Here is a 72,089-nt window from a genome sequence, read left to right as displayed (position 1 = left end):
TAAGCATGGGGATAGATGCTTATTAAAATTAGCTTATTTAGCTTAATAAGCTGGATTTTACCCAAACACTCAAATTAGCTTATTGTGAGAATAAGCAATAAGCACCTCTTTTTTTCCTATCCAAACACCCCCAAAGTCCAGTTCAGATTCCCTGAATCATCTTCCAAAACCGAAATCACCAGAGAAAGACATCGATGTGTACAGAGAAAGACATTTATATGTACTTGTAAAAGAAACCAGATCTAAATCTTTGTTTTTTATGAAGTTTTGAATAGTTAAACAAACTCTTTTCTTCTTCCTCAATTTTGCTAGATTGTAATCGGTCACCACTGGAAAGCTCTCAATTTGAGAAGTGCATTTGCAAACAGGAGGAGGTATGGTTGTGGTTTGGGTTTTTGATTTACAGTACTGAGTATTATTTACAATCACAAACCAGACTTTCGATTTTCAAAGAATGAGTAAAGAAAATGGATTTGCAGGTGGAGTTTCAATGTCGAGGATGTGTTTGTGGCTTTAGTGTGTTTTTCGTTTGCAGGTTATGGAGATGAATGAGAGAGATAGAGAGAGGGGGGAGGTGGGGGAGAGAGAGAGAGAGAGAGAGAGATATGAAGGCCCATATTAATTAATTATTTTTTCTTTTAAATTAAATAGAAAAAACATAAAAATATAGCTTTACAAGGAACAAAAACCACATGCAATCTAACTTAGACCATAAGGTACGGTCAATAATCGTCTTTCATTTTTTGAATGTTATGTGAGCTTTTTTCCCACTCTCATTTCATTCACCAAAATACATGAAATTATTACATTTCACTACCTTCAATTTCTTTTTAAAAAAAAATATATATTTTATACAAATATTATAGTCGTTTTATAAGGAATTAAAAATCGTGAATTTTAATATATTTCTTTATATATTTTTTTTTTTTTTGTGTGTGTATATATATATATATATATATATATATATATATATATATATATATATAGGGAAGGGTTATTTGGAAAACAAAAAAATCCTAAAATCATAAAAATGCATAAAAAAATACTTAGAGATTACAAACTTTTTTTTTAATTTTTTTATAAAAATATCGCAGGTTTTTTAATAAATTCGCTGAAAAAAAATCAATTTAAAAAAAATTCAAAAAAAAATCAGCGAATTGATTTAAAAACATACGATTTTTTCATAAAAAAATTCAAAATTTTTTTTGTGATCTCTATGTATTTTTTTTATGCATTTTTATGGTTTTTATGGTTTTTTGTTTTCCATAGAACCTAAACCTATATATATATATATATATATGTATATATATATATATATATATATATATATATATATATATATATATATAATTTAATAACTATTAAAAAAAACTAAAAAAAAAAAAAAAAAGCTGACCAATCATACGAGAAGAGAGAGTGAGGATAACCTCCCCTCACTCGGTTCCCACATCCTCGGTATGGTGTTATAAGGTGCGAGAACTCTTCTCGAGCACTTTTCCCGCTCCATACCCAATGGTCTTAAAAAGGACCACCAATCCAAAAAAGTCAGGGTTTCGACCAAACCCCAAAAAAAAAAATGCATACCACAGGAACTATTTTTGCAGTTTATTAAAAAAAATACAAAACTATAAAAATGGTCGATGTGGTACGTATTTTCCGAGTTTTGGTCCAAATCCTAGCTTTTTTGGATTGGTAATCATTTTGAGCTAGTTTCGTTGAGTATTTGGTCCCTCTGAAAATTAAAAAGACTAAAATGCCCTTTTATATTTATTTTTACAGTTTTATCAATTAAAAAGCAAGAGAGGGCCCACCCACCTCTCTCTCTCTCTCTCTCACACACACACACACCCAAAATCAAAATTACACCCACCTAGTTGGGTCTTCTATGTTAGCGATTGAGAAAGCAGAAAACGCACACATACACCTTGTGTCCGTGCGATAATAGGTATAGAAAGAGAGAGATAAGGGTTTGACGGAGGTGACCCAAAGGGTGGTGGTTCAAGGTGGCTTATGGAAAAGGTAATGGTGGTTGGAGATGAAAAAGCAGTGCTTTGAGTCGGCGAAGGCAATGGTGGGGGGAGGTGGCCTAACCGACGGCATAACTGATCCAAGGCCAGGAACCATCGCTAACTAAATAGCTTTGTTTCCCCACCTACCTTTTAGTCAAGAACGATCTCGAACACAACCATCAAATCTGATACAGTCTATTTCATACGCATCTCTTTGATGTTACCCCTCTTTCTATCGTCTCCTAGTTGTGGTGTTTCCCCTCTTTCTGTCATCTCCGACCAACAACAACCTTTCCTCCTCATATGATTCGTCTTCTCGGTGACCCATGAGAGAAATTTCAAACAAAAAAAACCCATATACAAAATCATTATTAGTGATTCAAACCCCAATAATAGCTAGAAATAAATATTCAGAAATGCGACTATGAAGTATAGATGAATTGTTATATATACTATAATTATCAAGATATTTTAAGCATGAAGATAAAATATTCAAGTGGTGTTATAACAATGAACAGAATACCTACAATTTCTGACAAAATTGTCCTAAAATTATACGACTGTGCATGAAGCATTTTGGGCAATACTGACCTTCTCATTCAAAGAATTACACTTGGAGTTGACAAAGGCATCGACATAGAATTTATTGAAATTGAAGATGTTAAGAATTTCCTCAAGCTTGGGGTCAGTTTCCTTGGAGTTGGCTTTGACAGAGGCGTCTCCTCTTGACTGAGACGACAACTTAGAAGACCTAGGGCTGGAATCAGATAAGTGTAAAGAAGACGATTATAAGAGACGGAAGTGGTTTGTTGAATGAATCAAAATCTCATATATGAATTTTTGATAATTGTAAGAGGGTAAAGAATTGGCATCGAAGAGACAATTATGGAATGATGATGGATCAAGGATCAAAGCGATAGTTGGCTACGTCGTATATCTACGATAGAGAGAGAAAGAGGGAGAGACAGAGAGAGAGGTTCCTCTTTTGCTTTTTAATTAATAAAATATAAAAATAAGTATTAAAAATGTAAAAATAAAAATAAAAGGGTATTTTAGTCTTTTCAGTTTTTGGAGGGAATGAATACACAACGAAACTAGTTCAAAAGGACCACTAATCCAAAAAAAAGATGAGGTTTTGACCAAAACCCAAAAAAAATGCACACCACACGGGGCTATTTTTGTAGTTTTATAAAAAAATAAAATATTCTCTTATCTTTTGTTCATTTATGCTACTTACTAGATTGAGGCATATGTCAAAAATCAATATAAATAGAAATATCAATAAGTACAAAGATATATAAAAATAAAGAAATCAAATATCCTCATATCTTTGTACTTTTTTTAGAAAAACATACCTTTTATTGTATGTTTTTGAAAGAAGTTAGTTAAATATATCATATGTCAAAAATAAATATAAATAAAAATATTAATAAGTGTTGTACCATCTACACAGATCACAAGTATTTGAGATATCTCAAGGAGCAGTCGAATCTGAATATGAGGCGACAAAGATGGCTTGACATAGTAAAGGATTACGACTACAAGATTTTGAATCACCCGGGAAAGGCCAATGTGGTGGTCGATGCTTTGAACTGTAGGACGGTTAGCACACCGATTCGAGGTTTATGCATTATGGTGACCGCTATGACTCTGATTTTGGAAATGATTAGGGATGCGCGGTATGAGGCCATTAAGAAAGAGAATTGGGAGAGTGAGAGGGTGGTTGGTCAGGCTTATGCGTTTGAAGTCGATATTAAAGGGTTACTGACCTTACATGATAGAATTTGGGTACCTTATTCAGATTGGGCTCGACAGAATTTGATGGAAGAGACACACAAGTCGAAGTTTTTAATTCATCCAAGCGCAACTAAGATGTATCGCGATCTGAGGCATAATTATTGGTGGCCATGCATGAAGATACATGTAACATAGTATGTGGAGCGGTGCTTGACATGTCGGAAGGTCAAGACAGAACACCAACACCCTTATGGAAAGTTGTAGCCCTGGAGGTTCCATTATGGAAATAGGAACATATTACCATGGATTTCATGACGAAGTTACCAATTATGACTAAGGGATTAGATGTTATTTGGGTTAGTGTGGACCGTTTGACCAAGAGTGCACATTTCCTTATGATTCAAGAGAGCTCTTCGGCCAATAAATTGGATGACATCTATGTTCGGGAGGTGGTTGCTCATCACGGTGTGCCTACTTCTATAGTTTCAGACATATATGTTCATTTTACTTCCAGGTTCTGGAAGAGGTTTCATGAGGAGTTGGCTATTCGACTACACTTCAACATGACATATCATCCACAAACAAGCGGGAAAAGTGAGCGAACTATTCAGACGCTTGAGGATATGTTGAGAGCTTGTATCTTCGACTTCAATGGGAGCAGGGATGTCCTACATTCCTTTGGTTGAGTTTTCATACAACAACAACCATCATGCCAGCATTTGAATGCCTCACTTCGAGCCACTCTACAGGAGGAAGTGTTTGTCACACCCCAAAACCGAGAACGGCAGAAACGTTCTGGGGCGGAGGACGTCATGTAAAGTATCATAACAATGCAAAGTAGTAAACAAGCAACAACATCATCCATTGCATTAATAGTATAATTTTAAATACATGTGTGTTCTTTCATAGTAATAATCAACGTAATGAATAATCAAAATAAAAGACGAGTCTTGATTGCTCCGTCTTCACAAAACCTGGTCGTCGTACCTGTCTATTTGTGACCTGAGAATACAAATTATTTTGAAAGCGAGTATCAAAAATAAAGCTGGTGAATTCATAAGTATTAATGTGTCTTTGATATGTAGAAACTGTAAAGAAAAGATTTGTAAATGTTTGAAGAAAAGTTTGTATAAGTATGAACGCCCTAGAAAATCTCATATTTCCTACTAGTATAAAAAGTAGTATTCTACCAAGACTCGACTGTTTTGAAAGTAGTCTTCTACCAAGACTCGGCTGTTTTGAAAGTAGTCTTCTACCATGACCCGACTGTTTTGTATACTTGTTTCTTGTAAAAACGTGTAATTTTCCAAGTGTAACTATCATTATCAAAATATAGTTTGTACATTAATGTTTAAGTGAAGCAATCACCAAATAAATGTAAAGGGTAAATTAATGTAGTACTATAGTATTGTATAAAGTGACTACTATTGTACCAATTGCCTTAATTGAGTATTAAGGTATAATGTGATGGTTAGATCCTATACTAAACGCTCCCCTGTCAAGAGATTCTGAGAACCAAACGCGACCCCTACAATGATTGCAAGTCGTGAACATCCACATTATTATGATCATGTATATCCAATATAACTATCACCTTTTGTTTAGAACAATGCGTTAGTGATTCATTGGTATAGTTAGATCTTGTAATTGTTCAATGCTATAGCACCTTGTCGTGTATTGTATCTTCCTCCCTGTTTCTCTTTATTTTGTGTTCTCTTATGTTATCGTGTATTGTATCTATGAAATAGCATCTATGTAATAGTATGTAATAGTATCTCTTCATATAGTATGTAATGTATTAGTATGTCTATAATTGTACTTTTGTAATTGTATCTCTTCATATAGTATGTATTGTATTAGTATAGACTCATGAATGAACAGACTCTTGTGTGATTCCTTGTACTTGGAATAGTAAGTAGTATCTCCTAACTATACCTATTATAGCTACTAGTAATGTACGTGTATAACCGAAGTATGCCTTTGCTACCCAAAGGTACTGAACTAACTGATGAAAATTTTATGTCTATGTATGTATACATGATATATAACTAATATTTATACGACATTCGGACGAATAACCGATGCCCTAAGGCCACATCCCAACGTGGAAAAGGAAATAAAGCGAGCTAGCCGTCCTAAGTCCTTTAAACATTTCTTATATAACTATACATATATAGGCATGCATTTAACGATATAAAAGTATAAAAGAAGTTTTGTAAAACCTTTGAAAAGTTTAATAACTAAGAAATGATGACTTGATGTCAGTTTGTAAAACGATTTGAAAGCAGTTTGTTTGATAAGAACAGTTTTAAGTATAAGGAAACCTTTATTTGAAACACGATTGTAATTAAGTTTGAAAGGAAATATACAGTATGTAAGACAGTTTGATACGGAGTTTTAAACATGTAAAAACATTTGAGAAAGCCATTTGAAGTAATCTGTTTGGTAAAACAACTAAAAGTGTAGTAAATCCATTTGTATGCTAGTTATTAATCACATGTGATTGGTGTACTAACTAGCATGATTCAACTTGTATCCCCCCCCCTAAAAGCATTTATAAACAATTAGAAACATTTAAAGGTTAATTAAGGGGTATGAACTCACCTGCAGTGAGTGGATCGTATGGAAGTGTCAGACGAGGTGCTAGGTGTCAAGTGAAGACTTGAACACACACGATGATCCTAATTAACATATAATAAACATATATGTATCTAATTAGACACTTAACAACTAATTAATCAAGTTAAGACACTGTAGTACATGGAAACACTTTGAATCAAGTGCTATAGGCACCAAAGGGTTGCATCTAAGGGTTGTATGGCATGACATTAGAGTTTATGGCCCAAGGACCACTCCTTATGGAGTTTACGGCCCATGACCATTTCCCCATGAGTTTATGGCCGTAAACTCATGGTACTAAGTGCCAAAATTGTGTTTTGAGGTCTTACAAGTCATGATTGCGCATCCGATGATCAAGTCCAAGCCTTAGGAAAGCATTAGGGGCACACTAACACTACCTTATAGAGTTCACGGCCTAAGGACCAGTTCCTTAGGTGTTCACAGGCGTAAAATCTTATGGGGACTTGTTTTGATTGTTGTTTAAGGTCTTGAACACATCTAGGAAGGATCATGGTTGGCATCCAAGGCTTAGGAAGGAATTAGGGTCCATTTAGGCACCTTAAGAGGGGTTTACAGCCCAAGAACATCATTGGCCATAAACTCCTTTGTTCTTATGATTCTTGATGATTTTCAAGTGCTATTAAGATCATACTAAGAACACAAGAAGCTAGGGCAAGTGTACTTACAAGATAAAAGCTCGATTGGGTGTTTAAGGTCCAAGAACACTAGTGTGTGTTCTTGGTGTTTTGAAGAACACTCGAAGATCTAGTTGAAAAGAAATAATGAATGGATGAAATGATGTATAAACACTAGGTGATAGGGTATAACAACAAATCAAGTCGAGAAACACTTACATTTTCGGAAGATCGGCGAAGAACGGGATGATAGTTGAGAAAGAACGGGGAGTAAACTTAAGGGTGGAAGTGAGAAATGAGGAGTTTGGGGAGTAAACTCATGCCTAAGACGTGAGTTTATGGCCACACAATAGTTTACAGCCCAAACTCTAAAAGTTTGGCCATGAACTCTTCATTAGGGTGCATTGGGTGGGTTTGCTACTTCAAGGCCCGAGACGGTACTTCCTTTCCTTCGTTCGTTTGAAGAATAAATAATTATAACACTTAAACGGACTTTTAAATTGGCTAACAATTATAAAAATGTAATTGACTTTTAATTGAAGTGATTGACTTTAGAGTTTGTGCGAATGAAAATTCCGGGTTGTCACAATGTCGAAACCCGATTTTATGGGGTGAGGTTGGACAACAGGTTATGGGGAGCACAAAAATAGTCCTCAGGACGACGAAGCTTATACAGTAGGTCAAACATAGGTTACAGACAACACATAGCTGCCAGAAGAGTTATGCAAACTGACATTGTTCGGAGATGGATTTCCATGTTGGCGACATGGTATTACTAAATGTATCACCCTAGAAGGGTGTTATACACTTCAGGAAGCGGGGCAACATGGGCCCCAGGTTTACCAGACCATTTCGAGTGGTGGCCAAGGTGGGCAAGGTGGCCTATCGGTTGGACTTACCTGAGGAGCTTAGTCAGATTCATAGCACTTTCCAAGTTTCTCAGCTCCATAAGGGCTTGGTGGATGATACTGTTGGGTTTTGGTCATAAGACATCCTATGTGCTCATACAAACCCTAATGCTTGGATCTAGGTTTCTCTATTGTACATGCAAGTTATCCAATACTATAAACCCTAATTCTAGCATACAAGTAATCATATTAACATAAGAATGGGTTTAAGATATTACCTTGATTGTTATGTAGCAATAACAATCCCAAATCCTTCTTCTATTGACTTTAGAAAGCTTAGAGTCACAAATGTCACTCCTCTAATGGTTCACAAACACCATAAGCAAGAGGATGAAGAGGAGAGAGGATGGAGGCTGCCCAAAAACGTGTGAAACCCTAGAATAAAGCTTAGCCACGTTTTTGGTCCTTAAGGGGTCTATATATAGTGAGGCTATTAGGGTTATCTAATAAGGAAACCCTAATTTGGATGCTTAAGCCCTAAGCAACCCATTGATCCCTTTCCTTAAGGCCTTGGACGATTTCTTATGGGCTTCCCCATAGAATTCGTCCACTCCTTATTATAAGGCAATCCATGGCCGAAATTGCAATTATCTTATAATTACAATTCCAGTCCCTTAAGTTTAATTAATCTCTTTTAGTCACAAAACTAATTACCAATTAATTATTGACTAATATTAATTAAACAATATGATTTCTCCTTTAATATATTATTCCCATAATATATTAATAAATCATATTTAATCCTTTCTCTCCATAATTCATCCTATCAAGTTGCTTTGGTGAAGGCAACCCAAAAGGACCATGCACCATCAGGTCAAGTACATACCAAAATAGTTATGGACTTAGACACTAATCCAACAGTCTCCCACTTGGATAAGTCTAATAACTATTATGCGTATGACTTCGGATCCTGATCTGCAATCGTAGCTTTCCAAAGCCGCTGTCAACTCTGATCCTATCAGATACGCGTGTCCTTAGATAAGGGATCATATATTCCTCCATTCTAGATATCATATGAGATATGATTTCAAATCATTCTCTTTGTACTATATCTCGATTCCCGATTTATGACGACTGACTAATTGAACAAATCAAATTAGCCCTAGCCCGGCCGAGCATTTACGTTTGTCATCACAAAAATCATCGAGGGGCCCAAAGATATCGCTTTTATCCTACTTTGGATAAAAGGAACGGATAAACTTTGATACAATGCTTGCTTGCACTCACTCACCGAATCACACACAACAATATATTTTATAACACCAAGTTACTAGTGCGTTTACATATTATCAGTGTGCAACCGATTCGAAAGATACAACTCACACATCTCGGTTTCAAGAATATAAGATGTTATCGTCTCACCAATCACTCGTGATACAATTTCATGGAGTGATCCAAGTGAGCGTGGGTTTAATCCAATGCTCAAATCATATTCATAAGCACTCATGTATGTTGCAGCAAACATTTGCTTATGTCTAATACACTTTAGACAATCCACACACCAATTCATGACAGTCTTCATTCATACCTACTTTCAACATATGAACGACTGTGGCCCGTTCGAATAATTTGATTGTTCTAAACCAATTAAATTATTCAGGAAGTCAAAACATGCAAAGTGAAACACAAGAATAATACTAATCCCATATGGCCTCAAACCTATGAGTATAAATAAAAACATCTTTTATTTATCACCATATCGATTACTCATTATTTGTTGTTTCGGGTAATCAACTTCTTACTTGAATTATTACACTTGTCCCATGCTCTTAGCATGCACACAATGTTTACCTATGGTTCTTACTTTGTGAAATAGACCAAATTGAGCACATTTCCAATCATTCTCATTTCACAACCCCAAATCCTTTTCCATAAGTAAAAGAATATCAAATTCTTTCCACTTATAGAATATATTAGATTTTAACATTTTATGCAATGATCCTTTCGTAATGTCACTGCACCAAAGTCACAAAGACTATTTCCAATGAAATTACAAAGTCCTTCTATCGGAAATTGTTACAATTCCTTAGATATGATGTCTCTCATTCAAATTACATTCCTTTGAACATCCTTTTGCATAAAAGTTTCTAATCTAGACATTGATTCTCAATATTCAATTCCCAATATGGACACATTTCCATATTTCCCATATGACAACTCATTCTTAATAGAATCTTATCTATTCATAATAATGTCGATATGATCCATCCAATATGGAAACTGATGGGTTTTAGCCATAAGAGCTTTCCTATGTGCGCATGCAAAACCCTAATGCTTGGATCTAGGCTTTCTAATTAAACATGCTTTGAATCCAAGACTTCTAATGACTAATTAGGAATAACAACATTGAAACAGATCTAGAACCATACCTTTGAGTTCCTTGTTGATCTTGTGGTCTTGGAGCTTCTAGAGTCACAAATGTCACTCCTCTAATGGCTTACAAACACCAATAGCAAGAAAGATGATTTAGGAGAGAGGAGAGGGGAGGAAATCGGCCATGGTTCTCTTACTTTAGGTGAGGTGCCGATTTCCCTTGCCCATGGGGTCTATTTATACTTGTAGACTCCTTAAGGGTTACAACCTAAACCCTAATTGGATAATCTTCTCTTAAGGCTATCCAAATCCTTTCCTTAGATAAGCCATGGACGATTTTGAAGCTATCCTAGCTTCTAGAACCCGTCCCTTGTATATCTATAAGGATTTATAGTCTAAATCTTAACTATCAAACAATTGACAGTTTATACCCCTTTATTTAATTAACCTCTTTAAGTCACCAAATTAATTCCAATTAATTCTATGACTTATATTAATCAAATAAAAATATATTATTCTTTATATTATTCTCATAATATATTAATAATATTTACTCTCTCTTAATAAATCATCCTATCAAGTTGCTATGATGAAGGCAACCCAAAAGGACCATGCACAACCGGGTCAAATACTTGCCTAATATAGTTGCAGCCTTAGACACTATTCCAACAGTCACCCACTTGGATAAGTCTAGTAACTATATGCACAAGTACAATTTGGTTTGCAATCGTAGCTCTCAAAGACACTGTCAAACTCTGATCTAATCAATCTTGTCCTTTAGATAAGGGATCGTACAGTCCTCTGTTAGATATCATGCTGACAATCCTATGGAACGGTGAGTCAAGCATTTAGGTTTCTCGATCTCTGATTTATTCGACATAGAACTTAATCGAACACATCAATTCAGTTCTGACCGGGCCCGACACATAAGTCAAATCAAATCATCGAGCGGCCGAGATATCGCTTTTACCTCCTTAGATAAAAGTTACAGATAAACTTCGACTTATATGCATTTACTTATTCATTAATCAACTATACACAACAATGCGTTTTATAACACCGAGTTACTGATGCGCTTTCGCATTATCAATGTACAATCAATTAACAAATAACAAACCATATATCTAGGTTTTAAGACTATATGATATTATCGTCTCGCGATCACCTTTTTATATCTTATTCCATAAGGTGATTCCAGCAAGCGCGGGTTTGTTCCAATGCTCAAAACTAGTTCATAAGCACTCATGAATGTTGCAGCAACCCTTTGCTATGTCTAAAACCATTTAGACAATCTACACACCAATTCATGACAATCTTCATTCATATCTACTTCCAACATATGAACGATTGTGGGCAATTTGAACAATTCGATTATTCCTAATAAACTCAATTATTCTGGAAGTCAAAACATGCAAAGTTGAAACAATAGTTAAACAATTAACATAAGACAGTAACATTACTCATAAATAAAACTCCTTTATTTAATCATCAAATGTTAATTACATTTATCTATTACACGTTTCTAATATTATCTAATCTATGCTAATATCATCCTTCAGCCCAATACTTCTAGCATGTTGCAAGTGCTTAACCCTACTCAGTCCCTTCGTAAGCGGATCTGCTGGGTTATCTTATGATGATATCCTCTTCACTACGAGTTGTCCTTCTTCTACATGATGTCTAATGAAGTGATATTTTCTGTCGATATGTCTTGATCTACCATGATCCCTCGGTTCCTTGGTCAAGGCAACCGCTCCTTCGTTATCACAGAAAATCTCCATGGGCTCCTTTATGGCAGGTACGAATCCAAGATCACCGATGAAGTTCTTTAGCCATATTGCCTCCTTCGACGCTTCGCTCGCTGCAATGTACTCTGATTCGCACGTTGAATCAGCTACGGTCTCCTGCTTGGAACTCTTCCATGTCACTGCTCCTCCATTTAGGGTAAAGACCCAACCCGATTGCAAACGGTAGTTGTCCCTGTCGGTCTGAAAACTGGCGTCACTATACCCTCGCACCTTCAAGTCATCACTCCCTCCGAGGACTAAGAACCATTCCTTCGTCCTCCGAAGGTACTTAAGGATATTCTTCACCGTAATCCAATGTGCTCTGCCAGGGTTCCCTTGATATCTACTAACCATGCTCAAAGCAAAGGCTACATCAGGGCGAGTACAAGTCATAGCGTACATGATTGATCCAACTGCGGAAGCGTATGGTACTCGGCTCATTTCTGCTATCTCAGCTTCGGTACTCGGACTTTGAGTCTTACTCAAATTGGCATTACTTTGTATCGGTAATTCTCCCTTCTTCGAGTTTTCCATACTAAATCGTTTTAGTACTTTATCCAAGTAAGTATTCTGACTAAGTCCAATTAGTCTCTTACTTCTTTCTCTTACTATCCTTATCCCCAAAATGTAAGAAGTCTCTCCGAGGTCCTTCATAGCGAAGCACTTCCCGAGCCAGGACTTAACCTCCTGCAAAATCGGGATGTCGTTTCCTATGAGTAATATGTCATCGACATATAGAACGAGGAAGCTTACTATACTCCCACTGGCTTTGACATATACACAAGACTCGTCTTCGCTTCGTACAAATCCAAACTCTTTGACTTTCTCATCGAAGCAAAGATTCCATCTGCGAGACGCTTGCTTAAGTCCATAAATAGACTTCTCAAGCTTACACACTCTATTCGGATGCTTCGGATCCACAAACCCCTCTGGCTGAGCCATGTAAACATCCTCAGCCAACTTTTCGTTAAGGAAAGCGGTCTTGACATCCATTTGCCAAATCTCATAATCATGAAATGCGGCAATTGCTAGCATCACTCTAATAGATTTTATCTTCGCAACTGGTGAGAAGGTCTCATCATAGTCAACTCCAGGAGTTTGAGTAAAGCCCTTCGCAACCAATCGTGCTTTATATGTGTGCACGTTTCCATCCACGTCGGTCTTCTTCTTGAAGATCCACTTGCACCCAACGGTCTTACGTCCGGGCACATAATCAACCAAATTCCAAACTTGGTAATCATACATGGATTGGATCTCACTATCCATTGCCTCTTTCCACTTTGCAGACTCCGGGCCTGCCATGGCTTCTTTATAGCTATTAGGTTCATCAAGATTTATTAGTGTACCACCACTAATATACGTGTCCCCTTCGGTAGTAATATGAAAACCATAAAACTGGGGTAGAACTCTAACTCTATCGGAACGTCTAAGAGGTAAGGATTCATCAATTGGTTCAACCGGAGTTTCCTCCTCGGGTTGAGTGCCAGCGGTAGAGGTTCCTTCATCTATCGACTCTTGAATCTCTTCAAGTTCGATTTGCCTCCCACTGTCTCCTTGGCTTATGAGTTCTCGCTCTCGTAAAACTCCTCTCCTCGCAACGAAGACAACATTGTCCTTCGGTCTATAGAAGAGATATCTAAAGGATGTCTGCGGGTAGCCGATGAAAATACATCGCTCACTTCGAGGTTCAAGCTTGTCGTGAGTATCTCGTCTTACGAAAACCTCGCAACCCCAAACCTTGATATGTGCCAACGAGGGAGCTTTCCCTGTCCACATCCCGTGAGGTGTTTTGGCAACCTTCTTAGTAGGGACTCAGTTAAGGATATGGGCGGTAGTCTCTAAGGCATACCCCCAGAAAGAGATAGGTAGCGAAGCACGACTCATCATAGAGCGAACCATATCCAATAAGGTTCGATTACGCCTTTCTGCCACACCATTCAACTGCGGTGTCCTAGGAGGCGTCAATTGCGAAACTATTCCACACTCCTTGAGATAATCGTGGAATTCAAGACTTAGGTACTCTCCTCCTCGATCGGATCGAAGCATCTTGATTTTCCTGTCCAATTGATTCTCCACTTCATTCTTGAACTCTTTGAACTTTTCAAAGGTTTCTGACTTTTGCTTGATTAAATAGATATACCCATATCTACTATAAGCATCGGTAAAAGTCACGTATAAGCGGTTCCCATCCTTCGTGGTTGATCTAAACGGTCCACATACATCGGTATGTATTAGGTCCAATAGACCTTCACCCCTTTCACATGTACTCGTGAAGGGTGATTTAGTCATCTTTCCAAGTAAACAAGACTCGCATGTGTCATCTTCCCTAAGGTTGAAAGACTCCAACACTCCATCCTTTTGGAGTTGGGCTATGCGTTTCTTGTTGACATGTCCAAGACGACAATGCCACAAGGATGCTTTATCCATACTAGTGGAAGAATCTATATTCAAAACATCATTTCCTAAGTTATCAACAATCATAACAGTTTCATATATTCCATTACATGGTATAGCTTCAAAGTAAAAGACACCATTTAGATAAGCCAAAATAGAACCATTCTCATTATTAAAAGAAAATCTAAATCCTTGTCTATATAAACCATGAAATGAAATGATGTTTCTAGCCATTTCTGGCGAATAGCAACAATTGTTCAAATCTAAACACAAATTATTCCTAAGCACTAAAGAATACACTCCAATCTTGGTTACAGGCGACGATCTTCTGTTCCCCATGATTAGATTGATTCTTCCTTGCTCCACATCCCTACTTCTTCTTAGTCCCTGCACATTAGAACAAATGTGATAACCACAACCGGTATCAAGAACCCAAGAAATAGCATGATTAGAATCGTTAGATTTAATTGTGTATATACCTGCGAAAAATGGCTTGATCTTTCCTTCTTTGATTGCTTGCAGGTACTCTGGGCAGCTTCTCTTCCAATGTCCTATCTTGTGGCAGTGGTGGCACTCTGCCTCCTTCGGGTTAGGACAGGGCTTAGCGGGATCAACTTTGGTCCCACTAGAAGAGGCACCATCTCGGCCTTTGACCTTGCGATGGTTCTTCGATGAAGTCTTCCTCTTCTTTCCCTTTCCTTGACCAATAGCCAAGACAGGAGCAGCAGGCGGATTGGGAGTCGGTGCAACAGACTTGTCTTTGAAGTTGCTCTCAGCAACCCTCAAGAGACCTTGGAGTTTGCTTAGGGTGACCTCTTCTTTGTTCATGTGGTAGGTCATCCTAAATTGGTTGTACATCGGAGGCAAAGAGTGAAGCACCATGTCGATCGCCAAGTCTTCCCCAAAGTCAACATTTAACTTGCGAAGGCGGTCGACATACCTTTGCATCTTTTGCAAGTGCACGGTAAGAAATTATCCATGACCCATCTTAGCGGAAATCATGTTGGTGAAAATCTCATAACGCTCTTGTCTCGCGTTTTGGTGGTATCTCTCCAATAAGTCTTGGTGCATCTCGTACGGGTACATGTCCTCGTAGGACTTTTGGAATTCGGAGTTCATGGTAGCAATCATGATGCAATGTACCTTTGTTGCATCTCGCTCATGAGTCTCAAAAGCGGTGATTTCGGCTGGAGTAGCGATTTCGGGGTTGATTTTCTCAAGCTTCTCATCAAGGACATACTCTTTATCCTCATAGCGAGCAATGGTGCGAATGTATCTTATCCATTCGCTAAAGTTCGTTCCATCGAAGGTGACCTTTTGGCAAAGGCTCATCAACGTGAAAGAACTAGCAGCAGCGTTGTTTGCGTTCGACATCTACAAAAGAAAAGGACAAAGATAGATTAGAATAAGAATCCCTAATTATCACCCAATAAGAAAATTAGGGCTAGGATCCAACTATAACATTTACATACTAGAAAAGGGATGCCGTAATCTAACATGCAAATAAATTGAAGGTAAGTGAATGATGATTCACTAATTCTCCATCACATAACTTAACTACTAGTCCTAAGTGTATTGAGAATTCCTAGGTTCGAATGAGATTCATTGAAACTATTCAATGGTATGTTTAAATCTCGATATGCCCCTCTTGTTTGTGACTGGGATACCGAGGATCACAAAGCGGGTGTGAATTACCATGCAAATTCACATGGTGCCTTCATCGTAACGGTCACCTATTCGATGTGCCGGTAAACCACACACGCTCCATCGAACTATGATAAACAATGAATCACCCTTTTCCACCTTTTCTTAGAACCAATTAGTGTGCCGGTAAACCACACACGCTCCACTAACTTCTTAGCAAGGGTGCAAAGTGTAATTTTATGGGATTGCATCAATTCACTTTTCCTAAAGTAACTAAGATTGGGAAATTTTATAAAATTGTGTAGTTACTTTGTATCACTTATTATACTTTTAATGAGAGGATGAGGTTGCCCTATCCTACCCGTTCGGCTAACGACCCTCCACCAATCAAGCAAGCGGTGGGTGTGAGTGTACACCCATTAAGCGCCATTTTATAGGCCGCAACCTTATACCCACTTTATAGATCGGCTTCGTGAATGAGGCCTACTAACGGTAAGACTAGCATTTAGTTATACATATATATATATATATATATATATATATATATATATATATATATATATTATTCTAGTAATATCATATTAGTATAGGGTTGTATTTTAAACTTTTTAAAATCTAGGGTTTGAAATTTAAGTTGTCTAAATTAAAACTTTTAATCACAAATATAAATTTCAAAACTTGAGGGCAAATTTTAAACATTTAAAACATGGAGGATCAAATAACAAATAATTCCAATTAACAATTAATATCCTAATTATCTATATTTGATTTTATTCAAGATTTCTTTGAAAGATAATTACCAAAATAATTAAAATAATTAATTAATTATCATATAAGGAAATTAAATATTTTATTAGTTGATAAATACCTTTAACTAGATCAAGATAATAGTCATATATATCAAAAAATCGGATTTAGGTTGATCTATTATGATTAAGGTAAGTTTCCATAAGATAATTATGAAAAATCCCGAATCTGGCCATTCCTAACGCCTGGACTCGCCGAGTTCACAAAGGGACTCGCCGAGTCAGGCCTACTCGCCGAGTCCACTTTGGAACTCGCTGAGTCCATGACTCAGAAACCAAAAATCGAATTTTGCAGGTTTGTTTCAGTTAATTAAGCAACAATTTAAAGAAAACCAAGCTAGGCTCTGATACCACTGATGGGCTTTAGCCATAAGAACTTTCCTATGTGCGCATGCAAAACCCTAATGCTTGGATCTAGGCTTTCTAATTAAACATGCTTTGAATCCAAGACTTCTAATGACTGATTAGGTTAAATAACAACATTGAAACAGATCTAGAACCATACCTTTGAGTTCCTTGTTGATCTTGTGGTCTTGGAGCTTCTAGAGTCACAAATGTCACTCCTCTAATGGCTTACAAACACCAATAGCAAGAAAGATGATTTAGGAGAGATGAGAGGGGAGGAAATCGGCCAGGGTTCTCTTACTTTAGGTGAGGTGCCGATTTCCCTTGCCCATGGGGTCTATTTATACTTGTAGACTCCTTAAGGGTTACAACCTAAACCCTAATTGGATAATCTTCTCTTAAGGCTATCCAAATCCTTTCCTTAGATAAGCCATGGACGATTTTGAAGCTATCCTAGCTTCTAGAATCCGTCCCTTGTATATCTATAAGGATTTATAGTCTAAAGCTTAACTATCAAACAATTGACAGTTTATACCCCTTTATTTAATTAACCTCTTTAAGTCACCAAATTAATTCCAATTAATTCTATGACTTATATTAATCAAATAAAAATATATTATTCTTTATATTATTCTCATAATATATTAATAATATTTACTCTCTCCTAATAAATCATCCTATCAAGTTGCTATGATGAAGGCAACCCAAAAGGACCATGCACAACTGGGTCAAATACTTGCCTAATATAGTTGCAGCCTTAGACACTATTCCAACAGAAACATTTCCATATTTCCCAATACTATACTTCCAACTACTCACAAGCGACCAATCCTCGACGAACTTTGGATTGTCCTTTGATAGTTGTTTAATTATCTTAGTCAAAACCGATTCTTGTCCTTTTTCCCTCTAAATGCGCTAGACATTTGGAAAATTTTAGAATGGTTAAATATTATAGCCTATGCAATCGATCCTATACCCGAAGCGTATGGGACACAATGCATAAAGATTTGATACTTCATCAATCTTCTGCCATAATATTTTATTTGCTATGTTCTCAAAATTCGAATTGTGAAGAGGAATGTCGTAATCATAATCAAAATTTTAAGAACACACTATGTACCTTTGACTAAATTTATTAACATTTCTCAACCTAAGCCTTTAGATTTGAAATGAAGCATAATATTCTCTCCCTTAATTATAGCAAAACAATTTTACAACCCTTACGACTTTGCAAGGTATAACTCTTGTTTTCTATAATTAATATTGCTAACCTTGCAATACTTTCCTTAATAATCATACAATCATAACATTTATGCTCCCACTATCATGATGATTATTATAAACATAACACTTATGCTCCCACTAGCTTTGACATGCATTCAGAAACAGCCTAACTTTCAAAAAAACAATGTTTAGTGAATTTCTTAAGTTCATGTTTCTAATACTTAGTGCTTTGATAATCTTTTATCAAGGCTTCTTAAACTTATACACCTTTGCCTTAGATAGTTCATATGTGTGTCTAAACAATTGTCAAACCTCACAATTCAAATTATGGAAAGGGATATCGTAACCATAATCGAATTCGAGAATGCAATTTTACAATCACTATCTTCTTAAAATCTTTCTTAGTGAAAGCATTTCCTCACAATCATTTTCATGAAGGAGGAAATCTTATGACACTTAGATTTAAACGGTGTATGTGTTCCTATCCATGTGAATTTGTTAAAACCAAAGTTTACGACAAATTCAAACTCATATAGATCGAACTTTCTTAATCTCGATTTCTTGCCTTATGGTAGCACAGCTGCCCACCATGTCTTCCAAGTAGTTAAGCAGCTCACCTTTTCTTATCAATGTACTTTCCATTGATCAAGGTCCTTGCCTTTTATGCATTCAAATGAGAACTCATAGGACTCACATGCATAATTAACTCGATTGGATTGGCACAGAAACAAAATAATGTCAACACGATAGGTTGTAAACCTCAACTCGTGTGCTAGTGATGATGGATAAGGTTTATTTGATTTGTTCTTGAACCTTTTCAAACCATTAAGACTCCCACTGACTCCTTGACATATAAGATTCTCTTGTCAATAAACATTTCTTGACAAACAATTATTCAAGAGTTAGCGTAGTTTTTATCAAAACATTTCATAAATTGGTCCTAGTTGGTCTTTGTCTTATCCAAGATATCACAACTTTCCCACATTTGATGAATGCTATAAACCTTCTTAATACTTATCACTCAATATCACAATCTTAACTCTAAGACTTGTTTTGGAACGAAGTATGATTGACTTTCTGATTTAACCATTTCTTCAATTCTTGATTCCTCTTCTTAGACATACAATTACACTAAGACTCACTTAGAGGATCAATTGAGATATGGTTCTTAATCATTAAGACCTATCATAAAGCATAAAAGGTACTCTCCCTTCTTCTTAGAATAGAGAAACTTTTATCTTTCTACCTACTTGATTCTTCTTATTCGTTCTGCTATTGATCTAAACCCTTTAATCAATTCAGAATTACACTTAATCTTGTAAGTATAATCACATTTACTAAACCTTTAGTAAATATCTTTATTATTCTTGTGGTGGACTTGATCAGCGCACAACTTTGTGTACTCGATCTCCTAGTCCTTCACTCGACACTTTGTCAATGAATTAGTCTAATTTTCAAATATGAAATTTCTCATTCATCGTGCAACCAAGTTGCATGATTCCAAGTTTCTGTCCAATTGAAACTTGGGCGATGAGAAACTCTCCCTATTTGGTAAACTCTTGACTTTCCATAAATAACATAATAAGAACCAAATCCATTAATAGAAACATTCAAACATCAATTTTTCATATACGCCATTGTAAGGATAAATAAATAATATAAAATCAAAATTTATTTTACTGCGGAAAAATTTTGTCCTTACAATGCAATTCATTGAAAAACTATGCTAATACATCTTTCTTAGCAATCTAATTCTAACTCTAAGTAGTAGCTCAAGAATCTAATCTTCGAGAAATGCGATCGAAATCCATTCCTTCACGGTTAGATTTTGCTCACTTATTCCCTTAGGCTTCCTTTCTTTTCTTCGATCCTACAAAACATCAATTGTAATCTTATCACATTATGTATTAAGAATCTAGAATAGAAGCTTAAAAGAGTTAGTTAATGGATTTTACATATATTAGAGCCATACGTTTCGACTCTCCCATCTCTTAGATCTCTTAGGTAAATGGGGCAGCTTCGTCTCCAATGCCCTTTCTCTTGACAATAAAAGCAAATTGACTCTTTTGGAACATGACATGGAACTACTTCAGACATTGCCTTTCTCTTATGATCAAACTTTTTGATCATAGCATGTCTTTCGTTGCCATTGTCTATATCCATAGAGGTCTTAAAGGCAGATTCACCAATCAACTTTGCTTTTCTATTGCGCCAAACCATTGCTGATTCAGCAGCAATAAGCATATAGGTGAGATCTATAAGGGTCACGTCGCGGTTCATCATATAGTACTCTCTTACGAACTCACTATATGAGTTAGGAAGTGACTGAAGAACCCAATCAACAGCCATTTCCTCACAGACGACGAATCCCAACATTCTTAACCTATCAATGTGTGATTTCATCCCTAGGACGTGTGCACACACCGACTTTCCTTATTTATGTTTTCTTGCCAAAAGGGCTTGAGTGATCTTGAACTTTTCAAGCCTTTGAACTTGTGGGTTAGGGAGAATAATTGGAGGAGGTGGAGGAAGTGAAGCATGATTTCTTGTTCCTCGATCGAATCGTGGAATACCATCTTCATGTGGAAAGCTTGTTCCACGGGATTTGGGAAGTCCATAGTTGTCGAACTTTGACATCTACAAAACGGGAGAAAACAAATTCAAGTTAGTTGATTGATTGAGTCCTTAGTAAATCACCCAAATGAGATACTAAGGCTAGGACCCAACACAATATGCTACAACCTAGAAAAGGGATGTCGTAATCTAGTTGCAGAATATTTGAAGGTAAGTGAATGACGATTCACTAATTTCCACCATGACAAACGAAAAAGAAATTTAAGTTTTAAATCTATGAAAACTCCTAGATCCTATGAGATTCATTGAACATTTCAATGGCATGTTTAAATCTCGATATGCCCCTCTTGTTTGTGACTGGGATGCCGAGGATCACAAAGCGGGTGTGAATAACCATGCAAACTTACATGGTGCCCTCACATGTTACAGTCACCTATTCGATGTGCCGGTAAACCACACGCGCTCCACTGAACTATGACAAACATTGAGTCACCCTTTGCTACCTTTGCTTAGAACCATTTAGTGTGCCGGTAAACCACACACGCTCCACTAACGTCTTCGCAAGGGCACAAAGTGTAATTTCATTGAATTGCATCAATTCACTTTTTCCTAAGTAACTAAGATTGAGAATTTTATGAAAACATTTAGTTACTTTAATAATTCATTATACTTATAATGGAAGGTTTCGTCCTCTCCTACCCGTTCGGCTAACGACCCTCCACTAGTCAAGAGTGCGGTGGGTAAGAGTGGATACCCATTCAATCGCCATTTTATAGGCAATTTCCTTAAACACCCCTTATAGACCAGCTTCGTGAATGAGGCCTACTAATGGTAAGACTGACTTTTACTCATACATACATATATATATATATATATATATATATATATATATATATATATATAATGTTAGACCTTTAATGTTATATATATATATAGTATAGGGTGTATTTTACACTTTTAAAATATTAGGTGGTCAAATTTAACAATTATACTTTTAATTCAATTAAATTTTAAACCAAAAACTTTATGGATTTATTAAACTCTTTTAATTATACAACTTAACTAATTAATAAAACCATAAGGGTGTAATTTGAACTTTTTCAAAACAATACTAGGGTTTTAGAATTTAACATTCCTAATTAAACTTTTAATCAACTTTAAAATTCCAAAACTTGAGGGCAAGTTTTGAAACATTTCAAAACATTAGGGTTTAGAATTTAAATATACATCAAATTAAACTATTAATCCAAAATTTTAAATTCCAAAACTTGAGGGCAAGTTTTGAAACCTTTTCAAAACATTAGGGTTTTAACTATCTAAATTTCAAAACAACAAAACTTTTGGGTTCAAATTTAAACTATAAAACCTAAAGGGGAAAATATGAAACTTTTCATAACACAAGGATCAAATAACGAATAATCTAAATTAACAAGTAATCACATAATTATCCATATTTTATTTATTTAATGATTTCTTGCAAAACAATTTATCAATTTAATCAAAATAATTAATCAATTATCACATAGGGAAACAAATATTTTATTAATTGATAAATATCTTCAATTAGATCAAGAATATAGTCAAATATATCATAAAATCGGATTTATATTGATTTAATATGATAAGGAAACTATCCTTAAGCAAAAACAGCAAGAAATCTCGGTTTTCCCTCCTTCTAACGAGCCGACTCGCCGAGTCAGGCATGGACTCGTCGAGTCAGCATGGACTCGGCGAGTTCATCTATGGACTCGGCGAGTCCAGCCTCCAGAACCACAAAAATCGAATTTTTTAATCATACAATGCATCAGTACAATAGAAACCAGTCTAGGCTCTGATACCACTATTGTGTTTTGGTCAAAAGACATCCTATGTGCTCATACAAACCCTAATGCTTGGATCTAGGTTTCTCTATTGTACATGCAAGTTATCCAAGACTATAAACCCTAATTCTAGCATACAAGTAATCATATTAACATAAGAATGGGTTTAAGATATTACCTTGATTGTTATGTAGCAATAACAATCCCAAATCCTTCTTCTATTGACTTTAGAAAGCTTAGAGTCACAAATGTCACTCCTCTAATGGTTCACAAACACCATAAGCAAGAGGATGAAGAGGAGAGAGGATGGAGGCTGCCCAAAAACATGTGAAACCCTAGAATAAAGCTTAGCCACGTTTTTGGTCCTTAAGGGGTCTATATATAGTGAGGCTATTAGGGTTATCTAACAAGGAAACCCTAATTTGGATGCTTAAGCCCTAAGCAACCCATGGATCCCTTTCCTTAAGGCCTTGGACGATTTCTTATGGGCTTCCCCATAGAATTCGTCCACTCCTTATTATAAGGCAATCCATGGCCGAAATTGCAATTATCTTATAATTACAATTCCAGTCCCTTAAGTTTAATTAATCTCTTTTAGTCACAAAACTAATTACCAATTAATTATTGACTAATATTAATTAAACAATATGATTTCTCCTTTAATATATTATTCCCATAATATATTAATAAATCATATTTAATCCTTTCTCTCCATAATTCATCCTATCAAGTTGCTTTGGTGAAGGCAACCCAAAAGGACCATGCACCATCGGGTCAAGTACATACCAAAATAGTTATGGACTTAGACACTAATCCAACAGATACACTAGTGGTTCCTTTAGAAGAAATCAAGGTCGAAGAGCGCCTAAATTATATGGAGAGACCGGTGACGATTCTAGACAGGAAAACGAAGGCCTTACACAACAAGGTGGTTCCATTGGTCAAGGTTTAGTAGCAACATCGGAAGGGTTCAAAGTGGACTTGGGAGCCCGAATCTGTCACAACTAGGAATTCTAAGGTTTTTGTAAACATTAACAATAGTAACATTTGTGGCTAAAACTTGAAAGTATGCATGATGATTATTCAGTGACAACAAAATTCCATCAAACACTTTATACAAACACTTCAAATAGTCAACAAAAGATTGGAAACCATAAAAATCCCGGTTTAAGTCCATTATGGACTAGGATTTCCTTATTGGGCCTAATGGACCAATAAGCCTCCAATCTGACTATTTTGGGCTTAGGATCCTTAAATGAGCCCTAATTGGACCCACTTTTATAAACCTTAACATTTTGAGCCATAATGGACCCCAACTGAATTGGTTTACCTTAATGGGCCTTGTTGGGCCATAACAAATCCAATTTATCCTAATGGGCCACAAATCCATTCTTTTATGCAAGATTGGGCCGTAAACCCACCTAAGGGCCTAAAGGGCCGAAAACCATCAATTTGGGCTTCATATTTTCGGACTCAAGCACTAAAGGCCCAAACCACTTCTCTCCCTTCTTCATCTCGACCCAACTATATATATATATATATATAAGAAAAAAAAGAAAAGAGATTAAGAGAGTTGACTTATGTTGCCACCTCTTTATTACACAACAAATAACCATGCATTTCTCATGCATCCATACACCCATCACTTCAACTCTCTCCCCCTCCCCCTCTCTTTTTCTTATTCGGCCGAGAGTAAGAGGAAAACACACACACACACACACCTTCAAACTTCCTCCAAAACTCTCTCAAGTTTTCAAGAGCAACTCCTTCTTCATTTCCTCAAATTTTCGAGATTTAGAGTGTTTCCAAGGGAATTTTTCACCACAATCACTGTTATTGGTAAGTTATTATCAAAAAAACAACACCTTCCTTCATTTTTACACCAAGAACTCCTCCTTAAATAGTTTTATTCTATGATCACACCTTAGAAGCTCTATCAACATCAAGGTGTTGCTAGGACCAAAAATCTTCTTCACATCTTCTTCAAAACCGAAACAACTAAGAAAGGTGAGTTCATACCTCTTTTTTCGGTTTTTACTTGTTTTTGGGGGAGAATACAAGTATTATGTGATGATCTATGTGTGTTTGCATGTTATGTGTGATTTCCTTAGTTTTTGGTTGTGATAATATGAAATATTTGAGATATTTCGAGATCTATAGCTAAAAGGGTGAAAGAACCATAAACAAAAACATAATAAGCAACATACAAAATAGATCTAAGGGTCCTTAAGTGTAAAAAGTGAAAAACAAAGCCAAAGAACCTTACAAGTGTCATTTTTGCAAAAATAACAAAGATTTGGTGTAAATTGTAAATTATCGGTTTTTTGGGGGTTATAAGGTGTTTATTTGTATAAAAGCTGGTTTTTATGAAAACAATACTTTTCAAAGGGTCAAAAACATAAATTTTAGCTTATTGGGCCTCACGAGTTTTTGGGCCCAAGGTTGTGAAAAAAAGAAGTTTTGAGGGGCTGAAATGTAAAACTTAAAAAACCATGAGTCTAAAACGTAAATAAACTATTTCAGGGGTTGAAAATGATTTTATTACCAAATTGGACTAAAAATGCAAAGTTTTTGATTTTGGGGTCAAAATTGTAAAACTTACGGAAATTAGTCCAAAAATGTAAACTTTTTACAAATAAAGGCTTGAAATGACAAATGCAATATTTTTGGACTGAAATTACTATTCAAATAAAGTTTGGGTGGAAAATGTCAAGAAAAATGGTTTACGGACCAAAAACGTCAATTTTCATAAAAAGGGACTAAAAGTGCCATTTTTAAAGAAAAAGGGGCCAAGATGGTCAATCTAAATGTTTTTGGGCCTAATAAACAATTATGAATGTTTGGGTTAAAAATATCAAGCTTATAACGCATGATTTTATATATATATATATATATATATATATATATATATATATATATATATCCCTATCTAATAAACAAAACCTCTTTCACACGTGTCATGCCAATAACGCCTTTCCTGCCAATGTTAAATCACATTTTTACCCCTGCTTGGTTTCACGTATCATTACAACGGAAGATAGATTACATATATGGAAATATGGAAATATATGGCAATGGCAATCTGGAAATATGGCAATTTGAATGTGGAATTTGGAATATGGATGGAAATCGAATGGAATATGGAATCAATTTCGTTATATACCTGATTAAGAGCATTTTTTATGGTATCAATATCAATCATATCAATTACATTTTAATTTGATTATTAGGTCAATTCGATCTTATTATGTTCAATATATACTTGAAACATACGAATATGCATCATTCTTTACAACACTGAACTTCGCAGGCGGCAGACCCTCTCTCACTCTCTCATCGCAATCTGCTTTACTGCTTACATTGCTTCTTCGAGTTTATCCCATTGAACTATTGAAGGTACGCCTGCGATTGGTAAATAATCAGATTTATATGAATTAGGACTTAGGCCACATTAACGTTGTATGTTATTGTTTCACTTATAATTACCGATTATACCATGTTTCTTTCAGTTTTTGTTTTATTCTACTTCATACTTTCTAACAATCCCTGTTTGTTTTTCATCTTTTTATACGAAGGTTTTTGACGAATTTGATTCGCAGGAAACATGTACTAATATTGAACCACATTTGTATCTATTCATCTCTTATGAAATTCTTTATATATTGCTACTTTAATTTAAACGAATCGGTTATTTTGGAGATAATACCATCGCAGAATTATATCAATGTTTATTGTTTTTGTTCTTATTTTTTCTGTGTTTGGTCCAAAATTGAAATCTTTGTCCAATTTGGTTGATGTTTACCAATACAATTACTCATTTTGAACGTGAGGAGTAGCATGTAGAGAAAATTATGTTAATTAATCATTATCCAGTTACAAATGGTAGAATGGTAATTAGAACAAAAAAAAAATTATATTAAATCGGTTTATAAGTGTTTTTTTTTTTACTTTTTCTCATAACAGGGTAAAACCACATAGGCAATTAATATCTCTTAATTGTTTTTGCACATATTCGTTGATTGAGATTTTTTTACATTAAAAATCCAAACTTTCATTTCATCCTTTTTGTATTTGGTGTTGTTGCTAATAGCTAATTTAACTTTGTCTTATAAAAAAGGTTTGTTCCATTTTATTTCTGAACCTCTTTGACAGATTTACACATATGCTATATCACATTCTGTGTTTTTTGTTTTTTCTGGACCTGATATGCTTGAATCACTGAGGTTGTCCCTGTTTGTTTTTCATCTTTTTATCCCCCTACTACTCCAGGGACATATTGGTAATTTTCACATCAGGGGTATATACTTTGTTTCACTTATAATTACCGATTATATCATGTTTCATTCAGTTTTTGTTTTATTTTACTTCATACTTCCCAACAATCCCTTAGTTGAACAAATTCTATGTTTTTTGTTTTTTATGAACCTTATATGCTTGATATATCATAATTTGTAAATCTGTAAATATGGAGAATGTATTTTCATCTTTCTATCCAATTCTGTGTTTTTTGTTTTTTCTGGACCTGATATGCATTATATATTGCTATTTATAGGCCAGATTCATTGACTAATTACACAAAGAAACCGAAAAGTACCGTCAAACTCATACGAATAGAAATGTAATTTTGATTATTTTTATTTTTTAGTTCGGGGGTATTTCTGTCACGTTTTATAGAAATAATTTATTTATTTTTCTGTTTTTTGTTATATATTCTCTGCTTTGGTATTACGTGATTGTATTTTGTATTACTTGATTGATTGGTCCCATTCTGAATCAAGGAGCATTTCTGTCATGTTTTACTATAATTACATTTTTTGTCATTGATCTGAACCGGTTTAAACCGAAAACATATTAACTAAACCCATTTGTAGACTAATTTCTTTAGTATTGGGAGTAGAGTATCTATGCATGTAGTTAAGGTGTTTGCCTTATTTTTTATAAACAATAACGTGGTGGTAGTTATCATTTTTCATTTTACTGTTTTCTCATATATACCTATTTGCATATAATTTATAGTGAATACATTCATGTTACTGATTTTGATAACTCAATGATGGTTTGTTTAAAGGGTGTGGCTCGGTTTTTAATTTTACCCAATATCTATGCATGTATTTCGATCCATTATCCACTATTATAATGTATCATGAGGTTTGTTAATTGTTATAAGTATGTTCAAAGGACGAAAATGCCCTTGCCACATATATCTCATATCTTACGTATTACTTATACAAAATGAATGTGTTACGGGTATATTGGTAAACTTATTTATGGTTGTAAATTATTTTTTAAGAGGCATGTGGAAAAACTGATTGTTTTAATTACCATTATACCATCTGTAGAACTATTTTAAGGATTTTATAATTTTTGTTCTTATTATTAGTACTCCAGGGACATAATTGTAATTTGCACTCAACCATATTGACAATTAATCCATTTCCTGTTATTTTAGCCATTCATGAGTGCAACTATATAAATTTATATTTAAGTTTATCTTTGTTCTTCTCATTATTAGTGCTCCAGGGACATAATGGTAAATTCTTTGTCTTTATATTTTTTGTGTGTACTTTTATGATTTTGTTGTTCAAACTATTGTATGTTTGTTATTTGTTCTTCTCATTCTTTGTTTTTATTAGTACTATTTTAAGGATTTTATAATTTTTATTCTTATTATTAGTACTCCAGGGACATAATGGTAATTTGCACTCAACCATATTGACAATTAATCCATTTCCTGTTATTTTAGCCATTCATGAGTGCAACTATATAAATTTATATTTCAGTTTATCTTTGTTCTTCTCATTATTAGTGCTCCAGGGACATAATGGTAAATTCTTTGTGTTTATTGCATACTATTACAAATTTGAAAATTTTATTTATTCTTAAATTTGACAATAAATTTCAATATATAATGTTTTTGTATAAAGTTATATATTTTGTTAGCAACTACTAACATAGTTTATCTTTGTTCTTCTCATTATTAGTGCTCCATGGACATAATGGTAAATTCTTTGTGTTTATTGCATACTATTACAAATTTGAAAATTTTATTTATTCTTAAATTTGACAATAAATTTCAATATATAATGTTTTTGTATAAAGTTATATATTTTGTTAGCAACTACTAACATGGACTCTTTTAAATAATCAATACAACAAATGCTAAACAAAGTTAACTCTTCTTAATATATAATTTTTTTTCTAAATTTTTAACCCGTGGTTTCCACGGGTTGTAACCTAGTATATATATATATATATATATATATATATATATATATATATATATATATATATATACACACACACACACTAGCCGTTTACCCGCGCGAAGCGACGGGTGTTAATAGTTTCTTTTGACAATTATTTTTCTTCAGAAACATTTATGTTTGTGCACTCAACTTTGACATCAATGTAAAGAAAAAGTTTGGAAGATGGTAATTTGTTATTTGAAAACTCACTCATTGAGGGAGATTTTTTTGGATTTAAAACAAAAATATAATGTTGTGTCGGTTAAAAAAAATGTGTGAAACCATGTGATTAGGTTCCGACGATGATCTGTTTTCTTTCAGCCAATGTCAAATAGTTTCATTTTAGTGAATACTTTTCTTACGGCGATGAAAATTAATGATTTAAGATTTATGGTTTGTGGCGATGAAAATTAATGGTTTAAGGTTTATGGTTTGTGGTTTAGACTTATTTCCTTTGAAAAACATGTCCACAAATAAAATATAGTATTAGAATAAAGATACATGATCGTCAAAGAAAACTTTTAAGAGTTTATTTTTAAAGTTTATGATGTGGTGTTTAATGTTTAGCTTTTAAAAAATATCATGAATCAAGAAAATGTTTTTTTTTGTTAAATTTGATTAACGTTGTCATTTTTAAGTAATAAAATCTTTTAATAGTTATTGATATTTCCCAAATCTTCTTCTGGTTGTGGGTAGGTTCTGAAAAAAAAAACATATAATAAACTGACTTCTTATTCCAAAATTTCTTGGATAATAATTGATAGTTCATCCTAAAGATTCACACGTTATAATAAAACATAAAACTAAAAAGCGATGACAATAATTGGTTTTTCTAATTATATTTGATGATAGCTGATTAAATTACAATATGAATTTTTAGTTTTGGTCGTTTGGATATATTATCATATTTTAAGAGGTTTTTTTTTTACATACTTCATTTGACCAACAAAAAGTACGAACCACATAAATACCTAACTAACCATCATCGTCACCAACATAATTGTTTAAACTAAAATACTGCTTTTCTATCAAAAATGAAAGAATTGGAAGAGTAAACTTGGTCAATAAGCCATAACTACAAAATTCAACTTAATCGCAAAGGCAAAGGACAAATATGGAACAATTCCTCATTAATTCCACTATATTAACTTCTAGCGGATTTTAAACTGTTTGTGTTGGAACGCATGTCTCTACTACATGATCCTACCTCTGTACTTGTAAACTTTTTTCGATTGAGTTCCGGAGAAATAGGCTCATTGATTTCTTCCAATACGACCTTATTTGGAGACATAAAGTATGTATGGAGTCTAGTAGTTCCATGTTCAGCATACACCATAATCTCTTTATGATTAGCGACATGCTTACTTAACAAAAGTACGTCTGAGTCATTACCTAAAGGAAGTAACCCATAATCGATTTCAATCTCTGGAATCAAGAAGTGGTAGTAGATAGGCTCACCGTTGATATAACCTATCTCCTTCATCATATCGTCTAACTCATGTACGGAGAACACGTCCATGTCTACGTAGTCAACATAGTCAATACTCCCACCAACGTAACGTCTTCCTGGGTATTTTGTGAACATATCCCCATGGTGAATCTTGAATGTGCAAAAACTACTTAACTCAACTGAAAAACAAATAAATAATGATATGAGGAAAGAATGAAGTCTCAAAATTGAATGTGCATAAATTACTTAACAAAATTGGAAGTTGTTAACTGATCACTCACCATAAGCTTTGATCAGGTCAGGATTTTCTGAGAATTTTGAACGGACATGCCACAAAGTTAGAACCATTGCAAATGATGAAGATGAAAACCCTAGTTTCCGTTTGATGTTTTGCAGTGACGAAGATGATAAACCAGAGGAGAAAAGAAAGGGACGATTTCTTGGGGCAACGTAAATGGCAGCTGGATGTAAGGATCATTTATGTATATGATCATTTCGTGTAAAAAAGCAAATGACGAAAATACCCTCGTGTGAGGGTCACGTGATTTAGATAAACGGCAACAATTAAACGGAGTATGTCATAAGGACTATTCGTGCAACAATTTGGAACCACAGGGACCATACTCGTCCAAAATTCCTCATAAGGACTATCTTTGGTCTCTCGTGCCAACCACAGGGACCATCTGTGTAATTTTGTCTATAAAAAATTTAGACAATCACATTTGAAAAGGAAATCAAGGAGTTTTCCTACGACATAAATAATCGACAATCGCTACATTTTTAGCCCAATAACCCATCTACGATTCTTCCACCTTTACTCTTTTTTCCATTCTAGCAAGTACATCAGTTGTATAACATATTTATCCCTGCAATTAACATCTGAAACTATTAAGACTCCAAATATATTTAATGACGCATTATTAGCCTAGTACTTAGGTAACACACAATTTAAAAAAGGATAAACTGTAGGTGGTACATTGCCTTATTGGTATGGTGCCTCACCAATAAGGTTAACTTTATGTAATCAAACCAATTGTGTATGCTGATATCAGACAACAAATTGTGTGTGTGTGTGTGTGTTTTCAGATAAAATCATAGATAATTACTTATTGTCGGTAAAATCACAAAAAACTTGTGGTGCAGAACAGCTTAAGCAATTTATTGAGCAGTTGGTGTGCAGAAATTGAAGCAATTCATAAAGAAATATTTGAACCAAAACAGGTGATGAGAAGCTGAAACTTTCTATGAAACTGTGATTTCGCATGAACTGAAGAGTGACAAATATAGAAACACAAAAGCTTAGAAACCAGATACATGAATTGTTCTCCTAATTAGATCTTCTCGTTATAATAACAAAAAAAAAAGTTTGATCAGACCTTAGCAATTTCGAAAATACGACTATAAATCATAGAGAGATCATCTTACTTTGTGTCCATCGTCTCTAATAACCCCAATAGTACCATCGCTTGAAAAACTACTTAGCAATAAAAGCGGCGAAAATATTTGATTACCTTTCGATGGCTGCTTTTATCGGACACAGTTGCCTTAGATAATAAATAGCAGATTTGCTTGATTGAGCGGGATTAGAATGAGAAAAAGAAACAATGGTCGACGTTGCCATCTTCCGCCGATAGACATTAACCGGCGAGGTGACGAAAAGATCGATTGAAACCAATTGTGAAATCTTGATGTCATCGGTTTATATTGACTAAATGAAGGCCGATAACTCAGAAATTGGAAAGGGGATAGATGAATCAACAATGGAATAATCTTGAAATGGATGGTGATTGAGGTATATGAAGTCAACTGACGTACGCTATCGATTCAAATTTGAAATAAGATAGTTTTTGATTTATTGGGATTACATTGAAAATTGATTGTTGATTTTATGCGGGCCTCTTTCGTTTTGCAAGAGGATTCCACAGGTGAAATGTCACCTGCAACAATGTTTGGATGAGAAAGATTTTAAGAAGCTCTGCTTATTCAAGATCTGTATCTGGACCTAATTGCACAATTCATTAAGTTAATCAACCACATAGGGCCTCTTCCATAACTAAGTAGCAACAAAACCATAACAGCTACCAGAAATTCACCATAATAGCAACCTGAAAGTCCAAAAACCACACTGAACAACCCTTATTGAAGCAGATCCTCTTAGCACAAAATGAGAACAACCAACCTTATAATCGAAAAGTTAGAAGTAGAATATTACCTTTGATAACATAATTTCTGAATATCACCTCTTTTTAGGAATCATAGTTCGTTAAAACCCTAAAAATTAGAAATCTTTCAAACAAACGAATTCCAAAACAGAAACACAAATAGAAACAAATCCATAAATAATAGCAGGTGGTGGGTTTGGATGTCTTTTACCCGGTTTGGAAGCCTCATGGTGGAGGTCGTTGCGTCGATAAAGAAGGACATTTGATGTCGTTTTAGATAAGAAAATAAGAAAGTCAAGCAGGCGGAGATCTTTGTGGTAGCAATGGTTGTGTAGAAGGTAGTGCGATGGATGGCGGATGGCGTTAGAGTTAGGGTTTAGGTTACTAATGACAGATAATAGAGAAGTGATTGTGGAGTTTGTAACGGTAGCGTCAAGAAGTTGTTGGTAAGTTGGTAACAGAGGGTTGTAGGAGACATGAAAGGGCAATGAGAAAGAGATGGGAGAGATGTGGTTTGGCGGTAGGTTGTTGCATGTAGAAGAAATTAGGGTTCTCAACATCTTGAGAGTTAACACCGTAAGAAACATTTAGGTTTGGTGCACGTATTCACTTATATATTGTAAGCTTAATATGATTATACTTCATGTTGAAATAGTTGTACCTCTTAAATTTCAAGAAATGAGTAATATGCTTAATAATATAGTAAATATATATATATATATATATATATATATATATATATATATATATATATAACCAAAGTTTCGTTATAATTTCAAACGTTAAAATATTTTTTTTAAACATTGTGAATAAACATTAGCATAAAATAAATACCAATATATATATATATATATATATATATATATATATATATATATATATATATATAACCAAAGTTTCGTTATAATTTCAAACGTTAAAATATTTTTTTTAAACATTGTGAATAAACATTAGCATACAATAAATACCAACAATACAAACCTAAACTCGATAAAACATAAGCGAATCAATGGTTGGGCTCAAATACCTTCTATTCGAGCTATTGAACATTTGTGGCCCAATATCATGATTATTGGGCCCAATATAATTGCACATGTTTATTGGGCCTCAGGTGACCTAATTACATGCTTAATGGATCCTCAATGGCTTTTACATGCTATTGGGCCATAGTGACCCATTTGCATTGCTAGTAAGGTCCAAATCAATCATATGCGTGATGGGCGAACGTGTCCGTCGCATATTCGACAGCCTATGATAACATACGTGATTATTGGGCCCCGTAGTCCTCTTATCTTCGTCTGTTAGGCTTACCTTTTATTCAAGTAAACATAAATCAGGTCGTTAAACAATGTTATTTAATTTCATTTGGATTTAGTGAGTAATAACGGGCGACACCAATAAGTGTCAGTCGTAGTTTGTAGTTATAATCAAAGTCTTCTGGAGGAAGAGCGAGAGTTTGTGTATAGATCTATACGGGGGTGACTCCCCCATACCTTAGTTGTTCGCTACAGTTAGACTCGACAAGTCTAGGGTGACAAAATCTTAATTCAATACCGGCATTCGCAAGAATGCCAAGACAGACAAATTAGTCATTATTATGCATGGTTATAATGACTCACATAGAAATCCAATACCATCTAAGTAATCAAGGGGAATCATATTCATTCGATTGTGACAATACAATAATACAAAAAGATCATACTATTTATATCGGAAAACATCGGGTTTTCCGGGGGAACAACATTATTCACTTTTACTTTCAATAACTATAATACAAGAATTTATTATGAGAAACATATCACTTTTACAAGTTTTGAAATCATTCACGCATAAACTTATGGATCATCATACCTATTTCGTAAACAATTGTCGTTTCAGAAAATATCGGATTTTCTGGGTTTTACAAACTATACAAAACATTTTCATATCAAACCTGCTTATGAACTCACCAACATTATATATGGTGACCGTTTTCAAAATAACTTGTATTCTCAGGTAACATATAAGCTGAAGAAAATTACCAAGTATATTAGGATGTTATGTTTTGTGACTCTCAAACAATTTATGCTAAGGATATGTAATATTTAGACAATGTACTTGATGTGAACAAGGTCAGTTGTAATGTATTAATTCATGGTGATGTTTATGTTATGTTTCATGTATATTCATTGTGATGATATTTCAATTTAAGTCACGCGAGCCCTCAGACGTTTCCGCCGTCTGGTTCGGGGGTGTGATAGAATCGAAGATGCGTGAGCACTACCCAAATATGTTTTCGATTGAGGATTTCGATAACAAAATCTAGTTCAAATGGGGGAGAATTGTAACACCAGTTTCAGGTAAATGATTCTTTGTGTTTTTGGCTATTAAATATTTCAATTATGGATTTTATGTTGACCATGATGTGGTGGAGGAAGCACCATGACGTGGTCACAATTGAATTTAAAACGCACCTTTTTTGTGTGCACCACGACGTGGTGACGACCAATATACAAACCTTATTTTTCATGTTTAAGAGCACTATTTAAGGGATGAGATGACTAGGGTTTGCTCGTCTCAGCCTCCATTACTCCCTCTTGACCTAAACGATCCCTAGCCTCCATTGTTGACACCTTGAAGCTTTTTGGTGGATTTTGGGGGTATAGAATAAAAAGAAGGTGCCCATTGAGCAAAGATCCAACAAGCAAGTCTTCCCACTACCTTCTTGCACACATTATGGACCATTGCAAGTCCATAATTTCATACCTTTGTGTGCCATCTTTCTATATATAGACTTGTATGCACTTTTCTCCATGTTTAAGGTGGTTTTAGTGGATGGATTCCATGAATTTGGCAACTTTATGGATCCTTGAGGTCCCTTTATGGTTTCATGTTCAAAAGCTGAAGTGTTATGGAGTTTTGGTCCCATGTATGAGGCTTTGACCTCATTTTCACCATTTTTGACCTAACAATTGTTTAAGACATGCATTGGACATACATGTCCTTAAAGCAAGGATTTTTATGAGGACTATGGATGTAAGAAATCCTTATGGAAGAGATGAGTGTGTGGCTTAATGGATTAAGGGCTTAATCTATTATGTTGTCCATGAACAGTTCCCACGACGTGGTGGCATGCTCACCACGTCGTGGTGAGTGGTTTTCTCGCGATGGTTCTGTCGTGGGGCTGCCACGGCATGGCAAATGCTTAGCCACGACGTGACGACCAATTGAGTTGACTTTTGACCGTTGACTTTTGATAACACACATTTCAAGCTTCAATATCTAACTTTTATTCCATTATATGTTAGTTTTTATCTCTAGACTCTAGAGTCCAATTGATATGATATTTCTCTATGATCTGAGCTGATATCGTACAATGAGGGTGTTTGGTTAAACTTAAAAAATGAGTTTTTTAAGTTATTATCGTTTCCACACTGGTATAAGGTAAATAATAGTGTTTGGGTAAAAACTTTTTTTAAAAACAACTTATAGCTTATAATATTCATAACAAAATAAGATATGCTTTATGTGTCCACATTTTTTTAGAAAAATGCTTGTGTTTGTCAAGTTTTATACCTAGAGGGTAGTTTATGTCACTAGTTAAACTTTGGGGGAGGGGACTTTCTTAGTTAGCCCTCTTTCTAGTAATAAAACATGGGATCATCGTGTCTGCCGCTTAGCCTACACCAACAATAATATCAGCAGCAACTACTCCGTCTCGACTGGTTAGTTAGGCTGGAGGGAGTGGTGCTACCGAAACCGCACTCCCTCCTTCGCCACGTAAGCGTCACGTAAGCGCCACATCACATTTTACCACTTAAGTGTGGTTTCTTGCCACACCAAGGGTGTGGTGCCACACTTTGCATTTCTTTTATTTATTTATTTATTTTTTTTAAGTATTTTAATTTAATAAAACTTCTTTTTTTTAACTAATTTAATTTAATATACATTCTATTTTAATAAAAAAAAAAAACATAATTCTTCATTACTTGAAAATAAAAAAAAACAGTAATAGCGGTATCAAAAATAGTCTGAAATTCTTCAGAAGATGAAAAAGATGATATTTTTTGGAGAATGGTGATTTAAAAAAAAAATTTTTTTGAGAGAGAGAAGATTGTATTGTGAAAAAAATTGAGTTTAATATGTGTATATATATAGGAAGGAAAGAAAAAAAAAACAAAAAAAGAAAAAAAGAAAAAAGAAGGGGAAATTGTGTTCAACGGTCAAGAATATGACCAACCAATCAAATATCGCGGTCTTCAGGGGCTGCACTGCGGTCTCAATGGCAGGAAACCGCACCCTGGGGGCGGTGTTCCCTGCTGATGTGGCACCAAGGTGCGGTCCCAAACCGCACCATACCCTATAGTCTTAGTTGGCCGCTCTCACTCTCCTTGAGTCCTTGCACTTACATATATAGATTAGTAAGTGTTTGTATGAATACCAATGTTGGTTTTATTTGTTGTTAGGGTTTTTAGCATTTTGATACGACTTTCTATAATTTAAATAACTCGTTGTTCCATTCGATTTCATAATGAAGTGAAGTTTATATTTGTTTGGCTGGAAATTAGTATATGTCTCGCGTTGATTGTTGACTAAAGCAACAGTAATAGTCCAACCATCTAGCACAGAGGTGGTATCCTTCCAGATATAAATAAAAAAAAATGTTTGGGTAATTTTTTTTAGACCTTAATAAATCATTTTTAATAAGTTAGATACCATTGCTTATCTAAAACACTTATTTTACCATTTAAAGGAATTGACCATTATACCCCCTTAACCTAAACCTTATACAGCGACACAAACATACGCCTCCATTGCTGCTTCTCTCGATCGTTGCCTCCTCAAGCAAGCCCTCCCCTGTGAAGCCACCGCCGTTAGCCATCTCCTCCCCTTTGAATCCATCGGCCGGAGACGTCACACCGAGCAACACCGGAGACGGTCGCACCCAACAGCTAAGGTTCGTTTTTGTTCAATTTTTCCTGCTGTCGAACCCTCCCCTGATCTCGATGTTTTTCCTAGCTTTCATTCTTCCTTCTTTTACCTTTGAATGTGAAACGTAAATTGATTTTGAATGAAATGCCTAGGAATTATATTCTGTATCAGTTTTTCTATTCAATTATTGATTATGTGAGTTTGAAGGATTAGAAACTCCATTTTTCTGTTCTGTAACAGTTCGCTTGCAATATGTGTGTTTGTGCTTCAATTTTCAATTGAACCTAGATGCTTATATGGTAACTGGAACAATTCGAAGGTGTATGTGTTTGTTCAATTCTGTAACATGCCTTTTTTTGTTTTTGAATGAAATTCTTAAGATGCTTATATGATAAGTGTAATGTAATTTAGGTTATGGACAGCAACAATGTTAATCTTGTTGATGCTGAAACATCAAAAAAGAAACTTAAGCCTAAACTTCATAATCTTAGTGTAGTCCGCATTACAGGTGTTTTACTACATCTGGTTAAGAAATAAGAATCATGACAAAGATGAGGAAGCTGAATCGTCCTACTGGTCATCGAATCTCCATGCTTAGGTTTGTATTTTTGTTTCATACATTTTTATTTTTGCATCTACCATTGCATGCCACCTAAGAACACTCAAGTTACTTTGTTGTAATTGTGCAGGACCATGGTCTCTCAACTGGTGAAGCATGAACGAATAGAAACTACTGTTGCCAAGGTATTAACATTCTTTCTTATAGACATATTTTCCTTTTCATTTTAAGATTTAGAAAGTCATATATTTTATTTCATCTCCATCTCCTTTCTTTTAGGCAAAAGAAGTTAGGCGTCTTGCTGATAACATGGTGCAGCTTGGAAAAGAGGTGTGTATTCTCTACATTTCTATTACTATATCTGATATTCTTCTTTGATAGGAAATGTTTTGAACGTATTCTGTCCATATCATCATTACAAAATAATTTTTAGAATTGATGCATAGTCTGTTTGCAGGGTACCCTTTGTGCTGCAAGGCGTGCTGCTGCGTTTGTGAGAGGGGATGATGTGATTCACAAACTATTTACAGAGCTGGCTTACCGATACAAGTGAAAATCAAACCTAAAACCTCTTCTTTTCTTTGGTCAAATTTTTTTACTCACTAAGGTTAAAGTCAAACAAACAAAATATATATGTTGTTTTGTTGATGCAGAGATAGGGCAGGAGGATATACAAGAGTGCTTCGAACTCGGATAAGAGTTGGTGATGCTGCACCAATGGCATATATAGAGTAACATTTTTTTTTTCTTTCCATTTTCCCAAGTGTGTTGTCATTTTCTCCAAAAAAAATAAAAATTAATGCCTGTTTTTTAATTAACAGGTTTATAGATAGGGAGAACGAGCTGAGGCAATCAAAACCCCCGGCTCCACAGCCACCTCAAAGGCCAGCATTGGATCCATGGACAAGATCTCAGCTTAGCAGGAGTTTTGCACCTCCTAAAGAAATCAAAAGCTCGGAACCAGAGGATTAAAACCGGAATCATCCATTCCGAAGGGAATAACAAGGTATTAGAAACAACAGCTTCTGGAATCATATACTGAGTTTGTAGTCACCTTTATGACATTTCAGTATATCATTTTGAGTCAATTTCTGCAATCAGGAACTAGATCATAAATTTGATTTGAAATTTTGAATCGTATATGGTTTGACAAGATACTAAAATGACCTGTTATTGTTGAGTATTTATCAAGTAATGCAAGCTCAAACCTGATTTCAACTTGTAAAAGTTCATGAACTCAAAAGAAATAAGAGTATGATTGGATAAGTTATGTAGGTGTTTGCATGGTGGATTTGATTAGTTAAACGTTTTCAATGCAGAAGACCAAGAACAATATAGTAATCGATTCCACCACCATTTACCATTAAACTCTTTCAATTCCTTAATATTCTCTTTCATTTTTCTTATGTTGGTTGTTATAGAATGGACTTGAATTGATCTTCTACAAAATAATCTATTTAATGTCTTCTCTTGCCCCCACAAAACATACAAGAAACAAAAGTTAGATAGTATTGAAGGTTCATGAAAATAAAAAACTGTTGTGCAAAAATCTCTCAATATGCAAAGCAGTATTTTATGTGTTTAACGACAATGTCTTGGGGAACATTTATATAGTAACATATTATAAATATATACAAATGTTAACTTACAGATTGTCTCTCAAAACTACTGGAGCTAATGGTACAGTATAAATTTTAAAGCACATGTACAACTTATGAAAGCTTGCTTGATATGATTTTTGTCCGTGAACGCATTGCACTAGATTCCATCCGCCCACTGTTCTCGATGTGAGCCGCTCTTGCCTGTAATAACCAACACATAAAACACCATCAATTATATTTTCATACGACCCCCTTCCTTCATATAAAAATTTGTGAAATTAATTGGGATAATGTCACTGGAGCATATGGAACTTTCTTCAATTGGCTAATTTGGTCCTTAAAGTTTTTTTTTGGTACATTAGGCTAGTAAACTCGTAAGTGGCCTTTTAATTACACCATTTTATCAAGTTTTAGAAGGTTTTCCGGTTGACCTTTAATATATGTGAATTAATATATATTTTTTGTCTGATCCAATGCCACGTGAGATATGTCACGTCAATTAATGATATAAAAAGCTTAAATCCTATCGTCTTCAACTATTGAACTTCAGTCGTCTTCATTAATCAACTGTAAAAGAAACCGAGTTAGGGTTTGTGAAGCATTCCTGTGATCGAGCTGAAGAAACAAAGAAGTCACAGCAATGGCACAATCGGAACCTAATGGATTGTTTGCGATGGTGGAACTCAACTACCAAGGGGTATTTAATTGAAATCTTTTCACTTACACCGGTGGTGTGAAAACCATGTTCAATGATGTTGACTTTTCTTCTATGACTTATTATAAGTTTGTGACCTTCATCGAACGTTTCATGCATGAAGAGTGTAAAAAAGTTTTACTACTGTGAACCAGGCAATTCCCTGATAGAAGGGCTTGATCCCATTTCAAATGATGTGGAATATGTTGCTTTTATTTTTGATGCTTATGGAACAGATGGTGTAATTTTGGTTTATGTGGATCATATTGGGGTTGGTGTTGATGGGTGGTTTGATATATATATATATATATATATATATATATATATATATATATATATATATATATATATATATATATATATAGAGAGAGAGAGAGAGAGAGAAAGAGATTTTATACATTAAATTGAAATAAAAACTAAAATGATATGAAACTCAAATGTTAGATGATAACAGAAAAGCAACTAAACATAGTTGGAAGGAGGACAAACAAGGAGATATCATTCTTTTCAAAAGAGGTTTCTACCTTCTCAACCTTCATGAATCATATGACTTAGAATTTTCACATGGACATGCCTTTCTCATTAAAAACTCCTCCAGATTAGATACTTGAGACACATCTTCCCATATCCCGTGCTCCATCTTTTCAGTTTTTTTTTTTTTTTTTTTTTTATTAGAATAAATTACAAATTTTCTCCCTACAGTATGTCTTTTTCAACATTTGTCATAGGGAAATCGTGACTTTGATCTTCGTGCCAGTAGAACCAAACTTTCATCCTTTAGATTGCCCCGTTTGACAAGTTCGTTGCATTTTATTACACAACATGTAGTTCTTGTACATTATTTCAAAAATGAGAAGAGTTCCAGATCTCCTCAGCCCTCATCTTCACAATTTGCAGGACAAATATAAAACATTAACTTATATAATGGAATCGAACTTTATCAGATACACTAATTATACAACCGTTCCAGTAGTGGAAGTAATTATCATATATTCAGTACCATTTAAAGCATACCCTTCTTACATTCTTAAGTGTAAAATACACAACAATAATAATTAAATGCATTTACCATTTTGAAAACAAAGACAAGAAAAACAACAATTTCAAAACATGTAGTTCCAGATTTCCTCAACCCTCGTCTTCACAATTTGCAGGACAAATATAAAACATTAACTTATGTAATGGAAACAAACTTTATCAGATACACTAATTATACAACTGATCCAGTAGTGGAAGTAGTTATTATATATTTAATACCATTTAAAACATGCCCTTCCTACATTCTTAAGTGTAAAATACGTAACAATAATAATTAAATGCATTTACCATTTTAAAAACGAAGACAAAAAAAAAAACAACAAATAATGTGACCTGTGGTTCACCATGCTTCACACACTAGTTATATTTAAATTATAACATAAAATAAAATTAAATATAAATTATATAATTATAAAATACAAAGACTAAAATTGACAACCATGGTTTCCTTAATTTTTGTACGTATTAATAAATATTATTTCATATTTAAAGTGAAATCAAATAGATTCTTAATCAACTATTTATTGTTTATATATATATATATATATATATATATATATATATATATATATATATTAAAAAATAAATTTTATGACATCATCTTCAACAATCATAGTCATTGATTGTGTTTCATTCTTATCTTTTCCACCTTTAGATCATTACGCTGACATCATCATTTGGTCAACCCTTTTTTTGTCCACTAATTTTATGAAATCTATTAATGACAATTACTTTTCACAATAGGAAATCTTTTAAAGACAAATAAATCTCACAAAAAATAAAATTATTTTTAAAATTAAGAAATCTATTAATGGCAATTAAATCTCACAAAAATAAAATAAAATAATACACTGCCCCACTCTCATTATCCGTTTCTTTTGTTCAGGTTTGAAAATATCAAACGCATACATTATTTTCTTTTCAATTTATTACAGGGAAGAAGATATGGAGATCAATTTATCTCAATGATGCGTACGTCTTCTTTCACAAAGATTCAATCGATTCTCCCTTCTACGACCTCGAATCTAGATACAATTTCTTTTCTCATGTCTCTATGCATAAACAATTCGTAATCTTATCTCTTTGATTCCTCCTTGTGTAACCTCGAATCCCTTTCATCTTATGATCGCAACTACAAGCACTCATCTATTTCGTCTCCTTCTCTTTCTTCATATTTTTTGTGTTTGACCTTAGGGCCCTCCTTCTCCAGTCAATTATTTGTTTCTCCGCACAACAGCTTATAATTGATTTTTTATATTTCGATTTCTGGTGTTTATTTACCAGTTTTGATGAAAAAAAAACCTAATTTCTACACTTGTTTTCAAGAATTAAGGGAATCGTCGCTCCCTCTCCATCTCTCTTTTTCTATCTGTTGCAGAAACTAGAAAGACAACATAAACACATAGTTAATGCGTTTGTCTTTTTTATTTGTTCATAGGTTTGTTTTCTACACCACTCCAACCTCTTGCTTTGCATTTTATACGATTACTTTATTGTTTTCTTCCTCTCCTTCAATTTTTTCACCATTTTCTGTTTTTTATATAGCTTGTGTGTTTACTTTTTTCTTCGGGGCTATCTTGATGTTGGTTTTGGGTTTTTGTCGAACACAATTATGATATTTGTTCTCGATGTCAACGAACATCTAACACCATCTTGCAAATACCCTTTTTTGATGGTATGTCAGATGAAGATAAACAAAAAAGGGAATAAAAAGAGAAGTCGATTTGCATAAGGTAGCAATTCAATCTTCAAATATATTTTTGCTAGATTTTTGTTGTTTTTAGTGATGGAACAAGTAATATGATAGTTAAATATATCTCTTTTTTGTATTTGCTTTTAGTTGTAGAAAACGTTAGAATAGACAGCGATGTTGTCGTCAAAAGATATTAGGTGAGTTATTAGTTCCACAGTTCAGATTGATTGACTAGTTGGTAAAATAATATAAAAAATGGTCAACATTTATTTGTATAATCATAAAAAATAGAAGTGGTCAAATAATTTTATAATTTTGCCTCGAAAATAAAATGAAACTTTTCTTTTGGACTAAAAAAGAGTATACTGGGGCACAAAACTTAGAAAAACTCCCAAAATAAGATGTCCAACACTCAGATGAACACACCCATTAAAAAAAGTAATTTTTTTTACTTAAGTTTTAATATATTTTTCCTATTTTATGTAGATACCAATCGATTCTTTCATGTTGATCCTCATCCTAGAAACCTTGCAATTGGCTCGGATGAATCATGAATCATGAATCATTAATAATATACTATGATTTTGGTATGATGAGGGAGATTAAATCATTGGCCAGAAAAAGATTATAGATCTTTTCATGCGATTTATAAAATAGTTGCAAAAAATGTATGGATTTTTTTTATTTGTTTTTCTAATACTGTAAAGCAGTGACACTATAATGTAGTTTTTTAGGTATTCGAATAGAATTTACATTTGGATTGAGATTAAAAAGTATTTTGTTACCATTGCAGATTATAAACAATTTCATAAGTCTTGAAGCGCTTCAACCCATTGGAAACATGTCGTCAATATGTAAAAGTTGAGAGAAGAAGTGTGAGAAGAATATTTGAAACTCTGAAGCATTTGAGGTTATTAAGTATGTATTGTATGTAGTTCTTTAGTTTATATTCATATCCTTAAGCCGTTATTAAATGCTTAAGCTATTGAGACAAAAAAAATTATAATGACCATGTGCTATCAATGTTTATCATCGGGAAGATTTGAGATTTTTGTGTATAGAAGGTTGATTATCAAAACATAATATATCAACTTCCAAAAATTTATAAAATTTATATATTTTTCAATATAACCAACAAAAGAATGACGTTTTTCCATCGAGTTCCATTTAGCCTTATTTCTTACTTTCTTGGATAATATATCATCCAGGTAATGAAATACAATCTCCTTCACTGGAATAAAAAACCAATCGTGTGACACTATAGTTAGGTCATTCTTAAGATTATTACATTTGAAGACCAAACATGTTCTAATCTTATTCCATAATATGCATGCTTTCTAAAAGTGCAATTCTTATCTGGTTTATATGGTTGTATAACTTTATATTTATTAATAGAAGAAAGAATCGCACATGATGATAACAGAAATATGTGTAAAAGAGATATAGAAGTGGATGTTATCCAAAAATAGATGTTGGAAAATCCATTCAATAGCTGTCACTTGCATTAACTAATACATTTGCTTTTCAATATCCAATATAGTTAAGTCGGATGCATTTATATTGAGTCGGATGCATATGTTGTCAAAAAGGATCTCAGGTTTGACTTATTTATTTATTTTATTATTTATTTTTAATTTCTTTATGGGTAAATTGACATTTGCATTATTAAAATGATGTTTGCGTGAAGTAAGTATGAACAAATAGCGTTTCTTTTTTGCAACCATCTAAAGTTTGGTAAATGACTATTTTACACTCATAAGAAAATTAGCCCTTCATGTATACTCAGACGGTTGGATTTGATTATGGACTGCACAACTACACGAACTGGTTACTTGTTATAGTTTTCGATTTCATTTTTGAAGAGTAGACTCTTCCTATATTCAAGAACTGTTGAGTTTTATGCCAACTTATAGCGACACAAAACAAGGTTTTCAATGCAGTTGTTTTTTATTCTTTTATTTGTTCTTTTAGTGTATGATACAAAATTAGATGAGTTAGGCCAATGTTATGAACTATCATTGTTGTTTTTTTTACCAATTGTAGCCTTATACTCCGAATTTTTTCATACAATGAAGTTATGTTGTTTTTCCTTTTGTTTAATCCCAAAAAGAACTTACATGAAAATGAAAAATGACAGATAATTCAACTAAAAAGACAACTTATGACATTTCAGATTCTAGAGGACATTTAACGGTTTTCATATAGGTCGCACTTGTGTTCTCCAGGTTAAAGGTTTTTGCCAACTTAAGAAAAAGGAACGTTTTGCCCCTTTATTAAAATTGACTTATATCTGGAGATATGTATAAATTGATACTAATACCCTTAATAAATGTTATGATAAAAATACGACAGACAAACACAAGGGTATTGTCGTAATTTGAGTTACATGATTCTTGAAAAAGCATTTATGTTATTTGCTAATGTCCACTGATCGTCAACACTAGTCTTTGATAACTTCATCACATTAGGAAGTTAAACAATAACATCAGAGGGGAGAGGAGTGTAAACATCATATATGTTTGAAACTAAGAAAATCAATGGCTGCAATAAAAAATGCAAAAGAGTTTGAAGAAATAATCTTTTTGAAGGGTTATTTTTTTTAAAAAAAAAAACAATAACCTGTTGCAACGAGTCAAATGTAATTCCCACAAGTGTTTGAGGATCATCCTACACCAATATTATTATTATTATTATTATTATTACTACTACTACTACTACAAATCAATAATAAAACATTAACTAGAAGAAAATATAAAAAAATGTAATTTTTTAGAAATAAAACATGAACTTACCGGAAGATCATTACCAAATCGACTGATAGCACTACAAGCTCCAACTATAGCACCAATATGTACTGCAATCATTAATACATCAACAAGAAAGAAAAAAGACAACTAACATGGGTTTAAGAGTATAAATTTAAAAAATATAGTTTTGAAGGTATTCGTACGTGACAAAAAAGGTTGTCCAACTAATAATAAAAAAACGTTGTTTACAAAGAAGTTCTTCATCGATTATAGAAATTCAATCATTTTATTGTTTTTTTCAATGTTACCAATAAAGCTAATTTTATTTCTGTTATTTTCTTTTTAATTATTATGCCAGCTTTTTATACTTTACGCGGATCATAATCTAGTATAAACCTATCGAAAATAAAAAAAATATATTTTTGATTTTTAGATTTTTATAAAAAGGCAAAGTGCCAAACACCAAAATATAAAACCCTAATCCAAGGAAGGACAACAATATACATTCAACCAAACACCATATTATAGCGGCTGCAAATCTAATCTGCCGCTAGGGTTTTATAACAATTTTCCACTATAAAACTAGCCTTTCTTCTCCTCTCTCTCCATCCTATTCAGTTTCATTCCCACCTCTTCCTTTCTCAAGCCATAGAAGAAATCTATCGCCGACTTAATCGGGCTTACGTTTCTGTTTTTAAAATTCGATTTTTTATGAGATGAGGATAATGGAGCGGAGATGATTTAATATCAAATGATCCCGATATCTCCTTGCTACGTTCTTTCTGATCATAATATTTGGTTTGTTTTAATCTCCTTTTTATATACTCTTTAGTTCTGTGTTGATTTATGTTGCTTTGGATTATTTTTTTTTTGAGATTTTGCGTGGATGCGAGAATTGAAATCATCAAAGATGATGAAATCAGAAAAATCTTAGGACACCTTCTGACACAGTTTGACAATGCTGTGTATGAGAAAGCATTTTTTGTTTCTGATTTTGATGATTTCATTATAAAAATTTGTATCCATTGCAGATCGTTTTTTCCGATTAGATTCATAAAATTTTCAACATCAATATTGCGAAACTTATTATCAAAAAAGATTATTTTTTTAGGGTTTAATGACTTGTGTATATATTTTGTCCTGAATTGGTTATCGTGCATCCAAATTTTGTCTTTAAGTTTATTTTACATATTTACTTATTTAGTCTTTTATGGTATTAGTTTATAACAATAAATTTTATATTTTTACACATTGAATTATCTACGATTTCGGGTCAGATCATAGAAAAATAGCCTATCAGTGGTACTCTATAGTCTAGAGAGATAAAAACTAAAGCATACGGGAATAAAAGTTATAGAATGAAGTTTGATAGAAGTGTCAAACATTCGTTGAACTAATACTAATACAGTTAGTGTATTGTTTATAGTCTATGATGTATATCATTCCCTCTCATTGCAGTTGTGAAATCTGAAGTATTCTCGAGAAGAAGACGAATCAAAGTAGATGGGGCTTCTGGATATCGAAGATGTCTTGTATCTCCCCTCGTTGCAAAAGGATCTAAAATACTCATCATTTAGGTGATAGGACTTCGTATACTATTCCAATGTACTTACTTCAAAATTGTCTATTATCAAAGTTAAATAATCACATACATTTACAACCCAAGGATCAAATCAAACCCTGATTTTAACTAGCGAATGTAGGTTCTGACACCAGAGAGACGTGGTCTCCGATCTATCAAGTGTAAGGGGATATGTTAGTTGAACCTACGTGCACATGAATAACATCAACAATCTTCTTAAGAGGAGACATGGTTGTATATACTTTGCCTCATTCCAAACATATCTAGAATATAGATTCATCTAATAAAAATCACAAAATGCATAATCTATATCATCAATATTCAATTCGGAAAGATGATTAGAACTAATGACAATTCATTACCATGTAAGTTATGATACCCACCGGAAGACCATCAACGGTCAAGGAACTACTAAGAATTTTCCTTATCTGATAAGACGCCGGATTTTGCGAGAACATGCTTCCATGAATGTATTCGACTAGACAATTCCATACACAGCTATGTCAATAAGTAGTTTCGAACAAAAAATCAAATTTACGACATGAAACTGCAAAGTTACTCAAATTGAATAAGATACGTAGTATAATTAAACGAAAGCGTTTGCGATGATTGCTGTGCTCTGCAGAGGGGAGTGTCAAATGAGTTTTTGGAGATGGATTCTTGTAAGCGACTCCATAGAGAAGAAGTAGAACTCTGAACGGGAAGGGAAACTATGCAGTATCTTGTAGAGATTGTTGTTCATAATTCTTAGAGGTTCCCGATTGGTGAATTGAAATATGGTTTTGCAACAGAGATTCAAAAGGGGGAAAATTAACGAGATCTCTCCTCTCTCCAGGCAGTTGTCTGTCGGATCAACAACCCGGTCCCCCTTTTTCAATGACATTAATGGGGTGTTTGGATAGGAAAAAATAAGCTGTTTATTATTTAATCCCACCGTAATAAGCAAATTTAAGTGTTTGGATAGGAGTCTTTAAAAATCAGCTTATTGCGGTAGGAGTAATCAAAATAAGCTGATTTTAATAAATAGGAGAGGAGGGGGGGGGGGGGGGGGGGTTAATGATTATTGCTTATTGGTCATTTTACTCATATAAACTGTGTTATTTTGCCAAACACTTAAATGTTTATTGCTTATTGCTTATTCCTACCGCAATAAACACATTTTAAAAAAATGTTTATTCTCACCACAATAAGCAAATAAACAATAAGCTAAAAATTATTTATCCAAACACCCCTAAGGTGTTTAGCATTCATTTTCAAATTCATTTTTGACAAAACTTCAAAAATGGTCCTTGTGGTTTCCGAAAATATCAAGTTTAGTCCATAAGTTCAAAAAACTTCCCAGATGGTCCCTGTGGTTTCAAAACTTCTAACAAATGGTCCTTCCGCCTAACTTCGTCAGCTTTCTACCGTTAAGTGAGGGACATTTTCGTCATTTCAATACACAGGGACCAATTTATGAGGTTTTCTCTATTTAAAAAAAAAGAAAAAAATATAATTATTTAATTAAAGGGCCCTCTCTCTCTCTCTCTCTCACACACCCAATATAAGACCGATACTCTACCAAACCCTGTAGGCAGCGTTTCTTTTCTCCGCTCCTCTCTCTCAGCCTTCAACTATACACTACAACTACAGCGAACACTAACAACCGATTTGATTAAGCAATCAACGGTTGATGAACCGCTGAACTGAAGTGAGTCGATCTCGCGCTTTGCCTTTTATCTCGACAGGCTCAGCTCCACTCTCCAAATCGTGCAGTTCTTGACTTCCCCCTCTCAGTACAGTGTACACACACTTCTTTTTCCCATTTCAGCTTAGAGTTCGATATCTGTGTTTACTTTGATGATTCTGAGTTTTCAATTTCACCAATTTGTGATGTTAATTCTTTTGATTTCTCGACGGTGGAAGTAGATGCATATGAGATTAATGTTTTTAGCTTAGAGTTCCAACTCCATCTATTTTCGTTTGCCTTCTGTTTGTTGTTAATATGAAAATGAGTTTAATGTGATGAATTTCAGATTAAAACATTGCTTAATTTGTCTCTAATATGCTATCTGAGTTTGTAGTTTGTGGACATTATTTGATGAATATGAGATTATACTTGAATCAGTTGAAAGTGATGAATTGGTTGAATCTGAAATGAGGTTATACTGTAATGTGTTTATTGGGTTCTTGAGAGAGAGAGAGAGAGAGAGAGAGAGAGAGAGAGAGAGAGAGAGAGACCCTTTAATTAAATAATTATATATTTTTTCTTTTTTTTTTAAATAGAGAAAACCTCAATAATGGTCTCTGTGTATTGAAATGACGAAAATGCCCTTCACTTAACGGTAGAAAGCTGACGGAATTAGGCGGAATGACCATTTGTTAAAAGTTTTGATACCACCTGGACCATCTGTGAGGTTTTTTGAACTTAGGGACTAAACTTGATATTTTCGGAAACCACATGGACCATTTTTGAAGTTTTGTCTTCATTTTTTTTGATTTTTTTGGCTTTTTTTAAAAGGTTAAAAGTTTGAAAATGTGTTTGAGAAATCTAAAAGTTTTTAAAATGATTTTTTGGCAAGAAAAAAAATGGTTTTAAAAGTGAGAAGTTTATGATTTTTGGTGACTTTTGGCTTTTTGATAGTTTCTCCTTTAATCCAAACACATTTTAAAACTTCATTTTGGAAAAAGATATAAGTCAAAAAGTTTATTAAACATCAAAAATGAACTTCATTCATGAATCATGGTCTAAGGTTCAAATTGATTATCTGGTGAATTTCATATATATATATATATATATATATATATATATATATATATATATATATATATATATATATATATATATATATATATATATATATATTGTGTTCTAGAATGCACCAATAAGATTTGAGTAAATTAGATAATTATTTAATTAAATAAAAATAGATATTAAATGATTTCCATAATTATATGTATATTAAATGATATCTATAATTATAATTCTCTTTTTATGGAAACTAATTAAATCTGTCATTAATGTCAACAATAACATTCTTTCAGAATGAATTTGCATATAGGTTTTTATATATGAGTTCGTATTTTTTTTCAGGACTCACTCACTTAAAATACAACAAATTTGCATAGAATATGAAGAACGGTAGTGTATTCTACTAGAATACACTCTCATTCTTCTAAATATGAATTCATTCTGAAAGAATATTATTGTTAACATTAATGATTAATTTAATTAGTTTCCATAAAAATGAGTTATAAGTATGGATAACATTTAATATACATATAATTAATACTAAATTCCTATTGGTGCATTCTAGCGTATAATAGATGTGAGAAACATTTGAACCTACCTCTCTCTCTCTCTCTCTATATATATATATATATATATATATATATATATATATATATATATATATATATATATATATATATATATATATATATATATAGAGAGAGAGAGAGAGAGAGAGAGAGATTCAGGTGTTTAAACTAATTATTGTGTTATTGTATGCATAAATGTAGGCCAATCAAAATTAAATAAAAATTTAAATAATTAAATAAATAAACAATGATATTTTAGTAATTTGATAAATAGCTTCCACAAATAGTCCCTATAATTTTGGTCAACACCACCAGATTCTTAGGGATTGATGTTGTGATTCTGGCAATCATGTTTCACTCCTCCACCGATAAAACTGAAGAACGAAATCAATTCATCTTGCCACTAAGAATTCGAAATCAATTCATCTTGCCACTGAGAATTCTTTCTCCTTTCTCTCAATTTTCTTCCATAACCAACCATTCCACCATCCCTTCTTCCTTGTTAACTTCAATCCCACCGACGCAGAGGGGCGAGATGGCCATAGGAGTTTCTGCACACCAGTGGAAGCGACAGTGGTGGAAAGATCTATGGAGGCGGTGGTGGTATTGGTAATTTACCTGAGGTAATTCAGTGATTCTTAGCAATTACGCGAAATACCTGAGGTAATTTACAATTGTAGCACCTGGTTTCTGGTACATAAAATTTATCTTAGTGTTCTTCATTTTTAGCCTTGGACTCGGTGAGTTGCAGGTCTGACTCGCCGAGTAGGGACGGGATCCGGTACACGTTTAAGTTGGCGACTCGGCGAGTCCATATTCTGGACTCGGCGAGTCACAACTGTTTGATGAAAACCTAAATTTCAAGGGTTTGCACCCTATTTAAACCCTCATTTCCGCCCCAAGCTCGCCCCCATTCACCCTCAGAGCTGTTGGAATAGTGTCTAAGCCCGTAACTATATTTGGTATGTACTTGAACCGGTTGTGCATGGTCCTTTTGGGTTTCCTTCTGTAAGGTCAAACCTTGTAATATGATGATGTTTGAAACTGGTCACTCAGCGTCAGCGCATGACTCAACGTCAGTATCAGCGTAAGCGTATCAGTTGTTTAGTGTATAGCTTAATATTCAGCATTTTGTAACAGATTAAGTACTTATCTAACTTCCATAGTTATCGTCTATTAGTTAGCTGGTATATCCCTGATTTGTAGGGATAACCTAGAATAGTTGTATATATTCGTTTGTACCGGTTTGTGATAGGCACGCCTTTCACAAACCCTAATAACCGCTTTGTGCATACGATAATCTCTTGGTGAGATTATCATTCTTAGTGAAAGTTTTCTTTGTGAATCTTTATTGTTCTTATTTACAGTCATTGTTTGATAAGTTGTCTGATCTTTGGGTTGTTCAATTGGTATCAGAGCAGTGTTCTCTTATCAAACAAATGGCTTCATCATCTTCTTCTTTAAACTCATCAAATCATCCTTCTGCTAAAATTCCTCCATTTGATGAAACCAATTTTGCTATGTGGAAAATCAAAGCTCTCTATGCATTAGAATCTGTAGATGAAGACATGTTGGACATCATCGACAATGGTCCATATGTTCCTGATGGTGTCATGAAGAAAACACCTAGAGAAAACTAGACAGCAGATGACAAAAGAAAGAATGGTCTCGATGTTCGTGCTCAGGCTGCAATCAGCTATGCTTTGCCATACAATATCTTTGGGCTGGTTCAGAACTGCATCTCAACAAAAGAAATGATAGACACGCTGACTGTATCTTTTGAAGGTACTGAGGAAGTCAAGGCTACTCAGATAAATGATCTAAACAGAAGGTATGAACATTTCTTTGCAAAGAAAGGTGAAACCCTGACTCAAACCTTTAACAAGTTTAATACTCTTGTTAATGATATGCGGAGACTAGATCAGTTAAAGCATCGAACTGTTCTAGTGCAGAAGTTTTTGGATTCTTTGGGTGCAGGTTGGGAGAATCATGTTGATGTGCTGAAGAATAGTAAGAAGATCAGCACAATGGATTTACAAATTCTTTATGGAAACCTTCGATACTATGAGGAATCAAAGCTCCAAAGAAAGGAGCTGATGAAGGATGCTCAGCGTGAGTCATCAGTGGCACTGTTTTCAAACAAAAGGCAAGAGTCCGAGTCAGACACTAAAAACCATTCAGACACTGATTCTTCTAAAAGTGATACTGATGATCTGGAAAAGGTTGTTGCTAGTGCGGCTTTCATTGTGAAGACTTTTGAGAAATCAGGCCGTAATTTCTCAAAGTTTCAGAAGAAGATGAAAGGGAAATCTTCTAAAAAATCAGATACTGACAAGAAACATGCTACTAAAAAGAAAGGGAAAGCTCAGTGCTTTAACTGTGGTTGCACTGATCATTTTGCAAAAGAATGCAAGCAAAGAACCCAAAGCTCGGACGAATACTGGAAGCAGAAGTACAACAAGTTGGTTGAAAAGCTGAAAGCAGAGAACTTGGAACATAAAGTTCTTGTCGCTGAAGAAGAAAAATGGAAGACTGATGAGGAGTCATCAGATGATGAAGTTAAATGTCTGATGGCTAAGACAGAAGATGCTGATGAATGTGAAGTTAGCACAAGTTCGTTTGATGCTGATATGTCTGATGCAGTTGAAAATTCCAGGAAGCACAGCACTGATTCTCTTTCAATGTATCAGGTTCAAAATTTTGTTTCCTATTCAATGAATGAAAAAAATCAAAATGTTTGAGTATTTGGGTGTTCTTAAATCCAAGGAGAATCAAACAATAAGGGATTTGCAAAATCAGATTGATCTTCTTAAAACTGAATTATCCCTGAAAAATAACATTATTGATACTACTCAGGAAAATCTAAGAGTCACTAGTTTATCAAACTCCTCTTTGTCTACTGAAATTGATAATGTTAAAGATCTCTTGAACAAAGAACAAACTGTACTACAAATTTGGGCTAAATCTCACAAAAATGCTAATTATATTATTTCTGCTCAAATACCTCATTGATGTGAGAAAATTCTTGGGGGAAATTTTGCTGAAGCTGAAAAGGTTTTTAAATCTCAAGAAAAAGAATCTGAATTTTATTCCATGAATGAATTGAAAGATAGTTTCAAAAACAAGTTTATCAGTAACAATTTTATTAATCAGAGTCTAATTGATGAATACTGTGTTACTAATTCTAATGGTGTTACTGAATGTGATATTGAAATTACCGGAACTGATCCTACTTCTTACCCTGCACATCTTGTGAGACCAACTCCTCTCACTGAAAATATTATTGCATTTCCTATCTCAAATGGAGTGTTTCATGCTGTTCATGAACAACTTAAGCATTACCCTAATTGTAGTGCTTCCGTGAATAAGTCCAAATCTGATACTGATGTCAGCTCCTCATCCATCACTGATCATAATCCATCTGACACTAAATTCAGTTGTGATTCAATGTCAAACAAAAGGACTCAAAGTTCACTTGGTGGATCTTACAAATCCAAATGTGTTAAATCTAGACATCTGCTCACCAAGAAAAACTTTGGTACTAGAGTTTGTTACAGATGTGGTGATACCTCTCACAAGATCAGTGAATGCACATTTGATAAAACATCTTTAAGAGCTGACAACATCAAAGTTAGAAATGAAAAATGGACTCTTAAATCAAATTCTTTGAACTGTCTTCCTAAAGAGTGTTATAATTTATTGTCAAATAACTTTGTGAATGACCCATTTTAGAATGGGTCAGTGTGTTCTAACTAGTCTCTCAGCACTGCAGGGTCAAGAGCATCTTTGGTACTTAGACAGTGGTTGCTCAAGACATATGATAGGATCCAAGTCTCTCCTGGAAGACTATGTCAAGAAAAGTGGTCCTGCAGTTACATACAGAGACAATGGAAAGGGGTTTACTAAAGGATATGGGAACATCAAGTGCAACAATGTGGTGTTTCAGAATGTTTCATATGTAAAGGGGCTCAAACACAACCTTATCTCAATCAGCCAATTGTGTGATGTTGATTATGAAGTTCATTTTACAAAGAAGGAGGGAAGAGTCATCAACACAGACAAGAACATTGCACTCTCAGCAAGCAGAAAAGATGATATATATGTTCTCAACATGTTCTCAAGTGACAAGGCACTGATGCAATGTTTTTTTTACCAAATCTCAAACCAATCTCAGCTGGATTTGGCACAAAAGGTTCTCAAATTTGAACTTTAAGAATCTGTCTAAAATATCCAATCAAGATCTGGTTAGAGGTCTCCCTCAAAGATAAGGTGTGCTCAGCGTGTGAACAAGGAAAGCAAACCAAGTCATCTTTCAAACCCAAGTCATGTTCTAGCATATCCGTTCCTCTTCATTTACTTCACATGGACTTGTTTGGACCTATTCCTGTTCGTTCCCTAGGAGGAAACAAGTATACTCTGGTGGTTGTGGATGAGTTTACTCGATTTACATGGGTGGTTTTCTTGAACAAAAAAGGTCATGCTGCACAGGAAATTATCTCCCTGATTCGTCAAAACGAGACACTGAATGGTCTCAAAGTTAAGCAGCTAAGGAGTGATCATGGCACTGAGTTCCGGAATTCAACTCTTGAAGACTTCTGTGATTTTAAAGGCATTGGGCAGAACTTTTCAGCTCCTCGCACACCTCAACAAAACGGAGTTGCTGAACGAAGAAATCGAACACTGATTGAGGCAAGAAGAACCTTGATGATACATGCTGGTCTCCCTATGTCGTTTTGGGCTGAAGCTGTTAATACAACATGTTATACTCAGAATCGCTCTCTAATTCACAAGGTTCACAAGAAGACACCATATGAGATGCTGAAAGGTCGAAAGCCAGATGTATCTTTCTTTCATGTGTTTGGATGTGTTTGCTATATTCTCAATCAGCGCGATCCCAGATCAAAATTTGAGCCTAAGGCTGACAAAGGTATTTTTGTTGGATATTCATCTATTTCAAAGGCTTTTCGTGTTTTTCATGTGAACAGGCAGTGCATTGAGGAATCCATTCATGTAAAGTTTGATATGAAGAATCATACACTGATGAAAAAGTAGTTCATTCCTCTTCTATCTTTCAAGAGCTTCTCTTTTGCCCATATGATGAAGTTTCTCATACTGAAGAAGAAGCTATTATTCCTGATCCTATTGCTTCATACCCAAGTTCTGTAAATCAAGGTACTGCGGTCAGCTCGACAACTCATTTGTCTGATGCTGATGAAACCCTTGAAGCTGAAGATTCTCCTGCAACTGATGTTCCTTTCAGTAATAACACTTCAGTGTCAAATCCATTGGAATCAGCTCCTGAACATCGAGATCACCCTGTTGATCAAATTATTGGGAATCTTCATGATGGTGTCCGAACCAGATCTCGTGTATATAATAATTTTTGCATGTATGTTAATTTCGTTTCAATGATCTTACCTGACAAGATACACTCAGCTCTTTAAGACGCTAACTGGATTAAAGCCATGCAAGACGAGCTGAATGAGTTCGAAAGGCACAAGGTTTGGACTCTTGTTCCCAGACCATCAGGAAAGACCATCACCGGAACACGCTGGGTCTACCGTAACAAGGTTGATAAAGATGGTATTATTACTCGCAACAAAGCAAGACTTGTTGCTCAGGGGTTCACTCAAATTGAATCTATTGACTACAGGGAGACTTTTGCTCCAGTTGCCCGCATTGAAGCAATCAGACTGTTTCTCGCATATGCCTCATACATGAACTTCATTGTCTACCAGATGGATGTCAAAACAGCATTTCTTCATGGTGTGTTAGAAGAAGTATTTCTCAAACAGCCCCCAGGCTTTGAAGACAAAGAGCACCCTGACTATGTGTACAGACTAGATAAAGCTATATATGGACTGAAGCAAGCTCCCAAGGCCTGGTATGAGACACTGACATCATATCTTCTTGAAAATGGCTATAGAAGAGGAGCAATTGATAATACTCTCTTCATCAAAAACAAAGACTCATACATGATTCTTGTTCAAATCTATGTCGATGATATCATCTTTGGCTCTCCAAATGAGAAGCTGAGCAAGGAATTCGCTGAGATGATGTCTCAAAGGTTCAAGATGAGCATGATGGGGAAGATGACCTTTTTCTTAGGTCTTGAGGTTCAGCAACAAAAATCAGGTATCTCAATTTGTCAAAGTAAATATATTGCTGACATGCTTGTTAAGTACTCTCTCAGCGACTGCAAACCGACTTCTACTCCGGTGTCCAAGACTGATAAGCTACACGCTGATCCCACCGGCACTGATGTTAATCACTCTCTTTATCGAGGAATGATTGGATCTCTTCTCTACCTCACTGCAAGTCGCCCTGATATCATGTTTGGAACCATTCTCTGTGCTAGATTCCAAGCTAATCCCAAGAGTCTCATCTTATTGCAGTTAAACGCATCTTTCGATACTTAAAGGGCACTCAAAACTTGGCATTGTCATACCCTCATGACTTAGCACTTGAACTCTTTGGATACATTGATTCCGACTATGCAGGATGCAACTTAGACAAGAAGAGCACGTCAGGTGGATGTCATTTCCTTGGAAATCGACTAATCAGCTGGTCTAGCAAGAAGCAAACCTCAGTAGTTATCTCCACTGCAGAAGCTGAGTATGTTGTAGCTGGGAGATGTTGTGCCCAACTCTTATGGATTCAGAATCAGCTTCTAGACTATGGGCTTAAATTCACAAAGACTCCTATATACTGTGATAACACCAGTGCCATTCAGATCACACAGAATCCTGTTCAGCACTCAAAGACAAAGCATATCGAGATCAGACATCACTTCATCAGAGACAATGTTGAGAAGGGCAAGGTTGTTCTTGAACATGTCAAGACTTCAGATCAAGTAGCTGATATTTTCACTAAGGCCCTTGATACTCAAACTACTGCTCACATTATTGGAGAACTTGGAATGATCACTCTAGATTAAAAAATGTTTTACTAATGTTTGCTATTGTCTTATAAACTAATGTATTTTTTGCTGATGATGATGTGCGGATGATGTTTATCATGCTGAGTACATTGTATGATCTCTTATCTCTATCTCTTCTACAAATCTTCTAAACTAAAGTTGAATGATTCATTGTATTAAACCATACAATGATAACAACTTGAAACTCTTTGCCGATGGTTAGACAAAACAATAAGATCTATCACACGCAACTATCCTTTCTTACCAATCTTACACTGATTCTGTGATTCAGTGTGACAAAACACATGCTGATGAGAGTCTAACAGTCTTTGCCGATGGTTAGAGCAAAACACCAAGGTCTATCACACGCAACTATCCTTTCTTACCAATCTTACACTGATTTTGTGATTCAGTGTGACAAAACACATGCTGATGAGAGTCTAACAGTCTTTGCCGATGGTTAGACCAAAACACCAAGGTCTATCACACGCAACAATCCTCTCTTCGCTTTCTTCTCACTCAGTGTCTAATGATTCAGTAAGAAGCACCACTCACTGATAAAGACTCAACACTCTGTGCCGATGGTTAGATTATTAAACCAATATCTATCACACGCACCAACCACCTTGCTAACCTTAAACAAGCAAGTTGTACCTGAATTGACGACAGACTATCTTTCAGCATGTAACATTTAGTGACACTGATCTCAGCGCTTCCGCAGACACTGATTGTCGTTTCATCTTCAGTACAACGACTCTTTTTACCAAACGGCTATTTTTTGATTTGACAGTTTGTTAAGATACACAGTTATTTTCGAAAAAGATAATCATTACCTTTTTAAAACCATTTAATCCCATATTTAAACTTTTTCCCCACCTCTCTCTCAAACCTTCCTCCCATAATTCAAACTTCCTTCTCTCTCTTCAAAACGCTAGAATCCAAACTCTCGTCAATGGCGACATCACTGTTTACTTTCTCCTCCACTTCAAGAAGAGTCATCCCAGCTCCAAACTCTCCTCCTCTTCCCATATACATCAAAGCCACAAATGTCGTTTTTAACCCTGATATACCAGATGTTCATCGCGGTCTTGGACTTGATGATTTTGTCAATTTTCTAGTATCCTGCCGACTTCGATACGCTATCAGTGAGGTTCCATCAAAGTTCTTTCCCGAACAAGTATGTGAGTTCTACTACACCGCAACGGTTAATAATGAAAACAACATCATCTCAGGCACTATTGGGCATGGCCGTCGCTCAGTTTTCATCACCACTGATCTTCTCAGTGCTGCACTCAGGTTACCAAATTTTGAACCATTTTCTGAGCTTCCAACTATTGAAAGTTGTCGACGCCTTTTCGATTAACTGGGCTATGATCACTCCAAGGCTAGTGCTCGACCAGCTCTCATTCTGCGTCAATGTATGACTCCAGGATGGAAGTTCTTCACCGGGGCACTTTGCAAATGTGTGGGTCACAAATCTCGTAGTGGTGATCAACTGAGTGCCTTTGAGCAACAAGTTGTATGTTCCCTTCTTCTCAACAAATGTCTTGATTATGTGGCCTTCTTCTTTGATCAGCTTGTCCAACTTCTTTGTGCCATTGTACGAGCTGATCATGTTCCATTTTCACGCTGGATTGCTCTTGTCCTGGATAAATTTTTCGCTGAAGCCTACTACTCCTACTCTGGAAACTGTAACGCCTGTGTTTCCGGGCTTGCCATTTTTAGCAATGTAATAGTCTAGGTTAACCTTTGTAACCCGTTTTGAAATAATAAAAGTGTATTATTTGAATATTATGTGTTTTGTGCTTAATTGCTTAATTATGTGGTTTGATTAATTAAGAATAAAAATAAGCGTCAAAATTAAAGTATGAGATAAGCCCGATATCTTTTCATAAATTTGTAGTGGTCGAAACAAGGATTCCGGAGATATAAGGAATGCCGAAATCCGAGTTATAACGAAGAAGTTATGACCTGTCGAAGTTTCGCGACAGAACCGACACGACCCAGCGTGACCCAGCGCGACCCAGCGCTACGTAAATAGTGAATTTAAGGTAGATAGATATCTATCCTTAGTGATCTAAATGAGAATTGAAGATCTCATTGATAGTAGTGCAACAACGGAAAGACAGACGGAATCGGAGTTCAGATGAAGGAGTTATGAATTTCGAACGGAGTTTTCCTGTCCCGACCTACTAAAGATAATATATAAGTAATATACTTATAATATATTAAAAATAAAGTCAAAATTAGCCAATGGAGTCTAAACGAGAGTTGTAGAACATAATCTCACCTTCACGGCGATATAAAGAACGTCGAAAACGGAGTTCGTATGCAAAAGTTATGAATTTCTGAAGTTCGGGGCGCGAAACCCCAAAACTGTCAGAGCCCACGACGTGGAACAAGGTTGCCACGACGTGGCAAGTGTCCTGTCACCTCCGGAAGGCCCCCAGATGCAACTTGGGATGATGCATGCAATGACGACCTAGCCCACGATGTGGAACAAGGTTGCCACGACGTGGCAAGGGCCAAATTTGCCCTATAAATAGATTTGAAGGGCCAGCCGTTTAGGGTTGCTATTTTCTCTCTTCTCTCTCCCATTTTGCATCGATTTACGTGCCAGAAGTACCCCGAAGCCCCGGTAATATTCCCAAGTCCCGAAGCAAGTCCCGAGATCCTGAAGATCCCGAGAAGTGCGGTTCCCGAGCCGAAGCTCTGCCCGCGAGAAGTTCGATTTTTGAAGAGATCTTCCAGATCTGCTGAGGATTACTACTTTTGCAAGTCGTAGTGCTGTCCGATCATCTTCTGATCAAGTGAGTGTGTAGTTATTTTCTTCCAAATACAATAATATGAAGTATTTTATATAAAATACGTGCTATGTGTATATATTTGGTTGTGTTATGTATGAATGTGTATTCACTCTCTTCTATCTTATAGATCTGATTATTTCTCTATGAGATATGTGTTATGTGTGTGTGTGCCTCATCTGTTATGTGATATATGTGTCGATTAAAGCATGCTATACAGGTTTTTAAACTATGTATACAAATGTATATTTTTATCTACTAATATGTTGGGTAGAACATGGGTAGATAGTTGGTGTGTAATAAACAGATGAGAGGCCTCGTTGTTGTTTGATTTAGTCATCTAGCGGAGTTTAGATGACGACCACATACTTTTCTAGATAGTCTTGTGGAAACATTAGCAGGTTCGCCACCTGTAGGTGTTAATGAACTTGGGTGTTCATTCGCTGTACTCCATCCCCCTCATGGTTGCCTTATTTGACTTATATTGCTGAGGTACCCCCGAAGCATGTGTTGTCGCCCCGATGAAATATTCTTAGACTAGGTCCCTTGTGTTAGCTGTTTTAGGGACATTAAAGTGAGAATAACAGGAATGGGTAATTGGGTTATTGTTGGTTGGTGAAAATTAAATATGATATTTATTGTGGGTTGAAAACCCTATATGCTCACCAGGCTCCCAAGCCTGACTTACTCAGTTTTAAATTGTATTACAGGAAGTGGCGGAAGGGCATGAGATGGATGAACCATCAAGTTGTTTTGTTTACAAGTCTGCATATGTTTATATTTGTTATATGACTTGTAATGTATTCGTTTATGCTTATTGGTCTGTATCGGAACATGACACCCTGAGTTTTGATTATAATGAAAATACATTTCTTTTATGAAATGCTTATGTAAACATTGTTTTATCATGTTTTGTTTTTGGGAACAAATTCCGCAACTCTTTCAAATCAAAAGGATTTACTCTGAAAATATTTAAAAGCATAAATGAAAATCGGTCTTTTCTGGCCGAGATTTTGGGGATGTCACAAAAACCCCATCCAATGCCCACGCATGTCAGTACGAATGTATCAGGATGATCCACTGGCAAATGACATCGGCATCTCTGATCGGATGCGAGAATGGATCGCGAATCCATATACTGTTCCTTCACTAAACGCTGACACTGACGAAGGAGATGCTGATATCAACAACACTAATGCTGAAATACAAGCTGATCCTAGTCAAGAAGGTGGTCATATCTCTCCTCAACTTTCTCACCATACCATCTATGTCACTGAAAGGATTCGTTCAGCTCATGGGGAGCCATCTGCTCAGGGGGAGCAGCATCGATCACAAGAAATTCCAGGTACTCAGCTCATTCATATCCCGGCCTCAGTGTTTAATGAGCTTCTTACACTGACTCGAGGCATGAGTCAGCGTCTTCTACGTATTGAGGCTGATGTCAACCAACTGAAGGGAGTTCTTCTGTCAACTCCTTCCCCTGGCCCAAATGATGATGATGATAAAAAAGGGGGAGAAATTGATTCTGTTGAGCATGGATCTGAAGACAACATTTTAAACCAGACCGAGCCACCACAGCCTGTGCACGACTTTGAGAGACTAACAGAAACTGAAAAGCTTACTGAAGATAGTGAGCATGATGATGAAGATGAACATGATGATGAGTGTCAGATGCTAGACATGAACTTCATTGATCCCACTGTGCCAGTTCAAGGTGAAGACTCAGATGTAGTTAGCGAGGATCTTCATCCTTTATCTCGAAAGCGCAAGGTAGCAGATACTGAATTATCTGATTCACATGCTGACACTTCTCTTCCCAGCAAGAAATCTAAGTCCATTGTCAGCATATCCAATTTGGCAGCTGAATGGAACATGTCCCCCGATCAAGTTAAGCAAATCCTTGATGAAGCCAATAAAGCTCAGCTTCTAAAGAATATTGCTCAAGCTGATGAATCCCTCATTCAGCACAAACTTCAGGCCAAAGGATCCTTTGAAGCTCAGATGCAAAGGTTTTTAGAATATCAGTCCAAATCTAAATCTTCACAGCCTCCTCCCAGTAGCAGTAAGTCAAGGACTGATAGTGTTCTCGACAGGATTGATCGCAAGAGGTTTCAAGATGTTCTTAAACGAAGAGTGAGAAATGATAAGATCATCAAAGTTAAAGCCTCAAAACCTCGTAACGAGAAAATTCTTACTTTGTTGATCACTCGTCAAGGTCCTCAACATCCGTACACTGAAGTTGTCAAGAGAGACGAGCTGATCAGATATGGACACTCTGAATGGATGGAATTGCTCGAGTTGGCATCCAAGCAAACTTCAGATTTTTCTTCAGAATTGACTTGCATTTACTGATTAAGAAAGTTCAACGTCTTGATCTCGTTCCTAAAGAGCGTTCTCAGCAGCAAGGTTCAAGTTCCTTAATTCCAAGAAACAGAAGAACCATATTTCAGGTTGATGGTGAAGATGTGTTGGTTCTAAATTTTGGTGCTGAAGAATTAAACAACTCTCTTCTCATTGGTGTTGAGCTGGTTCAACATCATTTCATTTCTGTTCCTGAACATGGAATATTTTATCTTGACAAAAATAGAAAAATGTGTTTTCAGCGAACTGTAGAGATTCCAAGGGCTCCAACAACTCATCTTGTTGGCTTAAGACAAATGTGCATGAGTCATCAAGATCTTTCTGGAGAATTTCATATTCTAATTGCTATGGAATTACTGAATAGAAGACAGGAGCTGCTGGATAGTCCTTACTGGCCAGTAAAAGTAGAAGCTGAAGCTGAGTATGAAGAATTTTTGTCCAGAGGTGTTCTAGTCTAGCTGGTTTTGAACATCATCATATTGGGGGAGATTGTAAGGTCAAACCTTGTAATATGATGATGTTTGAAACTGGTCACTCAGCGTCAGCGCATGACTCAGCGTCAGTATCAGCGTAAGCGTATCAGTTGTTCAATGTATAGCTTAATATTCAACATTTTGTAACAGATTTAGTACTTATCTAACTTCCATAGTTATCGTCTATTAGTTAGCTGGTATATCCCTGATTTGTAGGGATAGCCTAGAATAGTTGTATATATTCGTTTGTATCGGTTTGTGATAGGCACGCCTTTCACAAACCCTAATAGCCGCTTTGTGCATACGATAATCTCTTGGTGAGATTATCATTCTTAGTGAAAGTTTTCTTTGTGAATCTTTATTGTTCTTATTTACAGCCATTGTTTGATAAGTTGTCTGATCTTTGGGTCGTTCACCTTCTCCAAAGCAACTTGACAAGGTAATTTAAGGAGAAAGAGAGAGTATTATGATTTATTAATATATTATAAGAATAATATATTAAAGGAGAAATCATATTTATTTAATTATTATTGATCATAAATTAATTAGGAATTAATTTGGTGATCAAAAGAGATTAATTGAATAAAGGGGTATAAACTGTCAAATGTATGATAGTTGAGTTTTGGGTTAAGGAAACCTAATGGGCTTAAGGGGGAACGAAATTATGATGGGTAACCATCATATTTTCGTCCAAGGCCTTATTCCAGAAGGTTCCATGGGCTGCTTGGTGGCTAAGCTGTCCATTAGGGTTTAGACTGAAACCCAAGTAACCTGTAAGTATAAATATGACCCCTAGGGCATTGAATTCGGCTACCACTTGATTCTAAGAGATCCCTAGGCCGATTTCTAGCCTCTCTCTCCCTCTCTCATATTGCCTTCTTGCTTGTGGGGTTTGTGAACCATTAGAGGAGTTGCATTTGTGACTCTAAGCTCAAGAGAAGAAGAAAGAGAAGATCTAAGCCAACAAGTGAAGAGGTAAACATCTAGATCTGATTCTATATGTTATTTTTGTTGTTTATATGCTAGATTAGGGTTTGTAAGTCTTGGAATCAAAGCATGTTCAATAGTGAAACCTAGATCCAAGCATTAGGGTTTGCATGAGCACATAGGAATGTTTCGTATGCATAAAACCCATCAAGAGCTCCCAACATCGTTTTGCCCTCATTCCTTGTGAGATTAAAGTGTTTTTGTGTGTTCTTGAAGTTTTTGAGGAGGAAGAAGTGTAGATCAAGAAGAGGAGAAGGAGGCCAAGCATCTTTGTGACATCTCAACGTTTTCCCTTGAAGTATAGCTCGTTTCCCCTCTGTTTTCAAGCTTATAGTCTCTATTAGCTTCATGAAAGTCCCTCTTTAGCCATTCCCCAAGCTTGTTTGTGCATTGTGGGTTATATTAAGTTGTTAGCCTTTAGATCTAGGCACTATTTAGTCCCTGGAGCTTGGATCTACTGCCTTTATGGAGTCATATTGCATGAAAGTCCTAGATCTACCCCTTTTGGTGCACTTTGAGCCCTAAAACCTTTATTGGTGATTATTTACACGTAAAGTTGGAAACTTTATGTGTTATTCATGCCCTTGAAACCCAGATTTATGAATGGCATGAGCTGGATTCAAGCAGAATCACGTGAATAGTTTTTGCATGTGGCCGACTCGGCGAGTCGTTCATCTGACTCGGCGAGTCGAGTCGTGAGTCCCCGAGTTTCCCCATTGTTGCATTTGTGGGTTGGGAGTGATGAGTCATTAGGTGTGACTCAGTGGGTTGGAAGCTAGACTCACTCATGAAGTCACTCGGCGAGTCAATGCCATGACTCGGTGAGTTCAAGGCAATCTTCTTGTCTCAAGAACAACTCGGTGAGTTGTTCATACAACTCGGCGAGTCACAGCTTAGAGTGTTCTTCGGATGAAGATGAACTCGGCGAGTTGTTCATACGACTCGGCAAGTAGGATGAAGGACCATTGGCCTTGGGTATAGAAGGAAAACTCGTCGAGTCAACGCTTAACTCGACGAGTAGAGACGGATTTATGGTCAGACTAAGGGAAAGGGACTCGGCGAGTTGGCAAGCCAACTCGGCGAGTCTGGTCAACTGGCAGTTGACTGTGACTTGACTTGTTAAGGGTAAATGGTCAATTTACTCTGAAGGCGGTTAGCAGTATTTGACTGAGTATTTTGTGGGAATTATAGTCGGAGGAGTTCCGGAGCGGCAGCAGCAGCAGGCAGTCAATTCCCACACCGATCAGCAGCTACTTTGAGGTGAGTTTCCTTCCAGTAGGAACGAGTCTAAGGCACCAAGGTCGGCCCGTATAGACGAGATGTTAGTACTAGAGTGTGGGTCGGGCCCGCATCTCTTGGTTGAGTTGATTATGATATGCGCCATTATGATAGAGTTGTCTATACTTGTTGTCTGTGTGATACTTGTATATTATGGGTTAGCGGCTGAGTGTGGGCAAGGCCCGTATCTCTCCGAGAGTGGAGTGTGGGCGAGGCCCGTACCTCCCAGATAGTGGAGTGTGGACGAGGCCCGTATCTCTCGGCTAGCGGAGTGTGGGCAAGGCCCGTATCTTCATGAGTGTGGGCAAGGCCCGTATCTCCTAGCTGTATGTTGTATGCTTGCATGGTATGAGGTATTATGGGGGAACTCACTAAGCTTCGTGCTTACAGTTTTCAGTTTTGGTTTCAGGTACCTCTTCGTTGAAGGGGAAGGAGTTGGCGCGGTAGCGGTACATCACACACACACACCTGCTTATATTCCGCATTATGACATCTACCTGGGAGATCGTACTCTGACATTTTTGTGATTATGACAATGTTTTCTGACATGCAACATCTTTTGTGAAATGAAATGGTTGTTGAATTTCAAAATGTTTTGCTAAGTACATGTTCAAAAACGAAATTTTTGGCTCGTATTTTTGGGACGTTACAACAATATTCATCATTCACGGATTTCAATTTCTTCTTTTACTAGATCAAGTTTCATTTGGCTTCCGATCTATTGGCCAATTTTGATCTGATTGATTCATTTAAACAGGTGCGAGGTGATTTCTCGAGGGCTGAGGAGTATTGCAGCCCAGCAATCCTGGCAAAACCTAGCAATGGAAATGCTTTATCTTTAAAACGTCATCATTTTCAGGTGCACAGAAGACGACATGGAGAAATTCGGGATTCATCTATTTCCACTATTTTGACTATTCTGAAAGTCAAGGTAGTTTGTCACTATTTCCATATCAAATTTTCTTCTTCTTATATGATAAAAATCAATTTGTTTATGTACATGATTCAATGGATGAATTGGTGAGATTCCAATTCTATTGGAAAGGAATCACGAATTCCAATTCTGTTGGAATGGAATCATGAATTCTAATTCTGTTGGAATGGAGTATGAATATTTTCTCACTGATTTATGCATGCTCTACAATTCTTGGCTATTGGTTTTGGTGCAATTTACAAGTCCACATATTATTATTACATGATTTGATTCATGGCAGTTAATTTCGTAAAATGTCTAATTTCATTGATGATCAAGGGCTTGAAGATTAGATGATGGCTGAACAATTGTCACTGGTCTTCACAAAGGAAAGATTTATTCTTCTGATAGAATAATCTATAATAGAATGATAGGAGTATATGTAATAATATATTCTGCTGGAATATTCAGGTCGGATAATATACATGGTTTTGTTTGTTATTAGTGAGTATTTCATTGTCATAGACTATTATATGTAATAATATATTCTGCTATTGTATGCATAAATGTGGGCCAATCAAAATTTAAAATAAAAATAAATAATTAAATAAATAAATAAGGGTAAATAGGTAATTTGATAATTAGTTTCCACAAATAATAGCCTATAACTATAGTAACCATTGACTTAGCTACCTAGGTATTTTCATCCCTTTTAATTAGTAATTTAGTTTAAAACCCTACAATCGACCTCGTCTCCAGTCTATAAACAACCGATCCTTAGCTGTAGACCCAACACAATCAATTGTTGTAAAGAAACGACGTCTCCGACATCAAGTTGACTTTCACAATCAAGCAGCTCTCGGTTGCTTCTCTCCTGGTTCCGGCATAGTGTGTGAAGGGAAGACGCTGACTGTAAGGGAAACGAAGGAACAAGGAATGTCGATGGAGCTTCTGTGATAGTTTGGAAATCGCGAGGAGGTGCGGAGGGAAGAAGCATCGAGACTACACGGATCCATGAGGCTTTCGATTGTTATCTTTGACAGGAAGAAGAAAGGTTCATCTCTAGCCTGAAGACACATAAAGCGAAACCGATTTTATTCATAAGCAAAATTTGGAACTGTTCATCAAAATTGAAATCGAAATATCATACTTCAAAGTCGGAATTGACTGGAATTGAATGTCACAATCTCGCAATCGATTAGGGCTGTTCATGAGATTGCAATCGGATTTGAAGCCTCTATGTTGAAATCAAATGAGAAAGGTGGGTCGAAATCTAAGGTATGTTGTGTAAACCTTACACCCTAAACCTAAACCATGAAATGTTTTACTTCTATATGAGATTAATTATAGTGGGGTTTTAATTTTTCAGTGAGCAACATGATACATGGAATATATTAGCAAAGGCAAAAAATGAAGGACGCCTATTTGCCAATATCGGATGGCCTAGAGATCCTAACATTGTAAGTTGATTTTGACCTTTATATATTTTTATAAAAAAGTTCAATTTCATTGACAACATAATTTAACCTCTTCTTATAGAACAAGCAGGTGAAGCGGTTGCACTTACTTTTAAAAATGAAGGATTCTGCTGCTAATCCCCCCAAGAATCTTGAAGCAAGAAGAAGATTCAGGTTGCACATCCAAATTAAATTTAAATAATTAGTAATTTTCTTACTATATCTATAGAAACAAAAGAAATTTTGGATGTGTTTAGGTTTATTGTCTAATTCTTTCAAGGTGTAATCTTTTTGGTGAATTGGGAATTTGTTATTATTGTCTAATTTTTACAGGAAAGTGAAAGTTGTTTTGATGTACACCAAGTGTTCGCTAAAATGCTTAAACTGAATGATATTTCTTCGTTTATAGTATTCTATCAGAAAAGAATGCTTTTTATGATAATCATGAACATTTCTTCGTTTATAGTATTCTATCAATTCTATTGGATTGGAATCAAAAATTCTAATTCTGTTGGAATGGAATGACGAATTCCAATTCTGTTGGAATCACAGAAGTTGATGCTTGAAGAACGGACCACAAAATTGAAACGGATCACATTATTCTTTTAGAATGTATTAGTCATTGTTAGTTTTTGATATAATTATTAACAATTGTTACCCGTATTCTATAAGAAATAATGTATTTGTTGTTTTTATTCTTCAATTGATTGTTCAAGAATTTGTTATTCTACTAGAAGTTTTTAAATTAATGATAAAGAAATAGGTTCAAGAATATTTTTATTTTTGAATATATTCATAAACATATTCTGTCAGAATGTCCAAATTAAAAGAATTATAATTTGTAAAATCAGATTTTTAAAATTAATAGAATCTATAATCCCTTAAAAATGTGATTTTCCTTTATTAAATCTATATTAATTGACTAAATTACCCTTGTAATTAATTAAGATGATTTTTTCAATTATATTTAATTCAATAATATATATTAATCATTTTCTTAAAATAAGTAAATTTGATTGGCTCACTATACACACACACACTAAACCTTACCCGCATCAAACGACAGGTATGAATAATTTTTTAAATTAATTTCTAGATACGAGTAGTTCTTTTGCGTCAATAGTTTATTACATCTAAATAATTATCAATAAATCAATGCTAGCATAAATGAAATCAATAAAAATAAAAAATGAAAAGTTGAGATACATGAACACATGATCGATTGTTCATTAGGATTCATAAATAGTTTTGTATTAACACATAATATCTGTTTGGATAGTGTCATATAACGTTTGTTCTATGAGAAAACCGTTTACCCATGAAAGCGATAGGTGGCGAATAGTTGTTTCAACATTTATTTACATTCGGAAAACTATTATATTTCAAGGAATAAAAATTATTTTTTGACCAATCATTTCTTTTTGGTGTTTATTTGTCATTTGAAAATGTTCATTTGTATTTGTTGTTTTGGATAAAAAATAGAAGTATTGTAACGACCCAATTTTCACGATTAAAAATTTCTTTTAAAACATTACTAAAACCATAGTTATAAAAACCGTTTCTTAAGTCGTAACATAATTTCATAGTATTAATTCAAATCATAAATTTATTATCAGAGTAAAACATCCAAGGCTAACTGACTATGGTGTGCCCACTGCATCGGACCGAGGTCCGGACTAACTGGGGCCTGGCCCCCTGCATCGGACCGAAGTCCGGAACTGACTGGGACCTTGTCCCCTGCATCGGATCGAAGTCCGGACTAACTGACTGGGACCTTGTCCCCTACTTCGGACTGAAGTCCGGACTAACTAGGGCCTTGCCCCCTGCATCGGACCAAAGTCCAGACTAACTGGGACCTTGTCCCTTGCATCGGACCGAAGTCCGGATCTGACTGCATCAGACCGAAGTCCGGATCTAACTGAACATACCATAACATAACATATCAACTAGCACGAACACATAACACATAATCCTGTATGAGCCACGAAGGCATCAAACATACTAACTACTACATTGGACCGAAGTCCGGAAACTACTGCTAACTAAACGGACCGACATTGTGGCCTTAGACCAGTTCCTACTGGAAGGAAACTCACCTGCACTGCTGGAGTTTTTTGCTGATACCCTTCTGACTGTTATCAGACACTCTCGAACTCCTGCTCCAAAAACTCCCCGATCTACTAATCCCAAATATAACACTTAGTCTAACTATCCTCTAAAAGTCAACTAAGTCAACTCTGTCAAAGTCAAAGTCTTGGTCAAAGTAAACCTTCCAGGTTGACCCTACTCGTCGAGTCAGCCTACTGACTCGCCAAGTTCATAAGCTCAAAAACCCTCTCCTTCGCGACTCGACTCGCCGAGTCATCCCATGACTCACTGAGTCTACTGATTTCCGAGTTATGTCCTGTCCAACTCACTGAGTCTCCACTAAACTCACTGGTCCAAGTCTTAACTAGAAGGGTTTGGGTTCTGCGACCAAACTCGCCGAGTCCAAGGCAATCTTCAACAGACTCGCCGAGTTGTTCTTCCAACTCGTCGAGTTCCTGCCTATCTTCATCCAATTCGCCGAGTCCACCCATGTGACTCGTCGAGTTCCTACACGACTCTAAGTTTGATATCTTGCCCGACTCGCCGAGTCCTTTCGTGTATTCTCATAATCTCGAGTCACAAAGCTACTCCTTTGCTCCAAACAATAGATTTGGGTTCCTAGAGTCCATTAGCAACATAAAGTTGCTACCTTTACGTGCTTCTTGTCTCATAATACCAAAACCAAGCTAGAAAGGGACTTAACTCTTGGGGAAAGGCTTTAGCATAACAACTAGAAAGGCTTTCTGCATCAATGATTCATATAGAACTCAGATCTGGAGTTTCAACTCCAGATCTAACTCATGCTTCAAGATCTCATCAATATTTCTCTAACCAAACCCTAAAACTCCATGAAAGTTGAAATAGAAAGGAGAAGGCCAAGGATAACAATTCCTTACCTCCAAAATGACCTCCCACTGAAGTATAATCCGGATTTCTTCTAGTCTCCTTGATCTAGGCTTCTTGACCTTCAAGATTTCCTTCACCAAAACTAGATCTTGCTCCAAAAAGGATTATGGCGGCTAGGGTTTGGTATTCTAGGTGAGAGAGACTGTAAAGGAACCCTAAGGAAGAGAATGAGACGTTTAAATAGTGCACAAAGTCCTGGACTTAGGGTTTTTCTCTTCAGACCAGACTCGCCGAGTACACTTGCCTAAGGCTGTTCAGTATTTGGATAAAACCGAATTGCCCAATTGGACAATTTGGATTGGACTATTTGGTTCGGATATTCGGATTTTTGGATTTGTTTTCAACAAAACCGAATTATTATTTTGGATTTCGGATTGGTTTTGGTTTATAAAATAAGAACCGAATAGTCCAAAAAAACCGAATAAACATTTATTATTTATTTATTTATAATATATATCTATAGTTATCTATTGATTTTGTAATTTATTTTTTCATATAGGTTTAAAACATTTAACCCGATAAAAAAACATCAATATGTATTATCTCTCAAAAGTTTTCTATCTTTAAAATATTTAACTATAATATATATGCTTAGTAGTTGTTTGTACGTAAATTTCAAATCACAACTAAATAAATTTTTTCGTTTCTTGTGTAAAATTAGGTAATATTATAATTATATGTCGTTTTAAAATGTTTCGGTTTTTGAAAACCGAATTATAAAAACCGATCCAACCGAATTGTAATTGGATCGAATCGGATCGGATTTGAATTTAGTTTGGACTATTCGGATCCATGTTTTGAAAACCGAAATCAATTTGGATTCACTTGATTGGATCGGATCAAACCGATCCATCCAAACGAACACCCTTACACTTGCCGACTCGCCGAGTCGGTCACTTACTTTACACCCGGATCCCGCTCCGACTTGTCGAGTTCCTCCCTGGACTCGACGAGTCGACCCTCTTTAACTTATAGTTTTCCTTTCCTTTCTTGACCTTTCTGATTCGGGTGTTACAAGTATGTTGATGTTTTTTTGTAAAAAAAAGTTTTGTTCTTGATTATAATAAATGTGAAATTGTGCATTGTTTATATATATATATATATAT

The 72,089-nt window shown here is 35.2% G+C and overlaps 1 protein-coding gene, 2 long non-coding RNA genes and 1 other non-coding gene across 5 annotated transcripts; 3 read left to right on the top strand and 1 right to left on the bottom strand.

Moving 5' to 3' along the window:
* Window positions 1-31,031: 31,031 nt before the first annotated feature.
* LOC145094420 (uncharacterized) lies at window positions 31,032-33,214 on the bottom strand. Its single transcript, XR_013703334.1, has 4 exons — window positions 32,884-33,214; window positions 32,723-32,781; window positions 32,022-32,615; window positions 31,032-31,376 (listed from the first exon to the last, which is right to left on the bottom strand). It is a non-coding gene; the product is annotated as an uncharacterized LOC145094420 (long non-coding RNA).
* A 4,237-nt stretch (window positions 33,215-37,451) lies between these two features.
* On the top strand, window positions 37,452-39,408 carry LOC145092264 (uncharacterized). 2 transcript variants are annotated; one of them, XM_079030197.1, is made up of 7 exons: window positions 37,452-37,608; window positions 38,092-38,181; window positions 38,273-38,327; window positions 38,422-38,472; window positions 38,600-38,691; window positions 38,796-38,873; window positions 38,964-39,408. In XM_079030197.1, the coding sequence occupies exons 2-7, from the start codon at window positions 38,126-38,128 to the stop codon at window positions 39,112-39,114; spliced, it is 483 nt and encodes a 160-aa protein (XP_078886323.1). In that variant the 5' UTR covers window positions 37,452-37,608; window positions 38,092-38,125; the 3' UTR covers window positions 39,115-39,408. The 2 variants fall into 2 exon arrangements, with proteins under 2 accessions (XP_078886323.1, XP_078886324.1); XM_079030198.1 differs by having other exon boundaries at window positions 37,453-37,608; window positions 38,080-38,181.
* A 7,006-nt stretch (window positions 39,409-46,414) lies between these two features.
* On the top strand, window positions 46,415-47,580 carry LOC145092263 (uncharacterized). Its single transcript, XR_013702463.1, has 2 exons — window positions 46,415-46,713; window positions 47,374-47,580. It is a non-coding gene; the product is annotated as an uncharacterized LOC145092263 (long non-coding RNA).
* LOC145096503 (small nucleolar RNA snoR31/Z110/Z27) lies at window positions 46,819-46,914 on the top strand. Its single transcript, XR_013703908.1, has one exon. It is a non-coding gene; the product is annotated as a small nucleolar RNA snoR31/Z110/Z27 (small nucleolar RNA).
* Window positions 47,581-72,089: the final 24,509 nt, after the last annotated feature.

This window comes from Lactuca serriola, chromosome 3 (genome assembly GCF_051521515.1).
Source record: "Lactuca serriola cultivar US96UC23 chromosome 3, Lser_US96UC23_V15, whole genome shotgun sequence".
In the NCBI taxonomy this organism is placed as follows: Eukaryota; Viridiplantae; Streptophyta; class Magnoliopsida; order Asterales; family Asteraceae; genus Lactuca; species Lactuca serriola.
This window is presented reverse-complemented; position numbering and strand designations above follow the sequence as displayed.

Bases quoted from the DNA above. Each gene is read 5' to 3' on its own strand.
- LOC145092264 (XM_079030197.1), top strand. From the start codon at position 38,126: ATGACAAAGATGAGGAAGCTGAATCGTCCTACTGGTCATCGAATCTCC. The intron at 38,182-38,272 runs GTTTGTATTTTT...GTAATTGTGCAG, and splicing joins CATCGAATCTCCATGCTTAG to GACCATGGTCTCTCAACTGG. The intron at 38,692-38,795 runs GTGAAAATCAAA...TTGTTGATGCAG, and splicing joins GAGCTGGCTTACCGATACAA to AGATAGGGCAGGAGGATATA.